General features: G+C 35.6%; 8 protein-coding genes across 10 annotated transcripts in view; 3 read left to right on the top strand and 5 right to left on the bottom strand.

The window, feature by feature from the left end:
- Nucleotides 1-6,679: 6,679 nt before the first annotated feature.
- Nucleotides 6,680-10,735, bottom strand: LOC113728884 (cation/H(+) antiporter 28-like). Its single transcript, XM_072077503.1, has 4 exons — nt 10,529-10,735; nt 8,878-9,870; nt 7,864-8,454; nt 6,680-7,291 (listed from the first exon to the last, which is right to left on the bottom strand). The coding sequence occupies exons 1-4, from the start codon at nt 10,733-10,735 to the stop codon at nt 6,680-6,682; spliced, it is 2,403 nt and encodes an 800-aa protein (XP_071933604.1).
- A 2,022-nt stretch (nt 10,736-12,757) lies between these two features.
- LOC113732266 (peptidyl-prolyl cis-trans isomerase FKBP42) lies at nt 12,758-19,315 on the top strand. Of its 2 annotated transcripts, XM_027257948.2 has the most exons (8): nt 12,758-12,975; nt 13,047-13,160; nt 14,528-14,716; nt 16,585-16,674; nt 17,517-17,701; nt 17,800-17,922; nt 18,020-18,172; nt 18,674-19,315. In XM_027257948.2, the coding sequence occupies exons 2-8, from the start codon at nt 13,118-13,120 to the stop codon at nt 18,998-19,000; spliced, it is 1,110 nt and encodes a 369-aa protein (XP_027113749.1). In that variant the 5' UTR covers nt 12,758-12,975; nt 13,047-13,117; the 3' UTR covers nt 19,001-19,315. The 2 variants fall into 2 exon arrangements, with proteins under 2 accessions (XP_027113749.1, XP_071936362.1); XM_072080261.1 differs by lacking the exon at nt 12,758-12,975 and having other exon boundaries at nt 14,528-14,762.
- An 11,556-nt stretch (nt 19,316-30,871) lies between these two features.
- Nucleotides 30,872-36,955, top strand: LOC113732267 (protein OBERON 4). Its single transcript, XM_027257949.2, has 2 exons — nt 30,872-34,582; nt 36,082-36,955. Exons 1-2 carry the CDS (start codon nt 31,639-31,641, stop codon nt 36,648-36,650), a joined length of 3,513 nt encoding a protein of 1,170 aa, XP_027113750.1. The 5' UTR covers nt 30,872-31,638; the 3' UTR covers nt 36,651-36,955.
- Nucleotides 36,956-37,736: 781 nt separating this feature from the next.
- On the bottom strand, nt 37,737-45,435 carry LOC113732268 (DNA topoisomerase 2). 2 transcript variants are annotated; one of them, XM_027257950.2, is made up of 19 exons: nt 44,792-45,435; nt 43,126-43,418; nt 42,977-43,043; nt 42,619-42,889; nt 42,323-42,522; nt 42,025-42,234; nt 41,820-41,933; nt 41,610-41,720; nt 41,363-41,527; nt 40,920-41,261; nt 40,695-40,828; nt 40,248-40,605; nt 39,982-40,168; nt 39,823-39,872; nt 39,298-39,723; nt 39,024-39,213; nt 38,872-38,936; nt 38,673-38,790; nt 37,737-38,488 (listed from the first exon to the last, which is right to left on the bottom strand). In XM_027257950.2, exons 1-19 carry the CDS (start codon nt 45,353-45,355, stop codon nt 37,896-37,898), a joined length of 4,458 nt encoding a protein of 1,485 aa, XP_027113751.1. In that variant the 5' UTR covers nt 45,356-45,435; the 3' UTR covers nt 37,737-37,895. The 2 variants fall into 2 exon arrangements, with proteins under 2 accessions (XP_027113751.1, XP_071936363.1); XM_072080262.1 differs by lacking the exon at nt 44,792-45,435 and adding an exon at nt 43,629-44,030.
- Nucleotides 45,436-47,052: 1,617 nt separating this feature from the next.
- On the bottom strand, nt 47,053-49,160 carry LOC113728886 (uncharacterized). Its single transcript, XM_027253244.2, has 4 exons — nt 48,630-49,160; nt 48,482-48,535; nt 48,156-48,384; nt 47,053-47,528 (listed from the first exon to the last, which is right to left on the bottom strand). The coding sequence occupies exons 1-4, from the start codon at nt 49,158-49,160 to the stop codon at nt 47,053-47,055; spliced, it is 1,290 nt and encodes a 429-aa protein (XP_027109045.2).
- Nucleotides 49,161-50,493: 1,333 nt separating this feature from the next.
- Nucleotides 50,494-53,580, bottom strand: LOC140036958 (uncharacterized). The gene is made up of 5 exons (XM_072080263.1): nt 53,201-53,580; nt 52,483-52,531; nt 52,299-52,387; nt 51,883-52,203; nt 50,494-51,375 (listed from the first exon to the last, which is right to left on the bottom strand). The coding sequence occupies exons 1-5, from the start codon at nt 53,300-53,302 to the stop codon at nt 50,767-50,769; spliced, it is 1,170 nt and encodes a 389-aa protein (XP_071936364.1). The 5' UTR covers nt 53,303-53,580; the 3' UTR covers nt 50,494-50,766.
- Nucleotides 53,581-56,805: 3,225 nt separating this feature from the next.
- LOC113732269 (ferredoxin-thioredoxin reductase, variable chain) lies at nt 56,806-57,669 on the top strand. The gene has a single exon (XM_027257951.2). It carries the CDS (start codon nt 56,957-56,959, stop codon nt 57,491-57,493), a length of 537 nt encoding a protein of 178 aa, XP_027113752.1. The 5' UTR covers nt 56,806-56,956; the 3' UTR covers nt 57,494-57,669.
- An 11,233-nt stretch (nt 57,670-68,902) lies between these two features.
- Nucleotides 68,903-69,781, bottom strand: part of LOC113732270 (transcription factor bHLH118-like) — a 2,103-nt gene continuing 1,224 nt past the window's right edge. Inside the window, exon 3 of the mRNA XM_027257952.2 lies at nt 68,903-69,781. This exon is cut by the window's right edge and continues 7 nt beyond it. Coding sequence (XP_027113753.1) covers nt 69,702-69,781 — 80 coding nt within the window. The 3' untranslated portion in view covers nt 68,903-69,701.

Genomic DNA, 69,781 nt, shown 5'->3' on the forward strand with positions numbered 1-69,781 from the left:
TCCACAGCCAGTAGCCATGAAAACAAAACCAATAATAAAACAAAATTATTTTCTAATAATCAACCATATGGGTTCTGATACCACTTGTTAGGGTGGTTATTTATATTTAACTTTTGGTGAAAATCATCATCTATCAAACCCAAAATTTATATGGCGATTATTAAGAAATAAATTAACAGAAAATTTGCGGAAGCGTATATGAATTCATGTTGACAAACTGATGCTCGAATCCCTAGAATTTTTGGGGTAACCTTCCAGATCAACACGTTTTTGCTAATCCTTGATAAAGCTTTTTAGTTTCTCTCTGGTATCTTTTCTGACGATGGGATATCAGGAAAGAGCTATTTTGTCGGTACTAGAAAATAAGACAATAAGAATACGTATGACTTGAGGACCATAACCCTATTTATAGATAACATTCCTGTTACCCTTTGGATCCCTATTTCAGCCCATCATAGAAATAGGAAATACTCTTAAGTCTCTACACATTAAAGGTCCACACCCTATTAGATACATTAAGCTCAAACCATATTTGATCACTTTAATTGGACTTAACCTTATTTGACAGTTTGTAACACATAATTATTCACATATAAATCCAACGTTGGATTAAGGATCCAACAAACATGGCCCAAGTTATTATCTCATAAAAAGTTAATGCATGTTTAGATCACTTTAACTTTGCATCTAGTTCAAATACATCCATGTATATTTATGGTATCTCCCTTCTTCTTTCTAAAAATGAAAACAAAATAACATTTACAAAATATAAAATCTTTGTTTAGTAGAACTAAAAATGAAGTTGTGTGTTCCACTGTAGGTCTTTTTTTCTTTTTAACATCTTTTGTATTTTGGTCATACAATAATACCAAAAAAAACTAAATTATCTTATGGAAAATTATTCCAAAAATTTGTTCATAGTATAGTATACAAAATTAAAATTTCAGCACTACAAAAGTAATCATTCAATAATATATATAAGTCTTCATTTATTTATTTTGGTAATTCACTACTTATCAATTATAGGCAATAGTGTAATATAATTGATATGTGTTTGTTACATATTAAACACAATTCAAAAGCTTAACTACTTCTTGATCCTTAGCTATCTAAATCTTATATTATAACTCAATTTTATTTTCAATGGTATAATAATATAAATCAAATGACTCCTTAATTTACATAGTTTAGTAGCATTAGTGAAAATAAGACTAAGCACAAGACAAAAGAATAGTTAGGCCTAATTATCTTGCTACGTCAAAAATAATTATTTGTTAATTTGATAACTAAATTATTTTGAGATCAATTTTACATTTGTAAAATAATAATTAACTGTTGATCTATTAACTAAGTCCTTGTTTGGATTGCAATTTCACACCCAAAAATTTTTGCATTTTTCATGAAGATATTTTTTAATCACTTTTTTATCTCGCATACATCAAATTGATATAGTACATTTTTCTACAAAAACTCTAATCTCTCCATCTCAATAAATTTGTTGCACTTGGGAAGTTGTGATTTTTATCAATAGTGTATTGAATATGGCAAATTGTGCTTCAATTTTCATCTTTGCCTTCTAATTTGTAACATATATAAAGAAAAAATATGTTGAAAATCTATTATTGTGGGCCCATCTATTTTGTTTATCTAAAAAATACATGTGACAAAAGAATATGTGTAAACAACTCATGACACACTTTTGGGAATGCCACCATATTGTGGTGCTTCCTTTTTGCTTTCACCCATATTTCAGGCAAGTAAATGTTGAAATTGGATGAAAACAAACTTTCTATTTTGGGTATGTGATAATTAATTTGGGACAGATTAAAAAGAAAAGTATGTCAACTTCAATGGGACGGTGTTAGATTCATGAGTAAAGAATTATTCCCACATTGGTTCGAGAGATAGAGAAAGAGCGGTTAATATGTAAGTAACGGATAGAGACCTAATAGCTTAAGTTTTTGAGTCAGAATTGGATTCTTTACTTGCATATTGGACTCTTTGATGAGATCTCTCGAGATATTTCTTCCTAACAAGTGGTATCAGAGTTCTAGGTTGTGAGTTTGGAGCACACATGGGCAAGTGGATTCTTTTTTAAGTTGGACCGGTAAAAATTCTCTTCTTAATGATGAACCGAAATATCAAGGAGTTTGATTGGTATTGAATTAGGTACGCCATGAGTTTGGCAGAGGGTTCAATTGGAGTTAAACCAAGAAACCAAGAGTTGGCAAAGGTCCAAAATCTAGTATTAAGGTTGCTGAAGAAGAGTTAATCTATGATTGGGAGAAGAGATGACCTTAGGTATTACGGTACGCTCGCGTGGGTCCATGATTGGGAAAAGAGGTAACCTTAGATGTTAAGGTGCGTTTGCATTGAGTATTAAAGTGGGATTGAAGAAGAGTTTGTAAAATTCTGTTCAATATGAGGGGTTACTCATGAAGAAGGAGATTTGTTAGATTCATGAGTAAAGGATTCTGTGAGATGGAAAAAGAGCAATTAATATGTAAGTAAGGATCCGAAATTTAATAGCTTAAGCTCTTGGGTTAGAGTTGAATCAGAATTGAATTCCTGACTTACATATTAGGCTCTTTAATAGGTTCTTTCAAGATGTTTCTCCATAACAGATGGAGGGAGTAAAAAATAGAAATCCGGACAGGTTTTAAGCTATTGTGTCTGGCCTCTCACCTCTTTCGATCTTTCTCCACGCTTACCCTACAACTCTCTCTCTCTCTCTCTCTCCTTTTTTTCTTCTTTTCCCATTTTGTTCCCATCCTTGCAATCTCCTGCCAATCCTCCCACTTCTTCATCACTAGATGAAAGCCTTTACCTAACCTCCTTTCCTTTCGCTTCCCATCTTTTCCATCACAATTCAAAAGTTATCAACCTTTTCCTAGCATTTGTCTATATAGCACTACAAGAACTCTACTATCTAGTTCAATCTCCAAGATTTTTTGTTGTCCTATAATATGCACTTGCAAAAATCATGCATCATATTTTTAACACATTAAAATTAGGTATAACAATGAATAGATTAGTTGCTAAAGGGGCACTAGTTGGTGGTGTTGGGGAAATAGAGTAGTGGCTATTAGGTTTTGGGGTAAGGTTGCAAAAGATGGTGGAGGCAAGTGAAAATGGTGATAGGAAGGAAGAAAGAGGAAATGGAGTATGGTAGGGAGTGCTAGGGTAAAAGAGAAAGGTAGGTGGAAGGAAAGCAGGGGTAGGAGATAGATAGTGACCAATGTGGAAGTGAAAAAGGAAAGAGAGTAGTGATGGGTGGTGGAGAAAAAATAGAGGTCATCTTTAAAGCACCTCATAAACCTCATAAAACTTAGAAGTACCCCAAAAGTACCAATGTTTATGAAAAACACATCTACTATGAATTTTTGTTTTTACAAACTCCTCTTTAAACAAACCTAACTATATAAAAAATGATCAATGATTGCAATCTAATATGCCACTATGAAATTAATTTTTGCAATTGTTAATCTATATGATACCATTATTTTTTTTTTGTATAGTGCATTCTACAGTTATTATGAATTTATTACTCCCTCCGTCCCATTAAAGTGTCATACTTTCCTTTTTGGTTTGTCGCAAAATATATGTCACATACTCAAAATGGAAAACAAAATTTCTTTTGTTTCAATTTTTACCTTCGAGATCCCCTCATTATTTACTTTTATTAGTAGGCCCCTTGATTTTCATTTGCTATTAACAAAAGTTGCAAGACATTCGTGAGATACACACAAGGTTTAAAGTAATGCATGAATATCACTCTCGTTGGCAGATTGGACTTCTTGTAGGTAGTTTTGGCCCCACATGTCATTTCTGTCTCCTTGACTACTAATAACCACACATTCTTGTTTCTAATAGTGATTTTGAAAGTAGCAAAATCAGAATACAAAGCTAAAACTTAGTACCGTGTATCAAAAGTTCAACTTCCAAAGCACGACAAAGTTTTTGGGATGGAGAAAGTAATAAATAAAACTTTTTAGTATGTTCTCTATTATATTAACCTTAAGATGCATAAAGTGATAATTTCTCTTTAATTGATGCAAATTTTTGATTTTTTGTGAGATAAAAATGAATGAAATTTTCTTGAAAGACATATTAATTGTAATGTATTTTACTAAAATCCTAAAAGTTAAGTTTTGCTTTACGTAAGGAGAACTGATATGAAAAAGTAAATTAAGAGAAAGTGAAAATACCTTTTGTTAGTACTTTTTCATTTCTAAACTATTTTTAATAAGAAAGAACTGCCTACTGAACATTTCATGCAAAGAAAAGCACTTCTAAAATCTTATAAGATTCTTAATTAGCCATAAATATAAGAAACAAATAAATGAAAGTTAATTTCTATAAATTTTTACAATTCAAATACCTATGAATGAAAAAAATTATACTTTTGTAATATGTCTTCATGTTTTTGTTATGTGAACTCTCTTGACAAATACAAATGTTCTTCTCCTAATTCCCTTAACTAATTTGATTCATTGTAAAATTATTATCAGTTGATTAATATAAAATTGAATGCTTTTGCTTGATTTTGCATGTTATCTCTTACAGTTCTCATTAATATTATTTTTCAGCTATTGAAGTTCTCTTAATTTTGGACGCTACTCTTCTTATTTGCTTTATTACTTCTAAATCCTACTAATCATGTAAGAACTGAATTACTAATATTGGTTCCTTATATAGGCTTGGGAAATTAACAATTCATCTAATGATAAGTCATGTTTCAATAGATTATTTATGATATTTTATTAGGATTTGGAATCAATGTATATTTTGTTTTTACTTGCAAGTTATGCTAACTATTATTTAATAAACTTTATTATTTGAATAATTTGGTTTTGTTTTGTTTTCTTATTCTAAAATTTTAAAATTAGAAATTGAGTCCATATATTTTTATGTAATATGTTATTATGTTTTTGTTGCTATTTTCTTGTATATCTAAATCATGTTATCTTTTGCCTATTCACCGTTAATTCACTTATCACATAAGAAGTATAGTAAAACTTTTATAAGTTAATAACGTTGGGACCATACAAATTTTATTAATTTAAAGAGGGATTAATTAATCGATAAATTATTAATTTATTAATTTAACAAATGTACTTACAATTCAAAAAAAGCACTCATTTAATCAACTGAAATTCTGCGGAAGAAATGGTCTTAGAAAACTTAAATGATTCTTTAAATAAAGAAATATTAATGAACTTAAGACAATAATCAATGATTTGGACTACTGTAATCGAATGGATGTAAATTACCTATTGGATTATTTGGGGGAAATTGATATAAGTTCAAAAGTCTCAAGTTTTGAAAAAATTGTCACTAGGACCATTGAAAATCTTGCTAATGATGAAGTTGAGGATGATATAGTAGCTCTGGAGCCTGTTACGTAGAAGGAAGCACTCAAAGCATCAATAACTCTTTATAATTTCTTGCATTATGAGAATTCAAGTCTAGAACTTTTAGATACAAAAAGAAAAATTAGGGATGAGATTCAAGTAGATTTAAATTCAAGAAAAAACATACAATAATATACTCATAATTTATAAAAATATAATATGCAACTTTAGTGAATTATTAATTTATGATATGAATGGGATCAAAAATTACGTAAGGATTTTGAAAAAAATTCTTATCTTATTATTATATCAAAATTATTAATTTAACTCATTAGTCCAAGATAGGACCCCAAAAAAATTATTATTTAATTAAAATTATTAATTTATAAAGGTTTTACTGCACACTTTATTCGTTAGTTGGCTTTTCTTCAAAATAATTTCTGAATTCAAAACCATAATCTAGTTAGGAAAGTCACATAAAATCAATATGCACTTTATTTAAAGTATTGTGCATATCATAAAAATTAGGGTATCTTGAACATCTCATAGCAATGTAATAGGATATTCAATGGTCAAATATTCCAATTAAGCATGTTTTTAAATTGGGAGGGTAGCCACATATAATTATTACACTTAGAGAATAACATGTTTAAAAACCTAATTTCTAAATGTTTAATAGTTATTTCTTACTCATTAATCTTTGTTCAGTTAGATCTCATCAACAGTTTTGTTAACACTAAATTGCTTATTCTAAAATTCCTTTCCTAACATTATTCAGTAAAACTCACATAAGAGAAATCCAATAAATCATATTTGAGAATGTTCAATTTGGCACAAAAAATGCTCATAATTGTAAGTGGTTACATGCATGCATAATCTATCCCTTTTTTGTGTGTATTGCAATGTACATAGTTTGCTATTTTAGTAATTAATGGTTTTTGGAATAATTACATGAATTATAGTTAAGTAACATGACAACATTCTAATATATGTTACCCTCAATTTGTAGTTCCACTCCAAAATAGATTCAATAGGCACTAATCAAGTATATAATCTTAGTGGCCAGCACAAGTTAGCGCAAATGATAAAGACAAACCATTTTCTCAGAAGAAGTCGTGTGTTCAAATCCCTCTGTCTAAATGAGGGTAATATTGGTGAGACAATGAGTAAAAATCTTGTAAACAAACCCTGGTCCTAGGGGCATTACCCTGACTCGTAGTGGTATTCAGAATCGAGTCCACCTAAACTTTTTTCTACCAAAAAAAGGTAAATAATCTTAGTCCTTAAATCCCCCCTAACGTACTTACCAATGTAATTTTGATTTTTCACATGACTGAGAATTCCTCATGGAGGCCATCCAATTCACTTTTAAGACTGTGCTGTTGAATTATTAGAACAGAAGCTGAGATTGAAAAGTCAGGAGCTGAAAGAATGTCTCCAATTGGACCTAATTCTGGACACTCTTCCCAATCATTCATCCCAACTGTCAAAACAGAATTTACTCTACCACCTCGCCCTACAATGAACAAGCCATATTGTCCTTCAAATGATCTTAGTGTCGAAAAAGTTTGTCCAGAATTTATAAGGTACTTTTCCATATAAGCTACACGACCTCCTGCCACATGCCTGTCATAGAATTCTGCAAAACACTCATCATCTACCTTCATTTCTTCTTGATGCTCAGTGCTGTTGGCCTTTGCTCTGCTGATTTTTGATGAAACACTATCTCCACTGACCTCTAACAAAAAACGGATTACAGTTAGCTTCACTCCTGGATGTCGAGCCACACGACCAGCAAAAGCAAGTGCTTCACGGTCATCTTTGCCTCCAATAAAGATGACTGCTGCGGCAAGAGACGTAGTTGATCTGGAAATTGTTGTTGATCCAAGACCGCGATCTACTAGTATTGCCACCGAGCATGGGGAGTTCCGAAGCACCTATAGATATTGAATCAAAATGTATGGTTGACAGAAAGAATAGGTTAATTAGGATTTAGGGTCTTGCATATGGTGATCTTTTTTAGGGACTAAAAAATAGTTTTAAGGACTAAAGTGTTCCAAATAGAAATCTATGTGGTGATCATTTTATAGCATTCAATAGTTTACAAGATTAGAGACTTTTACATCCTTTATGAAACAACTATCTAAAATGGCGGATGATGACAAAGGCCCTAAATGCCCTAACGCCCAATACCTAAACATGTGGGTGTTCGCCCCATGCTTCCAAACAAATAACCAATAACACTTATATTCCATTTAATTGTTCTAGGACATTTGGAGCTAGGCTTGTCCCATAGTCGCCTTTCAAAACATTAATCTCAAGTTGTCTATAAAATGTAATTACTTTACACCTGCAAATAAAGTTCAATGGTTTCATTAGCTATCCCAAGAAAATTCCCTAACAAATTTTTTTTATTAGATCTCACTGCATGTTGTCATGTAAACGATTAGTCCCAATTTCACATAAATAAAAAAAAAGAAGATCAAAACAAAGTATGTATCTTATGTACCTTACGATTCACATGTCGAAATCCCGAATGACCTGCGTTGAGCCTCCCATCTGCCTCTAGATGCTTATGGAATGGTAACACAATGAGGGAAACATGGAGGTCTTCAGCCAAAATACACACATCTTGATGCATATTGTTGATGGTTGAAAGTGCAAGCATTCGTCGATGACTAATGCCATCCTTATCTTCGCTCAAATAAGCATCAACAGCATTAGTAATTTGCTCTCTCATCTCTCTAACTTCAGGATCGGTTACAGTTATAGCATCTGCTCCTTGACCATGAGTAAGTGTAGCTGCAACTTTTTCAGTTAGCTCAACCATGTCAGTGGTATAAACCACTATACCAGGATCGGCTGGCCCTCGAGAAATCTCCATGAAATTTATAGCAGACATGACATTTTGACTCCCACGAAGGCAAAGTAAGATTCGAAGCTCATTCGTGGGTTGGAGCCATTGAAGTGCCATTCGCTGTGTTGGAGATCGCTTTCGTGCGCGTTCAATTATTTTTGCTACAATCAAGGGGGCATAGACGACCGTAAGTAAAGCTGAAAATACCATCGCTATGCTTGTGGAAATACTTGTGAGGTTAATCTGCATTTGATCATGAGAAGGAAATCCATTTGTTTAGACATTTTTACTTTGCATTATATAGCAGTAATTAACTTTTTATTTTTTATTTTTGCTTATCTGTATGTTAAAAATATTTTACTCAAATAGGATTATTCTTTTTATAGATAACAAATGCATGACAACTAATATGAAATTCAACTTTTGTATACGTGTTTACGCATTCAACCGTAATAGTGTACACACAATACAATACGATTAGTAAATATACAATTAATTCTTAAAGGTATAGTGTTTTTCCTTTCTGTTGGCTTTTCAAGGGCAATGCCTAAACTTCAATTAAGATGCAACCACTAGACAAAAAAGCTATTTATACATACAAAGATAAGGATAGCATTGGAGGGGAAAAAAAGAAAGAAAGAACTAAAACTTAAAGTAAATACTTACGCTCCATGCAGTTAGAGCCAAGTACACTTGGAAACGGCCCTTGATGTTGAGAAGCAAACCTATAGCAACTGATTCTGGCCAATGGAATCCCAAGAAGACTCCAGACACTAATGATCCAAGAACCTTCCCAACAGTAGAAAGTAGGTAAAGGGAAAAAAACTTTCCCCAAGTATCTAAGTGGCTAGCTCGAGATCTGGAAAAGTCAATTTGTAATCCTACCCAAAAGAAGAAAAGTGGATTGAAGATGGTGGTAATAAAATAGTTAACTTTTCCAATAATCATCCTTGCTATCCTTCCATCTCGTGGCATGAAGACGCCAGCTATGAATGCGCTCAACACCTTATTATAGCCTCCAAAGTTAGGTGAAAACCCAGAGATTATGACAATATATGCAATGGAGAGGACTAAATGTGAGCCTTTCATTGGTTTCCCTTCTGGATTTTCATGATTTACCCAATTCATGAATACGGGAGTCAACTTGGCTGCTAATATTATCTGGATGGTTAACGTACAAATCATAGAGAGAATAACCAATGACTTTCGACTGCTGAAACTGTTGTAAGGATCAAAGAAAATGTACCCAAAAGAAATGAGAATAGTAGATATCAAGTCAGAATGTACTCCAGCAGAAACCACAAATCGCCCAATATCTGATTTGCCAATCTTGAGATCAGTTATTAAGCGAGTAAGTAAAGGAGAGGCAGTACCAGAGAGAATGGTAGCAAGGCAGAAATTGAATATATAATTTGGGCTTTCAGGAAATTTTATAAACGGAGTGAGTAAAGAAGCTAAAACAAATGTTGTAAGAACTGCAGAGGAAGCCACTTTTGCCTCACGAAGTGGTATTTGAGAGAATATAAGTGGATCTGTTTCTAATCCTACAACAAACATGTGGCAAATCATGCCAAAATCAACTACAAAATCCAGGGCTTGTACGATCAACTTGTCTATCTGTGGACGTACAAATGGTAGGTTGCTCAGAAAAAATCCTACCTGCATTTCAAGAAATTCTGTCAGTGTTGTATAAGTATATCAAATCAAGCACAAAATTTGAGTTATGTGATTAATTTAGCACATTTTTTTTTGCTTGTGTATGTAAACTGTTTGAGTTCATTTGTCTAGTTCATATCAAAGCATTAGGAATTACAAGAAAGATTATTTTCCTAGCTCAGTATTTTCATTCCTTTTTCGATAAAATAGTGTATTAACAACTCTTTTAGTTGACAAAAATCATCAACCATGTGCTTTTGAAGATAAAATTTTATTGTTCTGTAATTACTTGAAACTTCAATGCTCAAGAGGGAATTATTTAAATTAAAGTAAAAAAAATTGAATTCTATAGTTCTCTAACTACTTAAATTAAGTTGAAACGTCAAAGCTCAAGAGTGAATTATCTAAATTAAAGAACCAATGAACAAGTGCCCTAAAAAAAAACATCTTTGTTTAGGTTGCTATAGTGGGTATATTTCTCAGGCCAATTTAGTCTTGTGGCAATTTTATCCCCTATTGCATGGCATCTCCTCACAAAAATTAAATATATTGAACAAACAGAAACTAAATACAAACATTTGTCTTTCCTAAAAACACATAATGCAATAATTTGTATAGGAGGGAGGGAGGGAACGAGAGAGAGAGAGATAGAAAGATTTACAATGCACTCAGAGATGAGTCGAGGTTGAGAGAGAGGCCGCAAGAGAATGTGTAGGAAGTTGCATAAGAATACAATGAAGAAGAAACCTAGCATGTAACCTGCAATGCGTGCCACGGTCATTCCAGCTGACTTGCAATCCCCAGGCATCAAGTTAATAGGCATCAAGTGAATATTATTGTAGCCTGTGCTTTCATTGTTACTATCCATGTTTAGGGATCTCAATTCACTTCAAAAATATTGTATGAAAATTCTTTTATATTTCCCAAAAAGATCAATCCTAAGAGAAAAAAAAAAAAAGAAGGGATGAATTTAACACTTCATCTTCACTAGATTATAACATCAAGTCTATATGAATATAAAGATATTCGATAAAGACGGTGTAACTAGTTTACAGAGAGAAGAAGAGAATGAGGAAGACGAATCTAGTTGTACCTAAATGAATTGGACCTAAGATGGCCTAAAGAAACGGAGGTTGTTTGTTCAGCTCCAAGTCTCAGCCATAAGTTAACTACATGGCCTTAGGTGGTTATGTGGTTGTTTCATTATTTTTTTACATTTACTAGTTTGTTTGTACTAGGACTAAGCTGACATATTATTTCATATTTCAGCTCTTCTATTAAGTTATTAATTATATTAGATTAATTAGCTAAAAAGGGTTTTTTTAGTGGATGTTATACGAGTAACGATATGTTTAAAGAGACACATGAAATCTATAATTTTATACTAAAGAGACAATAACCTAAACTAGCTCGTTGAAATTTGTCACAAAGCACAAACATGGCCTGTGTTTGGATAGCTAAAATATCTTAAATAATATTTTTCCCTTGCATCATAAATACATTTTCAACCCGCCTTTTTATATTTTCAATAACCTTTTTGTCTTACATACATCACATCACAAAAAGTGTTATAGTAATTATTCCCTTTTTAATAGGGTTAATTATATCTAGCGCCTTTGTGGTTTGACCAAATAATTATTACATCCCTTTGAAAAATGACAATTACCCCTTTTGACTTAACCAATATTGGATGGTGTTAAACTTCTACTTGTATAGACAAAAATAGCCCTTTTAAATTTAACAAGATTTAACAGTATAAGTAAAAAAAAAAAAAAGATAAATCAAAGAAGCTCTATTTTCGAAAGCTAAAGACGAAATGGCCAACAAAATCCTGTAAACAAATTGGCCACCAATCTCTATTCCCCAAAATACCATAAACACCAGTTTTGCCAATCCCACCATGGGCTATGAAATCCGTTATTCTTTAACTTCATATTCTAATCCACAAGCTCTAAATTTGTTTGAATTTGCATTCCTTTGTTATTTTCAAAGAATTTATGGGGCCACAATATCAATAAACAAAGACAAATTCAGTTATTGACTACAGTAGAAAATTACTGTGCTAATGGCACAATGAAAGTATCGACCCTTTACTCATTTTGTAAATACTTTTATTTCAAGCAATACAATCCTGCCGTTTTAACAAAAAAAAAAAGGGACTACAGTAAAAAAATCCACCACTAATTCAAGTCAAGAATTAGCCAAAACTCACTGAAATTGGGCTCCTAATTTTATGGTGCTGGCTCTTCAACCATGAATTGGAATCTACATCTTGCTATTCACAACCGTCCCAACTAGCCAAACCCAGCCTTGTGCCATTGCTACCCTACATTTGTGTGCTTGCATCCATTATGTGCGTTTGGAGGCATTTTTTGCCTCAGTGTCATGTTTAAGTGAATTTGAATTATGCAATCTCATGGCTTTTCTCCTTTCAATCTCTTACCATTTTTCTTTCTTTTTTTTTCTTTTTTCCCATCTTTTGGTTTGTTACTAATCTTTTGTTCATCTATAAGGGCTATATTGGTTTTTTAGACTATTTTTTAAAGTGATCGGAACTAACAGTCGTTAATTTACTAATAGAAGAAGAAGATTGTATGTTATAAAAATGCAAAATCAAAAGAGAACAACTGTTATATTTCAAAGGTCGAAAGATCTATTCATAATTTAGTCAAAAAAACAGAGAAGGTAGATGTAATTAACCCTTTTTAATATTTATGAATTTGATTTTTTTTAATAAATAATTATTGTAGTACCTTATATAATGTGATATGTATAATACAAAAGTGCATAAAAAATATTAATTTATGGTTGAAAAAAAACATGCTATTCAAAGGCACTTTTCAAAAAAAAGTGTTTTTGTTTTTTTTTTCCTCTTTAAATTGCCGCACGTCGCACTTCATTATTGCGAGAAGCACTAGACAACTTACAGCAAAAATCATCAACAGTCAACAACTCACCATCCATCTCCGTCACTAGGCCACCGTTCCCCCAGAATCCGCCGCCGGCCGGCCGGCAGCCGGACAAACTTGCCAAATTTACCTGTCTAGGCCTAGCAAACATCAACTCCTCCTCCTCGACAAGGTTAATCAAGAACAGCCCCATCAACTGGTGAGGATCAATCCCTGGCAACCCTCAAATCCATATTGCTTTTTCTTACAAATTTGGCTTGAATTTGGCAGGGAGCTCAAGGACCCGATTTGGTTATTGTGGGTTTTGCTTTATTACTTTGAAAAGCTAATTTATTGGAATAATGGTGGAAGTGGAAGAGCAGCAGCAGCAGAGCCAGTCAACTGGTATGTATCATTTGGGATTTTCATTTGGTTTTCAAGAATGGTTCTTTTTCTAAACTGTTTTCAGTATGCATAAATCAATTCTTTCCGCTTGATCATTTATGGAATGAAACTGTTTGTTCTACGCCGGAAATTTTGGTATGCAACTGCATTGAAAAAATAGTGATGAACTTTGTAATATGTGCCATTACTGTCTGACCATCTGGAAGTTGAAATGGTCTTTTCTTAGAAAATCATTATGTTAGATGATCAAGTTTTGACTCGTGAGATTAACAAAACAACCTGCTGTTATTACTGTAACTGTAACTGATGATGATTAGCCGCTGAAGCACCCTAAGACAAGTGAACTGGTTTCCACAATTCATTTGACCCGTAATGAGGTTAAGTCAGATCAAATGGATTAACTGAAAATAGAGCTAGGCTTATGGGAAAATCAAGGCACCTGATTGAGGGGCATTCTCATTGGTCTGTGTCACCTAATTTTCAAAAATCAGTTTCTTTTGATGTTTGCAGTTGCTTTTTTGCCTGCATTTAGATTTTTCAATGGGTAGAAGCTAAAATTGAGAATCCACCCAATAGTTGCTTTGCTGATTCTGATGAATTAGCTTTTTGCATAATCTACAGCAATCGAGTAAAACTCCTGAAATGGACAAAATTGGTCCACAAATGTCCCTCCTGGACTTCTAACTCCATTTTGTTCAAAATGGGAATCTATTGACATGGGTATATGACAGAAATAGAGTTTCTTCTTCATTTTTTTTTTCATCTAATTTACTACCAGGACTAAATGTAATCCTTTGAAAACTAGTTAAATGTATTGTATATGGGAACTGCATGGAAAAAACTTCCGTAAAAGAATAACTTTCTTGAGTTTGTAGTTTTAGTTGGTATACTGCAACAAACATGCAATGTCAAGTGTATTCACCTTTGATGAATTTCTGTTAATGGTCTGTGTTCTCTTTGCTAATCTAGTAAGAATATAGAATTTTCAATTCCACTGATCTTTAGTGATTTAAAGTTCTCATATCTAGAAAATTGTGAAGTTAGACCTTCATGATCTTTCCAGGGGAAATTCTGCTGTTTTGGGATTTTATAAGTTATGTTTTTAGTATATATTTAATTATTACTGAGAAGTGGTAGAATTTTCTGAATCGTGGATAAGAACTGATACAGGTGCAATCATTTTTCTTTGTTGTATTGAAATAATACAAAATCTCAGGTACATTAATGTCCTCCCTGCATGTGTTTTCCTAACTTAGTTTGCTGGTTGAAATGCAAAAACATCCTTTCATGGATTTCTCTAATTCAAACAACAAATTTGTATTCCTTTGGAGGACAAGTTTCTTGCACTAACAAGGTATTGATTGCAGAAGCAGAGGCAGAGACTGGGAGTGAAGTTGTGACTGAAGGATCTAGTGTTGTTCATGGAGACCCTCCTCAAGATGGTAGTGGTCCTCCCAAGGTTGATTCTGAAGTGGAAGTACTCCAAGAAAAAGTCACAAAGCAAATTATCAAGGAGGGTCATGGCCAGAAGCCATCGAAATACTCAACATGCTTCTGTAAGTCTGCACTGTGAATCTTCAGAGTTTTTGGCTTGCGTTTCAGGTGATTGAACTTTGGAATCTTCTGCTTTCATTTTACATATCCATTTTGAGAAAGCAAAGTCAAATGATCTTTTGCAAGTCATCAAGCGGTTTGTGATATCCCATTATTCTTCTAGCATTGAATTGATGAAAGGTTGGAGTTTCACCAAATACAGTCTGAGTACTCTCTTCCTAATTAGTACAAGATTGAGCTTTATTAAATTGCAGAAGATGTCGCAATCAAGATCAAGCTTGCCAAGGAATTAATTCTAACTAATATTAGTTGATGAAGCAGTTGCAGATGGTTTTGGGAAGATTTTTTGAAAATCTTTTCAATGGTATTATTTGCACAAAACATGCTTCTCTTTTGCTGTAAATGACCAAGTCCAGGTGAAATACTTGTGCATAAAAAAAATTAAAAAAAGTAACATGCAAGTTGAATGATATTTTACCACACTAAGCATAAATTGCTGGTTTTTAATTGAAGACTAAGATAAGACTGTTTGAACTAGCTTGATTGATAGTACTGCATTAATTGTTCAAACCATGAACAGTTGTGCATACACTATTAGATGCTTTTGTTGATGATTCAACTTTTGGTTGCTTCATTCACATAGAAAAAATTTTGTTGATGATCTTGGGGCAATAAGCAGGAGAAGGCTTCATAAATATGCTAACTCTTGTGATTATAAAGCAATTGTTTTTTCCTTGTTTATCATGCGCACAAAGTTAGACTTCATTCGCACAAAGTTAGACTTGCAGATGATGATGAAAAGATTCTTAAATTTTTAGTTAGTTGTTCATGACAAAGCTTAAACTTTTATAGCGCACAAGGCAATTCCCGTGCTTCCTGCAGATTAAGTTCTTAGTATGGAAGAAAGCCAAGTCTACTGCTGCAAGAATTCAATGCTAAGGGCAATGTAGCCTCTGCAGCTGTCACGCCTTCTATTTTGGGCTTACCCTTTTCCATTGTTATGATAATGACATGTTACTCATGATAATAAGAGAAATGAAGACCTTTGCAGTTCACGGCCTTGTTTGGATGGTGATTTTTCATAGAAAAATTTTTACGTATTTCGTGAACAGATTTCTCAGTCTCCTTTTTACCTCACATACATCAAATCACTATGGTATATTTTTCTACAAAACTCAAAAAAATAGCAATCCAAATGGGGCTGATGTTATAAAATTTTCAATAAATTATAATGCATGAGAATAAAGGATTTTCCTTCTAGAAATTATTCCCATATTCAGGGGTAGTTCAATTCAGTCTGTTGAGATTGAATTTTTTGGCAGATGTGACTATTCATGTATAACAAACTACTGGCTGATAGTTTATTCAATTAAATTTTTTATCAATTAGAAAATAAGAAGTTAAAAAGAATTGATGGAAAATTTAATGAACTAGGACATAGAGTTTCTTCATCAAAAGTCGTAATTTAACCAAGTTTCTACTTCTTTTTTTTTTTTTTTAATTACAAATTCTACTTACTTTGTTATATGTCATGGTTTAACTCCTTACTATGTTTTGGACCTTCAGAGTTCAGTATCTCGTTACCTTCTTGTTTGTTTGCTAATGAATTGAACAGTAGAGTTTTTTTTTAAAATTTTTATAGAAATTAGATGGAGTATGACTTCATTGCTCCAATAAATTCTTGTTGGTGGTATCAGTTATTTGCCTTCAGAACTTGTAGTTGAACTGTGATCTTAGCTCTTAACATGTTCATGTTCTTCATTGGTTAAATTTGTAGCCTCATAAAGTTTTGACCAAATGGCAGCAGAGTAAGCTTAATATAATTTAGTCATCATATTCAAAAAGTAGAGTAACTCCATTTTGCTGGCAGTGCACTATAGGGCATGGACTGAAAGCACTCAGCACAAGTTTGAAGATACATGGCAAGAGCAACAACCTCTTGAGTTGATTTTGGGTAAAGGTATTGTCTAATTTTACCTTTCAAGAGTGGGTTTTGTTTGATCTTTCTTCTCGTACAATCCTTTTATTTTGTTGAAGCAATTTTATACCTCCACGTTCTATGTAATTTTTTGATAATATGCTTCAGTTATCATTATTCTTGTTCATTGCCCTGATCTATTCCTTAGTTGGTGGAGAAATTCAAATAACAAGAATATTTCTTGAATAATCTAATTGAAGAACTCATTTCTTGATGAATCTAGTTGAAGAACTCACTCAGTCTTAAGTGATTTTGTCCACCAACCGTGGGTAAGTGTAAGGAGCTCTAAGTACTCCCAAGAAGTCGGGGTTTGACTGTCCTTACAACATTCTGTGGTCTATCTTCTCTCAATGATTCGAGGCACTCTTGTATAGAGCCTTAGCTTTGGTGCTAACATAAGTGCTGGAGTCTTTCTAGATATAGGTAGTGTGACGTTGGCATAATGTTCCTTGCCATGATGTCATTGGGTAGCCTACCTACCCTTGAGAGGATGGAAAAAACATTTTGTCCTCCCTTACACATAATATGGCATTATTGTGCCTGTGAACAGATCCACTTCAAAACAGCAGTTATACTGTGATTATCTGTTTTTAAGAGTTAGTTTATGTCTAAATGCTAAAGTGCTGCTCCAATCTCCTTTTCTCCCAAAAACTTCTGCAAGAGAGAGATATATCATGACTGTTCATCATTATTCCTACAGATGATGATAAACTGACTCTGATGTTTTGGCATGACCGTACACCCTAATCATCAGATGGTTTTGAATTTTCCAAGTTCAGTTAGTGCTTCGTATGACGCAAATGTTCCTTCCTCTTTGCTTCCAGAGAAAAAAGAAATGACGGGCCTGGCTGTCGGTGTTGCCAGCATGAAATGTGGTGAACGTTCTCTGTTACATGTTGGTTGGGAACTAGGGTATGGGAAAGAAGGAAACTTTTCTTTTCCAAATGTTCCACCCATGGCAGATATTATATATGAAGTTGAGCTAATTGGCTTTGATGAAACTAAAGAAGTAAGTTCTTATGCTGCTTTGTGAAGAATGTTTCTTCTCTGTTTGTTGTGCTTGAACAATTTATCTGGACTTGGTAACCTATGTAACTATTTAAAAAGGGTAAAGCTCGTAGCGATATGACTGTAGAGGAAAGAATCGGTGCTGCAGACAGAAGAAAGATGGATGGAAATGATTTGTTTAAAGAAGATAAATTGGCAGAGGCTATGCAACAGTATGAAATGGTAACACACTCTTTTTGGAGGTTTTCTGATGACTAATTAGTTCTATTGATAGTCAAACTTGTATTTAACATGTTTTGATATCCTTTGTATGTCTCAGGCAATAGCATATATGGGAGATGACTTTATGTTTCAATTGTTTGGTAAGTACCGAGACATGGCTTTGGCAGTAAAGAATCCCTGCCACCTTAACATGGCAGCATCTCTGATAAAGCTCAAGCGCTTTGACGAAGCCATCATGCATTGCAGCATTGTATGTATGCAGTTTCTGAAATTTGCTATTCCTGTAGAGATTGTTCCTGTCCTCGTTGTCTTTGCAATTTGATATTCCCTTTGTGAAGAGTTTTCCTGTTCTCTTTTTCTCCTTTCTCGGGTGCAATCACATGCATACCTATCTGGAGTTTCATTTTTTTAGCTGCTGTTGGCGCTTGCATTTTTATATGCCAACTGATCTGCTTGTGCTATCTTTACATTATTCTGTTTTTTATATTGCTGCCATTTGTTTATTCTGGCTCTACAGTGTAGCCTCTCCCCCTCTCTCTCTCTCGTATCCACATAAATATGAACCTTTTGCTCTTCTTATTTTTTGTGTACTTGAATACATCATTGTACTGATGTAGATATGTATATTGTGATGTCATTTCTGTCATTTTTTCTATTCTGGAACTACAATTAACTCTAGCATTTGAAAATTTGTATTGACAAAAGATTGGATGTTCCATGATAAATTGCTGGATCAAAATTTGATCTTCAGGTGTTGTCTGAGGATGAAAATAATGTCAAAGCATTGTTCAGACGAGGGAAAGCTAGAGCAGAACTTGGGCAGACAGATGCAGCTCGAGAAGATTTCCAAAAGGCACGTAAATTTGCCCCTGAAGATAAAGCAATTGCAAAAGAGTTACGCTTGCTTGCTGAACATGACAAGGCTGTTTACCAGAAACAAAAGGAGCTATATAAAGGATTATTTGGACCAAGGCCAGAGGCCCAACCAAATCAAAGTAATTGGTTGGTTATAATCTGGCAATGGCTTGTTTCAATATTCCGTCACCTTTTCAGGCGTGAGAGGCACAAGATTGACTGAATTGATTTTTGGAGCATGTTGAATTTTCTTGTTTATGAAGTCAATTAAATCTGTTAGTGGTCAATTGACTTCTTCATGCATTGCAATACCCATAGCCTACATATTGGTAACATTGAATTCTGTTTATGGAGTCAATGTTTTTGGTTCATTTCATGTCTTTATGGGGCATGTTAATGACGGAAACTTTGATCAAGCTAACTAGAAAAATGTTTTTGAGTTTGTTATAGTTGTATCTTTGGAGGTTGTTGCTTTTAGCTACTATTACCTTTCAATGGGTTTGTGCTTTGGCACTGTATCTGGTGAGACTTTTCGCTACCTGTGCACCTACTTTGCAAACTTGTTCTCTATCATCTCTCCTTTTCTGTTGAATAACAATCCACAAGTACTTGACAAGTTTCTTGATCTAGAGATTTAGGTACTTTTTCCAAAGCTCGTGGACACAAAATTTGAAATTTGCATACAACTTAAGTATGCATATAATGAGTAGAATGGAGGAAACAGGACGGAGAAGATGCATAGTGACAGAAGGGAGTTGAAGAAATGCAGTACGGCAAGGAGAAAATAGTATTGAAATTAACGTTCTTGATATGAGGTTCAGCTCCTGGAGCATCTTGTTTCTGGAAGTTCCTCATGGTCTTCTCAGGTTTCAAATTTGTGTTCAAAGTACCGTGTTACATATCACTTTATAACCTGATTTATTGCACAGGAAATTTGTCACTTGATATTTGAGTTGCTCGTGTGGGCATATGATGGCTCTGTGGTAAGCATTGATGGAAAAGTTTTGAATGGTTATGGTTAAGGCAGATTCAGCATGACATTTCTTATGTACTGTTTGTTGTTACTGAAATAATCAACTAACTTTTCATGTATGTTTCCTATAGTGCTATTTGTTCTGGTGTCTTCCTACTGAGAAGATGCTTTATAGACCTGGGGAGATTATATTGCCTTGTCAGTTTGAACTTCCAAATGTCCTGAGGCTTGAGTTTTTAAAATCACTAGCGTCCCACACGCTTGGAGTGACACCATGCAGGAATTGTCCGTACTTCTTGAATTTTCAAAACCCCCAACCTCTGCCCAAGAATAATGAAATCTTATAATGCCGTTTACCTGTATGATCTGTTTCCTTCAGTTTTATCGCCTATGTGCTGCATCTTAAATTTATACAGAAGCCTGTAATGATACTTGTTTATGCTGTGGATGATTCTCACAGGCTCATGTAAGTATGGTTCAAAGAGTCAGCCGAGTCCGAGACGACTCGGCAAAGTCATCACTGGTACGGAGCTCTTCGTTCCGATACTGGGACGAGATGACTGCGAGATACATGAATCGCCAAAAAATCTCCGACACAGATAGAACGGTCAAGTCACACCGAGTCGTCTTGAGTCAACTCGAATTCAACTAAAAACTGAGCTAATTTTTTATTTATTTTGTTTAGCATATTTTTTTGTATATTATTCACAATTTTTAGAATATTAAATATTTTAAAATTTGCATTTTGCCAAGATCGCGATCGATATGTCGAAACCGATGTGAAACGGTCTGAGCCACGACCGGGACTTTGAACCGTGCATGTAACTTTTTACCTAAGCTTAGTACCCAATGATGTAGATAAATGTTGCTTTTATTTGTCAATTAAGTACACAATGAGTTCTAAATATCGTGCTATTGCTTCGAGATCAATCTGTGATCTACCGTCAAATTCTTCTTATGAACCTATGAAACATATGTGGAATTGAATTATTTACAAATGATTTACTTGTAATTCAAGTGGAAAACTGGAAACTATTCTATTATCTCTCACTCTACACAGAAGTTCTACAAAACCGTCTTCTAATGAGGAAAAGAAATTGAACAGAAGTATGATAAAACCCGTTTATAGTAGGAGAGGATATGCAAATCAAAAGACAAGATCCATGAAGGATTTTTCTTCTACCAAGGTTGTTGCACCATGGACACCCAGGCACAGTAAGCACAAACAAGCTTCTGAGATATATAAATATATACAGCAAATGACAAACTCATCAATGTCAAGTCTTTCCAATCACCCTTCTGCTTTGGACTCAAATTATCTCTCAATCCCTTTCCAAGCTTTTGCAGACTCAGACAAAGCTGGGGAAAGATTATCTTCTTCTCCTTCTTTTCCTGCTTTTCGTCTGAACTTATTGGATCAATGGATTCTCTGTTCTGGCAGGAAACTGAGATGGGAATTCTTGGATCATTCTTGGGTTGGAGTTGTTGTATCAAACTGCTTTTGCTGTGGAAGTAATGACCAATGAAAAGTGCAGCCATAGTGGGGAAAAAGGCATCAAGATTTTGAAGTCTTTTTGGAGTGGTTGTTGACACAAATGAAGAAGGAGGCGGTTTCGAAGAAATCTCAGTTGTTTTGTTTGAGAGTTTTGGCTATTGTGCAGAGTCTAGATAAGAGTGAGCATCACCATCAAGATAATTGCACAAAATATCTCATATTGAGAGTAGGCAATTCATGCCTTGTCTTGTGCTTTTTTACTACAATCAAATGTAGATCATGTTTGAATGGCTCTCCTGTCTTCATTCATGTTCTCTTTCGTTTTCACGAAATAAGCATAATATACATCATTTTTTATTAAATCAACATAATAATATTCACACAGTACAAAAAATTTATAGGAATGGATTTTAGATTTGTAAATAAGTTTGAAATGAAAATCAAATACTTGAGTAATGAAGTTGACTCCAAGAAAATCAGATTGAAATCCAAGAAAATATCTCAAATGAGTAAAACATCTAATATATATATATATATATATATATATATGGGACTTCATGATTATCATGTCCCTAGGGTTCTTTTATAAAATTATGCAAGTATAACAATTAAATGAGTTTAAAAGTGAATATCTCAACTTAGTTTGGTCATAAACTTCCAAAATTTGGCAAACTTTTACGAATAATATGATGTTTGTTCTTTACCGTAAGTCATAGACAATTTCAACGGGATGAAAATTCTATATACATTTTATATGTAGATGTCAAATGACAAATACTTAATAAATAAGGATAATAAATGTTGTAAATAAAAAATTTAAGAAAGCAAAAAAAAAAAAATTTTTAAAAAAAAGATAACAACTTCACTTTGTTTTTAGGCCCAAAATACAAGATAAGGTCAATTATGCTTTCCCCCCTAAACTTAACCCTAGTAACACTTCTCATTGAATTCTGAATGTATACACTTTGCTCCAAAAGGAGATCAGTCAAATGTCATTGATAAGCTATCCTCGCCAATAAAAGTTATCTCAGAATGAATCATTTTCTCACAAAAAGTGTATGTGTTCGAATCTCACTATTAATGTGAGACTTATACTGATGGGTGATTTGTAAGAATTTTTGTAAGCAATCTATAATCCTGAAGACGTGCACTGACCTATGGTGGTGACCAAATTATAATCCATCCAAACTTATATTTATCAAAAAATATTTGCTAAGCTATCCTCCAAAAAGATTGATAAAATGACTTTAATGTCCATGATAATTGTTGTATGGAAAATACTACACTAACCCTTATTGGTGAAAAAAGGAAAAAAAAAATGAAAACCACATTAAAGTCACAATAAAAAATAAAATAATTTTTGTAGATGAATGAATATCAAAGCATTGAATAAATAGTGTTGTAGGGCCAAAAATTGATTAAATTCTCAAATTTTCTATACTAATTTTGCTCCGCTTCTCTTTCTTCCTTTAAATTATCAAACAATTGGCCCTTATAGTTTTTGTTTACCTTGCTACTCTCTCAAAATTCTCACAAGCCCACAAAGTGCGAATTTGTCCTACATAATTTTAATATGTTTAAAATAAGAATGACGAGCATTCAAAATAAACACTTTTAAACCGAGGGAGGGTTAAGTTGGATGGTACGGGGGGACGGAGTGTAAGTGAAAGGTCTCGAGTTCGAGTCTTCCTGTTTATACTAAAAAAAAAAAACACTTTTAAACCACCTTTTCTTTTTTTCTTTTTTTGGCTCAACTCGAACTTCTTTTACCTTTAAGCTATATTGTGGTCACATATGTACTATAATTGTGTTCAAATAAACTTAGCAGTGATTGAAAAATGGTCATTTATTATTATATATGTTGAACAATTAGTTAGGATATTTTGGTCATGCAAAAAATAATTTCATTTTTTGACCTATTTAAAAGTTAATGACGTGATAAAATGTATATATTTAGAGTTAAAGGGGAAGAGCAATTCATTCCAAGTTTCGGAAGGCAAAGCGTAATTAACCCCCAAAAAATGACGTATTATTGGCCAACTGGAATTTGTTACCTGTCACGGCATTACGCGCACAATGCTCTAAATGGTACCAATGAGAACCAAAAATCCAAATGGATATTCAGTGGCTCGGGGCCTACAAATTGTTCAAATCTAAGAAGAAAAACACCCATCACCAAACACATTCAAATACACCTAATTTTTTTTAATATATATATATATATATAACCCTATTTCCCTCTTTTTCTTCTACCCATCACCTACCAATCACCTACCACCACCATACATCACAGCCCTTGCCCCTCCTCTCTCCTCCATCTTCCCTTTCCTCCCCCTCCTCTCTCCTCCCTTCTCCTTTTACCTTCTCACTCTTTCCCTCCCACTATGTCTTCCCTTTCTTCCTCTTCCCTCTTTCTCCCACCTCCCCTGGCTCCCCACCCCCTCCTTTGCAACCCCCTCTGGTCAGGACCCGTTGCGACCATAAAGGAGGAAGAGGGGGTTCCGGGACAGGGATGGGGAAGAGGGAGGGCTGGTGGGGGGGTAGGTGATAGTGAGTAGTGATGAAGTTTTTTAAATTTATAAAAATACTTTATTAGAATTTTAAATTCTAAAAATATTTTAAAATATATTCTCAAAAAATCACAAAAAACACTATTAAAAATATTTAGAGTAAAAACTTTTCATGCATGTTACTAGAGTAAAATATATCAAAAAACGTATATTATTAGAATAAAATATTTCAAAAAACATCCCAAAAAATAGTTAATCAAAACGGAATCCAAGTTATCAACTTGTTAAATGTAATTGGCCACTACGTCTCACAGGTCTAAAATCTATTGTGTAGTTAAAAATCCATAAGATGTTATACTATACCATTTTGTTCCGAGACTTTTTTTCTTCCTAACTTCTTATATAATCCAATTGGTTCTTCTTCAACTTCATCCAAGTAAAATGGCTTTTTCCTTTTTTATTACCCTCCCATCTTTTCTTTTCTTTTTTTTTTTTTGTCGAAAACGATAACTGATTTGTACTGATCATAGAAACCTTTAGACTTTAGAACAAAGGCCCTCATTTCTATACAAAAGTGCATTACTAGCATAGAAGTCTCCATTTGGATTGCATTTTCTGTTATTTTTTATGAAAAAATTACTATAATATATAAGAAAAAAAAATAATAGAAAAATATGATCACGAAAAATGACGTATTCTGACAGAAAATGGCAATCCAAACTGGGCCGCATCATCTCTCATCTCTCTTTTTTTCAATTTCAAATGTGAAACACAGGATTCAAAAGTGTATCTGTGCTGTCATTCCTCTTTCATTTCTCATCTCTCTTTTTCTCAATTTCAACTGTGAGATACAGGATTCAAAAGTGTATGTGTGTTGTCATTTGTTTAAGAAAAAGGAAAAAAGCAATTACGAAACGTCAGAAAAAACAAGCGTCAGAAAAGCAATTATGAGGCGTCCAAGACATTTCAAAGAGTCAAAACCGTCTATTTCTCCTATTGGCCATTTGGATTCGGACCACTCAACCAAATCAAACTTCACATGCTCTTGTCTGCCTTACCATTGCTGCCAAGTCGTCCTTTCTAAAAATGGTCAAAGTAATTTCTATGGTGCTCCCATGAATATTTCTATCGCTTATTTCCATCCATGATACCAACAATGATTAGACAGGGTAACATGGATGGAGGTGGAAATTTTGACTACACGGGCCAACTTTATTGATGAATTGGCTGTACTGTAGAAACCTCAAAAAGTTACTTTTTTTTTTTTTTTGTCGATACGGGTGTCCGGGTCAATTCTTACGGGGCCCGATTAATCTCCCTGCGCTCCTGGAAAGGAGGCCCCACTCCACACCGAAAACGTAAACAACGGGACTCGAACCCTGATTGCTAGGTAAGTGGCCATACCCTAAAGAAGGGGAGCACACCGTCCGAACTATCCCGTGGGACCTCAAAAAGTTACTCGTTCATGAAAAGAAAACACAAACAGTCTTTACGCGTGCAAAAATCAGGTCGGGACCATGAATTTATTATTGATTTTTCTGCAAATTGTTTTTTTTGAAAAATATTAATTTTTTCTAACAAGAGAGAGGATTGAGATTTAAAAAAAAAATGAAAATGAAAAAAATCAGAGATTTGAATTCAGAATTTCTAATTTATATATCTTCACGAGATCAAAACTTTCCCCGCGACAAGTGGTTGAATTTTACTGTCGTTGAACTACTTCTTTGTTAAGGTCTTTTGAATCTATTGGAGTGTAAGAGATGGCAGCATATCTTCAATTTTAGATTAGAGAATAAAGAGAAGGAAAATCAAACAAAATTTATTCTTGCTCCAAACTGAAAGATAAAATTCCTTTTATGGAATCGTAAATGTTAGATCAAATACAAATAAAGGCTATTTTAGGCTACACAGCTTTCATGTATGATTCAACTTTGAGCTCTTTGCCTTACAAGTATGTTTTTCACTTGTGACATAAACTATCAAGATACTTGTTTTAGGGGGGAAAAAGAAGAAAATATAGGAATTCGCAATGTTTCATTAGTAATAGCATAGTGGAGTGCTGAAGTGCGTAGTACAAAAAGCATAAAGCATTCTCATTTCAAAGTAGATATATCTATCTATGCACATTTAAAAAAAAAAAAAATTTCCACTACCAAATTTCTACAATTAATACATCTTTAACCACAAAATGATCCAAAAGCTATCTTACATATGATTTGATTTGGCACGCATTAACAAGTAATCCTACAAAATGCTTCCTTAATATACTTAGACAAAATTAACTTTAATTTTTTAGCCTTTTTCTCAAGATGCGGTCAACTTTTTATGCGTCTTGTTGGATTTTATGTTTCACGTAAATATATTTTTCAGTCACTTTTTTTACCTCATATACATTAAATTAGTATAGTATATTATTCTATAAAAATTGCTAAAAATAGCAATTTAAACAGAGTTGCATTACTGGCAAATACCCCAATTGATTGAACTCAAAACAGTCCAATTATTGTCATATCTCTTCAATATCTATTGCCCATCCAATTTGGATCTAGTTTCAATGTTATGTGTAGACACCAAGAAGTTTGGATCCTTCCTTCTCTTTTTAATGATCTGTCACCTCATTCTAGCAAGTCTTTGACATGTTAAGAGTCTCTTCTCCTTAGTTTTCAAAATTTCTTGGGGTTGAACTATAATTTCTAATTTTTGGGCTAGACTCCAAAGTTCAAGAAACATATGTATTCTATTATCCCAATTTTTGCCATTAATTATCATATTCATGCCTAATTCACATGTTCTCCTATTTGTTTGACTGCCATGGGTAACAATTTTACGTGCCAAGGGCAGAACTGTCGTTTTAGATACATACAATAAAAAAAAAAAAAAAATCCCACAAAATTACCTCTTCCGAGTCCAAATTGCATTTAGACTTGAGAAGGATAATTTTGGTATTTTAAGAAATGGCTGTGGAACTGAAAAATGGAATGTGGCATTAACAGCTTCCCAACTTCATGCATGATTTTACTTGCGACTTTTCTTACTAAATCTTAGCAAAATGATGCAAAAAAAAAATAAAAATGCATTTACAGTATAGTATGTTTTCTAGGTGCTTCATAGTGTCAAAATATCATTTTAAATAGGGGGGAATCAAGCTATTAAATGCTAGAATCAATTTCTCAACTTTACACTTTGATAGGCACAATTTTGTGTTCTCAAATTTCTTAAAGTTTTGGGGCTTTTAGATTCTTGCCTTTTTTTTATATATATAATGCAAGACTTGCTATAATTTCTAATAATAGGAAGTGGGATAGAAGATTCGTTACGACAAGTATACATGGTGGATCTTCATATGCTTGCAACAACATATCACAAAATGGATGGCAATTTTCTCATTGTCTTATTAATTTCTACTGTCGCATGTTACATATGAATTTTGAATGAATATTGACATGCCATAAATGTGATAATTATGTCATAAAATATCTTGCGCTTTCCAAAATGAACGAAAGTTGAAGCTGATATCTACCTGTTTACCTCCATTGGATGTATGCACGTGTTACCTCATATCATATTTAGCCATAATTTTGAACAATAGAAGGGATATAAATGAGCTTATGAATTCGGTTCCTTAGTGTTCAATCTTGTTTATTCATTTTAATGAGTTTGAACTTCTGTTTAAATTCAGATTGTTTATTTATCAAGTTTCAAATAAACAAAATTTTATTCAATTGAACTCGATTGGTTGAATTTATTTAATTATAGATTTCAAATTTTAAACTAATTGAGTCAAGCTCAAACCAACAAACACTACATGTTATTCATGTTTGAGAAAATTAGTTAGCGAATTAATTAAGACTTACCAAGTTGAGCCCGATTTGAGCATGAATAGCTTGTTTGACATGATTAGTTAGCGAACCAAGATCTTATCAAGTTTATTTTGAATTAATTATGGGGAAAATGATCGGTTTCATCCTTCACATCTCACAAAAATATTCTTTTCGTCCCTCACTTTTAAAACGAAGCAATTTCGTTCTTGACATTTAAAAACTGAAATTATTACATCATTGAACCCAAATTTCAATCTAAATCGAATTACCAATCAACATGATTACAAATTTTGAGGGTGTAATTGGTAGATCACTTGGTTAACTCAACTTGATATTCATGTGAAATTTAATAAACCTAAAAATAAAAAATTATAACATAAAAAAGAAAAATTAATCTTTCCTACATTATCATTGTATACACTGACGGTTTTATGTACCGTCATATCATTTTAATTTAAATTTAAACATCAAATTTTATATTTATGATATACATCTAGATTCGCAATCGGATATACTAATAGTGCATGAAAAGATTTACCCAAAAAAAAACTCTACTATTCCAAGACAAAAAATGGCCTTTTATGTTATAATTTTTTTTGGTTTAATAAATGTCATGTAAATATGATGAAGTTGACCGAGTGATCTGTCAATTCTATTTCCGAAATTTATTACTGGGTAATTGGATAGTTTGATTCAGATTGAAAGTTAGGTTCATGGATGTAATAACTTTAATTGTTAAATTTCAGGGACAAATTTGCTTCATTTTAAAAGTGAGGGACGAAAAGAATATTTTTACAAAATATGAGGGATAAAACAGGTCATTTTCCCTTAATTATTGAATAAGTTGATGAAATTTTCAACCCCAAAAGCTTGCATTGTGTTAACAACAAAAGCCAAATTTAAAGATAATTTCTTCTAAACTCAAACTAATGTTCATTGTGAAGAAGATTTAGAATTAAAGTTCATCTTTCATCTTCTTTTCTCAAATGTTATAACCTGCATTCACCAAAGCCACTCAATTTTTAATTTTTTTTTTTCCTGAGTATGGTTCTTAACCTATTTTAGAACAAAATCATTTTGAAAAAATGTACCACACTAGTTCCAAAAATTTAGAACCATTGAATAATGCATATAGGCACTTAAAAAGAAAAACCATTTGGCTACAATTTCCCCCTACAACTCCCAAAGAAACCAAAAAAAAAAAAGACAGATCCAAGGCCTCTACTTGGCAATTACACCGTGTTAAACATTAACACAATCAAATATACTATAAGAAATATAAGTAAAAAAGAATTATCCACAACTTTTGATTTGTTCTACAATTTGAACTTATGTCACCAAAAAAAAATTCCATTCTTATTTCCTTTGATTCTAATAAACTAACTATTCGTTTAATACAAATAACAAATAATTGTTGAACTTAGTGCTCTGTTTCATTTTGATTTGAAGGAATGAAAAGCATGGAACTGAAATAACTCATTAAAAGTGCTTTTTAAAAGATTACGCAGTACAATTAGGTCGAATGGAATAAATATTCAACGGCTTGTGAATCTTCAGGTACTGTTGTATTCAACATTTGTTCAATTACTCTTTTACCTGCAAATGCAATATAGGCGTTAGGTTCGGCAATAATGATATCACCCAACATACCAAAACTGGCTATTACTCTACCAGTAGTAGGAGATGTAAGGATTGATACATAAAATATAGTGGGAGGGATAGATTGGGTGGTTCAAGAAAAGAAGTGTAAGTAAGAAATTTCAAGTTCGAGTTCTCCCACTTACGCTAAAAGAAAAAAAATAATGTACTACACTAAAATAAAATAAATAAAAACTAAGATAAAAAAATATTATAAACATAACAACTTTCTTCTAAATTAAACTTAAAACTCAATCCCAGCTATCCAAATTCATCTGTAAATACACAGAGTCCAGACTGAAAAAACCTTATCATAGTACGATTCAATCCCAGTAATTGATAGTATTTGATGAATGAAAATCCTCTAAATAAAGGGATAATTTAAAAAACCTCCCTCGTGGTTTGTAGCAACATCACTTGGTGTCTCTAAATTTTGAAAAATCTCACCTACCTCTCTTCAGTTCAACTTTTATATAATATTATCAACCCAATTCAAAAAATATTATTAAGAAACATATTTGGAGAGAGGAAATGTTTTTCATACCAAAATTGCCCTTGTGTTATCCTACTATTTTTTCAAAAGCGAATATATATCACTAAAAGGTTGAAAATAAAGACAAATAGTGTGAAAACATAGTTTTAAGAGGAAAAATATGTCACTAGGTATTTTTAAGGTACAAAAGATTACTATTTAAGAGTATGTTTAAGGTGCGTCAAGCTAAAAAAATTATTCCGTTCAGTGTAAGGTGTTTATCATTAATTTGAAAAGTTTTATAAATTTAAGAATTTTGAACTTTTCTAAGATTTTTTTTTTTGTACAGACCAAATGATTTGAATATCAGAAACAAACATAATGTCTAAACTTATATTTGCAAACTCATTTGAGGTGCTTTCAAAAATGTAAAAGTAACTTCAAAGTATTTTTTGGATGAATTTAAAATTTTATAAATTGTTTAGAATTTTTTAATGTTCTAACCTTTTGTCTAAATCGATGGCTTGAAAACAAGAGAAAGATAATTTATTAACAATATATTTAGAAACTTATTTGAGGTATTCTCAAGGCACAAAATGTTATTTCTTTTCTAATTACAACAATATTTTATTATGTATTATAAAAATATTGACTTCAAAAATTGTAAAAGCAACTTCAACCTCATTAATAAATTGTAATTCTTTAGGATTTAACGATTTTTTATGAAAACTAAAGCTCCACAAGAAAAGTGCAATTTTGGAATAGAAACGTTTTACCTCTCCCAACATGAATTTTCAAATTATATCTTTTTGAAACAAGTTGATAAAATTACAAAAAGTTATAAGGTAACTGAGATTTCTCAAAATATATTATTATTATTTGCCTCAAATCTCAGGAGAAAAATTTCTAAATATCCTAAAGAAAACTGTGGAGCCCTTGGTGACAAAAACTTTTCCTAGATCCCTCCTAGTCCTTGACCTTTGCATTTGATAAAGAGACATATTAGTACACTGATTAGTCTCCAAAGACCAAAGTACAGCAGATTATGACGTGGAAAGGCAGCGGCAAGTCTACTTTTAACTTTCAAACCACAGTTGACTAAAGAAACTCCAGCTAAAATGCGCCTCGGCGTATACTACACCACCCAATGCCTTTGAAGCTTCCCGAGGCCCCTCTCCTTGACCTATGCGCTCTACGCACTTTGCGTATTCAAGTCTCCCTCTTTCTCTCTCTCTCTTCGAGTAGTTGTTAGAACTTCGTTGACTGAATATTAATTACATTAATACCTCTCGTTCTTTCCTACTCCTAAAAAAACATTTGATCCCTGGACTGACAGATTTCGTCAAATTCATCAGTTTTTTATGCTTGTATTTTATCGAATATATATGTCTGAATCTTGGGAATGACCGGAAGATCTCATCTTCGCCGGCCAGCAAGGGGGTGCTAATCTGACGGCAACCCACCTGGTAATTTCCAAAAGGGTTTACGAATCTGTGTTTTTTAGGTTGGAAAGATTGAATCTTGGTACTCAGTTTGGGTACTGGGCTTAATGCAAAAGCTGAAGCTGGGTTTTCTGAGCTCAGTTTTGGCTTGAAATGCTATTTTGTAGCTGTTAATACGCTTTCTTCTGTCGTTTTTTTGGCTTGTTGAGATCCGTTTTTGATGATGATGATGAAGTTTTTAGTATCAGCTTGGAATTAGGGCTGTTTGATTTTGAGCTTAGACAAGAAAGGGTTTTTGCTTAAATCACTGAGGGTTTTCTGAAATTGAAATCCCTAAGTTCTTCATAAATTTGATGCTTTAGAATTTGCTTTGTGGGTGGATTTGCATGGATTTTGATGCGGGGTTATTGAGATCGGCGGCTGATAGTGTTGTTTTCACTGATAACGCAACGGCTTTTTTCGTAAATTTGGGGAAAGCTTAGGAGATTTGTTGTGATAGTAGAAGTAACCATGAAGAGATTGAGGTCAAGTGATGACCTTGACTCTTTTGGTGACAAGGCAGCGTGCAAGGACTGGGGAAGGAGGGATGAGGATTCTGGTTCATCACATAGGTCCTTGATGCACAGGAGCTCTTATTACAAGTCAGATAGTGCAAGAAAGGGTATATCTTCTTCGTCTTCTAGGTATGATAGGGTAGAAGATGATCGTGATAATTTGAGACCAGTTAGAAAGCGATCTGATTATGATGTTGATAGTTATGATAGGAGGAAGAGCTATGATAGATACAGAGAAAATAACAACTCTGAGAGAGGGGTTTTGAGCTCTTCTCCGAGGGGTGGATATGGTGCTGAGAGGGTTCATCGGTCTGAAAGCTTTTCAGCGTTGAGAAGAGAAGTTCCAAAGGGGTTTAGATCAGAGCGTGATAGGTCTCGGCGCGAAGGAAGTGTTTCATCATGGCGCAGGTTTGGTGGAGCTAAAGATGTTGATGACGGGACCAGGGGTGGCGCTGATTCTGTCAGAGTCGCTAGAGTGGACTCGGATGAGGTTGGGAAGGTGAGGTCTCCTCAGAGATTGAAGGATGCAAAGTCACCACCTTGGTCAAAGGACTCTGGGAGTGAGCAGACTAAGAGTATGGAAATTAGAAAAAGTGAAGATTTGCCTGTGGAAAGCAGTGGAAACAACAGCGAAAGGGAGGAAGGGGAGCTTGAACCTGATCCTCGACCGGTACCTGTATCCGAGCCGATTGCTGAAGATCAAGCTTCTGATGGATTGCAATCTTCTCAGAAGGAGTTTGAGTGTCAGAACCATGTGGAAGATAAACACTTGAACGACAGGGCAACTTCAACATCTGCAGAAAATGTGGTGTCCAGTAAAATGTCTGTCCAGGATGAGCAAGTAGAAGGTAGAGTGTTGGAACATGTTAGTGATTCCACAAAGGAAGGTAATGGGTTGCCTGATTGTGAAAATCTAGGCCGGTTGACAAATAACTATTGTGACAGATATAAAGGCCTTGCAGATAATGCGGGCACCAAGGAAGATAAATTTTCACACACAGTTGTTGTTTATAATGAAGAAGTTGGTGAATCACAAACTGTGAAAGAAGAAGAAAGGGAAGCCAAGGGAATAGATCTTGAAGGTGAAGCAGGTGGAAGTGATCTTCCAGAAAAACATACAGGGCTTTCAGAGGATACTGGTGCTTGTTTGGCAGTTTCTTCACATGTAGTGGAGGAAATAAACGAGAACCACAAGGATAAGGGAAAAACTGTCGCTCTCTCAGCTTCTAATTGCACTCCTTCGACAGTGGATGAGTTTGGGAATGCAACTGAATCAAGTGGCCCCATGACTTACAGAGATACTTATGCAGAAGGACCAAGTAAAAGAAGCTTGGATCTATTCACTGCTGATCCCGTTAAAAGACCTGAGAAAGAAGTAAAGTGGAGTAATGACAAGCCCAAGGACGAGAAGCTTACTCTTGACCTCTGCCTTAGCCTACCGAATGTGCTTTTGCCTATTGGCTTTCAAAATACAACACAGGCGCCTGGCTCTCCCAGTCATGGAAGGAGCGTCCAATCATTTCATAGCTCTTTTCGCACTGATTCTGATGGGTTTAATGGATCAATGTCGTTCTCAGGTTCCCAACACTTCACCCACAACCCTAGCTGTTCCCTAACTCACAATACATTAGATCAAGAGCAGTCCGTTAAAAGTCGACCCTTATTTCAGGGAGTGGACTGGCAAGCTCTCGCCGCAGACGAGCCAAAGAGCAAAGCCCTTCCACCACTTGTTCAAAAACTGTTAGCAGAGGGGAATGGCTTGCATCAGCAGTATGAAACTTCTCAAGGAAATTCAATTGCTCAAGCTTTGGCGCAGCGAACTAGATCAGTTGAGGGAAATTTTAGAGCACCAGGTGGACTGGAACGGCAATTAAGTTTCAACAAACAGTATCCTGGAGTACCCTCCCAGCATCCTAATGATAATAGATCTCCTTCACAGAGCCTTGGTTCCCATGAAACTGGGTCTGCATATCTTAAGGATAAGAAACAAGCACTCAGAGAGAAGAATGGTGGTATTTTAAGCAAGATCAGTAACCCAGAAGGAAGAGAGCAGCTATGGAGTGTTGGAGCTGACTTTGTTGAGTCCATAATAACCATGATAGTTTCAGAGCCACTAAATGTTGTGGCTCAGAGGTTCAATGAAATATCTGCACAACAAATGGCCTTTCTGAAGGAGTCCGTTGGTGATATAATCAGGAATCCTGGCAGGCAGTGGCAGCTAAGTGCCATCCAGAAAGCACTAAAGAGCAGGTCTGACATTACCTTGGAGATGCTACTGAAGTCCCATCGAACACACTTGGAGATTTTGGTGGCTGTGAAGACTGGTTTACAGGAATATGTTCAATATAATTGTGATGTATCAGCTTCTGATTTGGCGGAGATATTTCTGAACATGAGGTGTAGGAATCCAACATGCTTGAGTCCTTTGCCTGTTGATGAATGTGATTGCAAAATCTGTGCTAAGAAGAATGGTTTTTGTCGGGAGTGCATGTGCCTTGTGTGTTCAAAGTTTGACATGGCTTCTAATACTTGCAGCTGGGTGGGGTGTGATGTATGTCTACACTGGTGCCACGCAGATTGTGGGTTGCGGGAGTCTTACATTAGAAATGGGCATAGTGCCACTGGACCTGAGGGTACAACAGAGATGCAGTTCCATTGTGTTGCCTGTGATCATCCTTCTGAGATGTTTGGCTTTGTGAAGGAGGTATTTCAAAACTTTGCAAAGCAATGGACTGCAGAAACTCTTTCGAGGGAAATTGAACATGTTCGGAGGATCTTCTGCGCAAGTGAGGATTTGAGAGGGCAACGATTGCATAAGATTGCCTTGCAGATGCTTTCTAATTTGGAAAATAAAGTTAATCTTCAGGAAGTTCAAAAACAGATTATGGGTTTTCTAAATGGTAAGAGCTCGATATCAGCTACTGTATTTTCAATTGTCTTAACCTTACATTTTCACAAGAAACTCAATTCTGTCATGTATACTTGATTTTATTGTACTTTATTATTCATTTATTTTTTACCTTCATGTCTATAGGGGACAAGTTAGGAGAAGCAGAATCGTTGATGCGTCACCAATTTTTAGTTATGTTGCACTCTAAAAAGCACTTTCTACATGAAACTGAATTATCTTATACAAATATGCAGAACCCCCATTACACTATGTAATCATTATTTGCATCCTCTCTCTAAGATTGATTAAAAAGAACCTCTTCAGGTCTTTACATGTGAAAGTTTGTTTACATACGAGTGTTATGGACATTATTTTATGGTTTCAAAATACAATGCACCATGCAAAGCATATGTCTAAGGGCTTTGGGAAACACAATGCGAAATTTTCTGCACTTTATGTTGAAATATGGTCTGAAGCAGTTCACTTATTATTTTATACTTTGATGTTTGGCTCGCAATAAGCCTTGAAAAAAAATTTTATTTGTGAAAATTCAACTATCTTTCTAGAGCAGTTTGTGAATGAAAAGATTAGCTTTTTCCTTTGCTTTTGACCATTTTAATCCACATTAGGTCTATGAATTGTTTTGTGGTTATATTTGCATAAAAAAAACAGAAAATTACTTGTTCTTTCTTTACTAAATATGCTGTACTTGTCTTGGGTAAACTACATGCTCCTCTGCTATCTCAAATCTCAAAATCTGTGTGTCCTCTCCAGAGTTAATAAACTCAGATTGAGTCTTCTATGTTCCTTCAGCTAAGCATTACTATTTGAACAACCTTATAGTTAGCTATTGTTATCATCTTTTCAATGAAATAGTGGTTTATGGCTCCCAAGTTCGTATGATGAATAAATAAAGTGCTTTGTTTTTCTTAAAGATATTTAAATAACCAATGTGAATTACATTGTGTTGAAAACATAAGCCCAAAGCACTTTATTTCTAAACATTTGAATAAACGTAAAGTCCTATAGGATACTGCAGAGCCTTCTTTCTGCTTATTTACTTCAGCTATAGAATTAGTAAGACAGAAACCAGTCGAATTAAATGCTAACTCAGGAAGGTCTGCATAAAATGTAGTCAGAAAGCTTAGTTTGCTGATGTCATTTGATTTCCGTTCATACTTGTAGAATTCCTTTGTATTTGCCTTACTATTCCAGAGTCTGAATGTGCATGTATATTGGTTGAATGATTTGTGACACTCTGGCTTATGTACTACTAATATGCATTAAGATGCCAGCACTGGGTATTTGGGTGGCTTAGGCTTCATGTGGTGTATAGGTGATTAAACAGCCATCCCAGGTGTTCACACTTGTCACTGCTTGCTACAGTTCGTTTTGGAACTTGCATTGGTCAGGGATTTTGGCATGCCTGTTAATTCGATTTTATGTGAATGCCTTTATCATTTTGGAGCTGGAGTTTTCTAACTTGTGCATCCTCTGACACGATTGCAGATGCTGATTCCTTGAAGCATTCTAAAGCCCCTGTTATATCCAGAAAGGAAATGACACTGACGATTGATGAAATGACTAACGGTATTGCTGGGCCCAGCAAAGAAGCTCAATGGTTAAATTCTGTTAGCTTAGAGGCGTCTCAGTCAGATAAGCAGACGGGTTTTTTTCCAAGGTTGGAAGGTAATAGATATGATAAAGATATGCTGAAATATGATTTGCAAGCAAGTACTCCAAAGGACCATGTTTTTGATGAGCTGGAGAGCATCGTGAGAATCAAACAAGCAGAGGCAAAAATGTTTCAAGTACGTGCTGATGATGCAAGAAAAGAAGCTGAAGCATTGAAGCGCATTGCTGTCTCAAAGAATGAGAGGATTGAAGAAGAATACAGGAGCCGAATCGCGAAATTACGCCTGGCTGATGCTGAAGAGATGCGCAAACAGAAACTGGAAGAGCTTCAGGCTCTTGAAAGATCTTTGCAGGATTACTTTCACATGAAGATGAGGATGGATTCAGATATTAAAGATCTGCTCTTGAAGATGGAAGCTACAAGACGGAACCTCACCTTGTAATTCATCAGTAATGTGCTTCCCATCCCACTAAATCTCATCAGCACCAGGATTAGATACTGGTATTGATGCCATTGTTATAGGTCTAGTGGTCTACTACTCTCACTTCTTTTGCCGTTTGATAGGTGTACTGTAGTGTATTTTCTGCTGTAGCTAGTAGCTACTGCTAACCAGAATCTGTATAGAGATTGCCCATCTGGCCATGCTAGTACCATTCTCGGTTACAATCGGTTAGTACGAACATTCTCGGTTACAATCGGTGTCCAATTGAAGAAATTAGATATGAAGTGATATGATATTCTATGGCATTCAACATTGTTGTCTCTCGATCTCAAAGAAGTTGAAAGAAAGCATTCCATATTCTTCAAAGTCAAGTCAATTCGATATCAAATTGACTAGAACTGACGGGTTCTCTTATTGATACTCATTCGTATAAAAGAATGAAAGTACATTGGATCTTCCTGCAAATGATGTATAATTCATGAACTATAATCTTATTAAGATTTGTTGGCCTCCTGAAATAAGTCTTCACTTCTTTTGTTTACAAACAGGTGTGACTATGATCATAGTTCAGTTGCTTTTTGTGTGCGGAAAATCATTCTTTTGCCAGCAGAAACCATCTGAGTTTTAATCAACATCTGAGTTGGATAACAGTTGATTATGCGTTTTTTGGGGGTCCATGCGATTAAAAACACTGAGATGGCCAAGACATATCCAATATTTTTGTCAAAATAATTTAAAAGTTTCCTTAAAATCATTGGTTAAGAATGGTATCTTATCATCTCTTAGTTCAGGGTTTAATGAATCAAAGAGCCACGAGACTAATCAAGGTGTCGTTAAATGTTCGTATCCTTTTTTCAGAATGCTCAGCTTCAATGCATATGTGGTGCAAATTATTTTATGCTGGTAGATTGGGAGTATACCTATCTGATCTGTGTGTATATATAATGAACCTTTGGTGCAGAATCGTGATGTAAGAAGAAAACCACATGGAAAAAAAAATTGATTTGTTTCTTTTTCATTTCGGGGGTTCTTGGGACGAGGTGAGTAAAAGACAATATGAAAGAACCATCTAAAGCTACCAAAAACTGGTAAAATAAGAATAGAATATAAGTTTCTATTAGAGGTGAAGATGAAGCGTGCCCACGTACCAAGACGATACATAGAATACAAGAAGTATTGTCTGCTTGCTTGCTCTTGTTCTTTTGCAGTAAAGTGAAAATGAAAGTTAATGGAACTAATCTAATCTCAATCATCACCTTCGTCAAAGTCAGAGTCATCTGGAACGTCATCATTTTCAGAATCACTCAAGACATATTTTGCTTTACCACGATTACCGCCCCTCTGTGGTCTGGCTCTTGGAACCACAACTTGAGCTGATTCTTCTGTGCTCCCAGAAGCATTAGAAGCAGGGCTCTCCTGTCCCTCACTTTCAGGTGATATCTTGTCATTCTCCTGCTGGCTAAGCCTTTCCAGCACAGAGCCACTCTTCTTGTTGAATGGTGATGGCCTCATTCTCCTGACTTTTTTCTCAGGTGAAATCTTAGAAACATCAGCAGGCTTTAGAACTTCTGTAATCAGCTTCTGCCCAACAAGTTGAGAAGTTTTATTGGCCTGACCTCTTTTCTTTGGTGCTGCAGCAGGCTTAGCTGCTTTAGAATTGGCTGTTTTTTTCCTTCCTTTCTCTTTTGGAGCTGCCTCTACCTCCAGTTCAAAGTCTTCATCATCACTGATTTCAATCTGATCATCATCACCATCAGAAATCTCTGTGACACTTACCAAAGGCTTCTTTGTAGTAGCTCTTTTGCTGGGTTCTCTTTTTGGAATTTCAGTTTCCATGGCTGTAGACAGAACGTACCCATCCAATATAAGATGTCAACAGCAAATAACTAACGTCACTTAGGCTTCGAAACTATTACATTTTTATGGGGGCAAAAATGACCATGGAACAATGAACATGACAGGGTCAAAATATTCTGCAGGAGCAAATTTATGAAACAAGCGAAACAGTATACATGAACTTACTCTCGGACTGATCAGGGGAAGAAGACCCAAGGTTATAGGCTGCTAGTCTATCTTTTAGTGCAAGCACTTCATCATCATCTTCATCATCTTCATCCCTCAATACAGAAGAAGTTTTTCCCTGCCATGAGTCATGGAAAATGTAAGTAAAATATCAACTAATGTCAGAAACTAAGAAACATGTCTTTTATAACATTCACACCTTTCTAGCAGGAGCTTTCTTTGGACCAGCTTTGCCTTTTGGCTTGGCTACCTCAACTACATTATCTGGGAAAAATCAGAAACTCTCAGCTTGAGATGCATGTTACTAACTGAATGCAAAGCTAACAACTACCACTAAACATGAAAACTCACTTGTTTCCAAAGCTGAACTAGATGAAATTTCCATTGGTTCAGTTGTAGGCTCTGTGTTGCTAGCCTTTCTATTATACTTCCGTGGATTTTTTGGAGCTTGACGGGTAGGCTTAGGACCATCATCTTTCATTGCCTTCCTCCTCATCTCTTTTCTTGCTGCCTCTGCCTGGGCATCACTTATATCTTGTTCCTGAATCCAGTGACACAAAATGAGAAAAGAGAACAGGGAAATAGAAGCAACAGCTGGAAGAGGTGACAGGCTATTCTATCATACATCAAGTTGGCTCTCAAGAGCATCAAGGTCCTTCGTCCACAGAGATTTTGGAGTAGCCTTTCTCAAATCATCAACCTCCCCCTTGAGCTTGTCTCTATCAGCACAGAGCTCCTGGACCTTCTCAAGAGTCAAGGATCCAATTGCCATTGATAACAAGTACTCGTAATCACTTGCCCGAACTCCTTTGCTGGTAGCCACTTCAGAACTCTCTTCAGTTTCTTCAGCATCCTCGATTGACCCAGCAACAGCTGCTTCCACACTCTTCTTTTTGGGAAAGGGGGTGAAACCTTTTTCTTTCAGTTCAAGGAAAAGATCGGCTCTTTTTCTGTTGCTCACTATAATACTGCCTTCTACAACTGCTAGGATAAACCTGACCTTGTTATCAAGTTTCAAATGCTCTAGTTGAAGATTGTCCAACAGAACTTTCTGCATACAATTATAAAATTACTGTCACAAACTAGCAAAAAACAGTCAACCAGACCTTGTGCACGGATGCATTTGGTTAATCAAATGCGCCAAACTTACCTTTCTTTTCTCATAAAACTCAAGCCTTAAATGGAAGAACTCCCCTAAAACTGCAAAGCAAAATTTTCTTGAGTGAGAATTAGGGCAACAGAACATGTTACATCAACAGAACATGTTATAGGGCAGGAATTAGTATTTTGTTGGTTGCAAATTACATACTTTGTTCTGGGTTATCAAATTTCTTGATAATGCCCTGTGAGTCAAAGAGGTGCATGTTGCTTGTGCTAATTGTTGTGGTTAGCTTGAATTTCTTCAACAAACCCTCATGCTTGGCCATGAGTAAATTCTCCTCGGACATGATTATTTCCAGATATACTGTAGTATCATCTGTATGGTCCCTGAATTCCTGTAAAAGGAATTCCACTGATAAGTACAATTCACATTCAACATTCACCCAATCAGTTAAAGAAAAAATTAAAACAAACCTTGATGAATGGATCCTTGACTTTTTCATTGCCCATCATAATCGATTCAAGGAACTCCTTGTAATCCTGAGTCCACTTCCTAATTGGCAGCTCAGTGACACGAATTGTTGTTTCATCGACTTCCTCTACAACTCCACTGACAGTATAGCTAGCTCCAGCTTCCTTGGTTGCTGTTTTCTCAATGGTTCCTCTAAATCCTCTATACCAAGGCTCCATGGGTTCCATTGGCTCATTATTCAGCAAACGCCTAATGTTAGCAATAATGTCCCTCGGATTGTAATTTGGAATATAGGAACTCCATCCTGTACCAATTCCTTCACTTCCATTAACCAGAACCATTGGGATAATGGGCATGTACCTGTAGCAAAAAGGAATAAACTATTCATAGTTAGCTAGCCATATCTTTACAACAAAAATAGCATCTGTAGCACAAAGAATCATACTTACCAAGTAGGTTCAATGGATTGACCATCTTCATTCAGATAATCTAGGAGGACATCATCATCTTTTGGGAACAGGGATCGTGTGATAGGTGAAAGTCTAGTATATATATACCTAGCACTTGCATGATCTTTCCCACCCTGCGAGTGGGTATACCATTGTATCAGATGGAGTCCACTTTGATGAGACAGTTAAATCTTTTATGAAGAAAGATTATTCCTGTTGTATTACCTGATTACGTGTACCAAATTGGCCATTTGGTTGAAGAAGATTAATGTTGTTGCTGCCCACAAAATCCTGAGCCATACCGATGATGGAACTTGCCAGACTCTGCTCACCATGATGGTAAGCTGAGTGTTCAGACACGTAACCGGAGAACTGGGCTATTTTTAATTCCTTGACAAAGTTCCTCTTGAAAGAACAGAAAAGAATCTTTCGTTGGCCTGGCTTCAGGCCATCAACCATTGATGGAATTGACCTCTGAAGATCCGCCATGGAAAACAATATGAGCTCCTTGTTAACGAAGTCACTGTACTTGATTAGCTTTTCTTTCTGATCCAGGTAAGTGCCAGGCTGCAAGGAAGAAAAAGTTTGGCATCATGCAGTTACAAGTAACAATGTTCTTACCTTGTGATCACAGTTGTGAAACTTAATAAAACATCTCCAATGCAAACCTCATACTGCCGAAGCCAATTCTTCCTTGCTTCAATCTTCTTCTTACTGAAGGCAAGTTCTATTGCTTCCCCATCATTATCATCCACCCAGATGAAGTCTTTCTTGTGCTTCCCGAGATCTTTGAAGTACTCTTTTCCTTCTTTGGATGTGCTTGTCCCCAACCCCTGCCATGATATGGGACGAATATTATGGCAACTATGCATTTATAGGACCTAAATCTATACAGCTCATCTTGATCACACAAACCTTATAATACTTTATGGACCAACCAGTTGCATTGCCGCTCAAACTTTCCTTCCATGATTCATATTCAGGCATTGTATAAAATGACAATGCCCTCCCATTCTTATGAGTAGCCTGCAGTACAGGAAGTTCAAACTTCAACATGTTATGGACTGTCTTTCAATATTCTCATGGATATGGATATAAACTACTGCACAATCAAACAGCATGAACCTTCACTATAGGCGTGATGAACTCCACTAAGAAAGACGGAATTTTCAGCAATGACGGCCAAAATGAGTGAATGAAATTAATCAGCAGTCCCTTGATGTGTGAACCGTCATGATCCTGCTCAAGGACAGATCTAAAAATGTTGATCCTTCACTCATCATCAAAAGCAAAACTGGAAGTTTGAGAAACAACAAGAGAGAGAAGAGACCTGATCTGTCATAATCATCAGGTGGCCATATCTCAGAGACTTAACACTATCATACACTTTTCCATGCTGGAGACCAAGAATTTGCTTGATATACTGAATTTCAGCATTATCCATGATTTGCTTGTGGCTGGCTTCCCTTACATTCAGCAGTTTACCTCTCAATGGAAAAACACCATAGAAGTTTCTCCCAACAACTGAAATTCCGGCCATCTGCACAGCATACAATGTCCTTTTTTATATTCTCTGGATAAAATAAACCAACTCAAACATGGTGAGAGTCAAGAACATAGTAACTTACAGCAAGAGCCTTTGCTGAATCCCCTTCTGTCAAAATCAAGGTGCATCTATCAGAATTCTTCCCACCAGCATCATTAGCATCTTCCAGCTTAGTTATCCCAGTAATCCTCTGTCTTTTTGCTCCATCAGTTTTCTTAAGGTCTTTGCTTTGCTTGAAGTCTGCCCAAGAAAGGAGGTTCTCTACCACTCCAGACTTGGCCACTGCCAACGAATTAATCAGTGAACATGACTAAGTACACTTGTAAGAGCTAAGTAATTTCAATAACAACACAAACTTAATAAGGACCAAATACTCACCTTTCTTGAGGAACTCTTGCGAAAGTTCACATTTAGAACCAAAACTGCTTTGTCGCAGTGTCAGTGTTTCCTTTGTTTGAGAATCAAAAGCAGGGTTGTCAATAAGAGCATTGACGAATACCCATAAATGATTTTTGACAGAATGAGCCTTGAGATTGGCATTCTTGTTCTTCTTGTTTACAATACCAATTATATGGTTCGTTATCTGGTTGGTAACATAATCAACATGAGTCCCACCTTTGATAGTTGCAATTCCATTGACAAAGCTGACCTGAAAAAAGCTTCAGAATAGTAAGTTGGACAGCAAATTTGGCACGAAACTTATGCGACATGTACTGAATCAATCATCTTCCTATACCTGTTGAAACTGCCCTTCACTTAGACTTGCACATACCTCCCACCGCTCATTAACTTTCTCCACAATCCTGTAATATTTGTTTAACCAGTCATTGCAAAAACTGATATTGATATTAAGACAAAAATCTACTTTTGAAGAAAAATAAGAACCTTGGGAGTGGATCTGGTCTGGTCTTTGCAGCAGATTGTAGATAGAGATCGCAATAGTCAGAGAATGATTTGACAGGAACTCGCTGACCATTTAATTCAACCTTCACTGTCTTTCCTAGGCATCCTGCCAGATCAACCACTCTCTTTTTCATCAAAGCAAGAACGTCATCCTCTAAATGGGTCATGTTAAACTTTGCCAAGTCAGGCTTAAAAGTAACCTTGGTCCAGTTCTCGCTCTCTTTGCACTTAGATATAATGGGTTGAGATTTATTCCCCATGTTATTAGAGAAAACCTTGATACAAACAAGATATAATACTCATCAGTTCACACAAGAAACACTTAGTGAAAGCTAAAACTTGTGGAGCTTCAATCTACATTTACTTTTCACAATGAGGAAAAAAAATGAAAAGCAGAAAAGTTAATCAAAAGAATATTTCAATATAGAAAAAAGGGCATAACCTAAATTAAGCTAAACGCTAGGTAAGCAAACAAAAACCAGTACCTTGCCTGGTAAACAAGGAGCCTCTTGACCCAGATATACGTCCCAGGACATTATATTGATATTATATCACAGTCTAATTAAATTCCAGTTGCAAATGAAATACAAAAGAGAAGAATTCTTTCACGAATTCAATATCAAGAACAAACAAGAAAATAGCTGGAATATAGGAAGTGTGGACTCATAAACTGTTAGAAAAACACTCTGACTAACTATGCGTGCATATCCAACACATCAATGTTACAACTTGTTAAAAGCCCATGTGCATTCCAATCAACCAGGTCCGGGAAATCCGAAGAAAACTTAAGCTCAAACCATCTGGCAACTAAAGTGAACATGCTAATGATATTACACCTGCTACTATTTGCAAACAAAGCACGACCAACATCCACAGTCCTTAAATCGAAATTCCAAAAAAAAACCCCTCAGAGCTAACGATGAAGATTTAAGGAGCATACGACACAGGATTCCCTCAATTGGATGGGGAAAATACTCTATATAATTTAGGACATCCAACACAAGAAACGGAAATGCAAAAATTATCTACACTCATACATACGCAAAACCTCAAAATATTGGAAGAGAGACGAAATGGATAGGTTAGCATCAAGGAAAAAAAATGTCAACATCAACTTGATTTAAAAAACAACAGAGAGAGAACTTAATCACTAAGTAACACCCAACAATATCAAGTAACCTTCAGAGAGAAAGATAATCCAAACAAAGGATCAAAAGAAAGAAACACTTAAATATTATGAACGTAGGAAAATTTATCATCATTAATACAAAAAGACCCCAAAATCAAATCCAATCAAGAAAATGTCATTTTATCGTCATCCGAAAAAACCAGTCTATTAATTGTTGGCATTTTCATATGATACCTCCAAAAAAAATCAAGTTTCGGCTATAAAGTAATAATCAATCAGAAAATCCTAAAAACGAAATTAAAAACAACAAAATCCATAAAATATCCGGGACGCAGAAAAATTCCCATACGCAAGGTAAAAGAACCATAAATAAAATTATACCTAGGGAATCAAAACACTAATCAAGAAAACCCTTAACCCTAATTTCATCAGCATCCAAGACAAATCAGACCCACATCACAATGACGAAAGAAACCATTTCCATGTATACGAGAAATTATGGAAGTAACAAATGTATACCTGCTTATACTTCTTCTGCCTCTTGCCATCAGCAGTCTCGATAACAAATTCGGTTGAAAAGATATTCGTGAGCTTAGCTCCATACCCATTTCTCCCACCAGTAGTCTTCTTCACAGTATCATCATAGTTGCTACTCGTCAACAAGTGCCCAAAAATCAATTCGGGTACATAAACCCCTTCTTCCTGATGAACCTCGACTGGAACCCCATCCCCATTATTATAAACGCTAATAAAATTCTCCTCCACATTAATAACAACCTTAACTGAGTCCATCTTGGGGTCTCTCTGCTTGTTATCAGCCGCATTGACGAGAATTTCGTCAAAGATTTTGTAAAGACCGGGGACATAGGAGATCTGGCGGTGAACCATGGCGTCGTTTTCAAAAACCCATAGAGTTTGGGAGTGTTTTTCGATGGATCCGATGTAGGTATCGGGACGAAGGAGGATGTGTTCGAGCTGGGACTTTTTCTGGTAGGTTTCCTCGATGGTTTTTCCGGTGGGCAAGACAATGTTGGCATTGTTGCTTGATTGGAGAGGGAGCTTTGCTGTTTTTGAGTTTGCCATTGTTGTTGCTAGGGCTTCTTTCCAGAGAGACGAAGACACAGAGATGGTGTCTGTGAGGGGAGAAATGGAAGGGGAAAGTCAGGGGAGATTTGGGCATATAGGAAAAGGAGGGGCATGTGGAGAGTTAACGGTCGACTGAGATTTTGAAATTTGAATTTTGAAATGGTGTTGGGAAATGGAGGGATGCTTTTCTGTTTTCCAGGGGCGCGTGTATGCGGCTTGGGCTTGGGCTTGGGCTTTGGTTTTGGGGAGGAAGAAGGAATGGAAGAAAGGAACAATTGCCCATCTTTAATAGTAGTCAGAGTTTGGGGGTCCTAATCACAATAACAAGTAAATTTGTACGGCTTAGAATAAATTAAATAGCATTCTGGATTGAAACATTAAAACTGCAAAAATAGTGCATAAAAATTAGAGTAAATCTTATATACATTGCTAGAGTATATATACACTATCACGGATGGATGTACGACTCATATGCAAAATTTGAATTTCAAATTCAAATTCAGATTATATGTCATGCATCCAATAGTGAAAGTGTATATATTATCAGCGTACAGAAGATTAATTCTAACAATTATATGCGTGGAAAATGGTAATCAATATAAAACTGATTTTTAGTGTGAATAATAAACTCAAAACAAAAAAAAATTGTTCAAAGAAAATAAAAAATTTGTGTGTGGATTTGATAAAATGAAATGCAAAGAATTTACTTTGACTGTGTTTGGATATCTATTATTTGGAGTATTATTTGATAAAATATTCTAGATAATGGAAAAATGTCTCAGATAACAAAAAAATGTTTGGACAACTTTAGTGACAATTCTTCACTTGAGACCGTCCTCATTGCCAGGTTGGACCACGTGGATACATTACTTTAGTCGATATGAGGACAGATAAAAGAATTGGCCAGCTTTCTCATGCAGACGTACTTTAGCTTCATGCAGCTCAGTGACCCGTAATTTGCCTTGACGAATGCCAGGGTTCTAAACACTGGGGCAAAGCGGAGGCAGTCCAAGTTTCATGCAACTGAGAAGTTAGGCACTCAAAGCAACTACTTCCTAAAGGAACATGAGGCAACTAAGCCATTCGTGTAAACCTCCATTCCCTTTTGCTGCGGACCAGTTTGATAACTCAGACGATGCATACAATTAGAAGAGCAGTTCTTTCTTCGTCCCTTTGTGTTAAAATCTCCATCTACGTAGGCGCTGGACTGAGATTTGGCGATGGGGCTACTATGGACACAGACCACCAAGGGGTTGGAAGTATCCGTTAACGGGTGTGATGTTGGAGCTCTTGACATCTCAGGTTTATTATGAAAAAACCGCAGACCATAAGATGATGTAAACCTGGGAATATAAGAGCAGATATTGCAAAATAGGGAGGAGAAAACAATGCATGCAGTCATTAAATTCTTGGAGCAGGAGGCAAGCAGTTTGAGAGAAATGAAACATTCAACACACAATACAAACTTATAATTACATTACACAAGCTGGAGATGTCGTCTCTATCTTTTACTAGCCAACATTTCCACCTTGAAGCTAATACGGCAGCTTGAACTAAGTACAACAAAACATACACCTCCCTAAATTTGGCCGAGGATTATATGCATCCTCTTCCACATTAAACCTATTAAGTTGCACAACTTTCCATAGATTCAGGGTGGCGTTTATTAGTTGGCCATTGCGAAGTTCCAACGTCTACTGCCTTCGCCTGCGTGAACTAGCATGCATTTGATTAGCCATTTCTTCTCTCATTGCTTTCCAAGCTGCTATCTCATGTGGGGGCACAGCCAATGGTTGTATATTCGGGTATGGATTACCGCCAGCTTCGGCTTGTACTTGTATGTCCTCTTGTTCATATTGCAGGAAGTGATCATCCGAGGGTTGAGTTTCCCTTAAGAAATTGTGCAATGCACAACATGCAATGACTACATTGATTTGTGTTTGCATATAGGAATATGGGACAGGTCCCTTCAAATAGGCAAATCGTTGTTTCAAGACACCAAAAGATCGCTCAACTACATTGCGAAGTTGGGAGTGACGGGTATTAAATAGCTCCTTCGGTCCTTGGCCTCGGCCACATCCTTGCCCAACACGTGAAACACGTCCTCCTTTAAATGGTTCTAAGAATCCCGGCATCATCTTGTATGCCGCATCCACCAAGTAGTACTTGCCTAAACACAAAGAAATTGACTAGCTAAGCTTCTGAGTTGGCATATTGAAAATGGTGAAAACTTTAAGGGAGGGCTAAGAAATTCTCATAATTGGGATGTCCACAATAATTTCGACTGCTGAGGCTTAAGAAAGAAATGAAAGTGGAATACTTTGGATATCTATTTTCGTGGCTGACAAGGATAGGACACGTGTACGACTCTTTAAAAAAATCAACGATGCTTCACATATTTGAGAATCTCTTTCGCTTGGTAGCAACCCTGTGCAGAAACTCAAAGGTAAACTCTTTCTATTGTAAACTTAAAAAACCTGCCACTAGCCATACCAAAACTGAGACCTGTTATTCCATTTTAGTTTGATATGAGAACAGGCACTACGGTTGAAAAGTATAAAAAGCTAGAGGTGCTACTACAAGAAGACGGGTTTGTATTCTTTAGTCCATTTGCCATTCTTTTTTACTTTCCACCTATTACTGGAAGCACGTCTAAGAATTTATTCAATGCACAATAATAAATTAGCGAGCAGTTAAGGCTTCTGCAGGATGCCACTTATAAGTACTGTATGGACATCAAACACACGTAGATAAATGTTTGTTTGGCCCAACCAGAAATAAACACAAGTTGTCGAACCTGGGGGTGGAATTGGGAAGTCAGTGTGCATTCGAAGTGCACTTTCAAAGACCCGAGCATCGTGTGCGCTTCCCTCCCATCCGGCATAGACATACACAAAGCGCATGTCATGGTCACATACAGCTAAAACATTCTGAGATTGGGTTCCATGTCTATTAGTGTAGGCCATTTGCTCATTTGTGGGCACCGAAGCAGGGATATGAGTGCCATCCATAGCGCCAATAGCATCCTGCATTTTGTTCGAGCAAATGAAATAGTCATTGACATGTAGATAAGGGTGATTGTGAAACCTTCAATTAAGAAAGAAGACAGTGGCTATTACGAACTTCTAAAGCAGCAGTTTGGTAAATATAAGCACCATAAGCATGACTTGGTTCTGTCTATTAGTGTGAAAGCAATATATGTAAATGTTTGCATGAAAATAGCCAGCTTTTTCGGAAAAATAAATGTTTGAGGAGGTATCCCAACATTAACCTTAAACCAAGGATAATACTTGGTGCTATATCGTATTTTTGGATGCACGTCATTTGTTTGTCTTGGTCGAATAATCCTTTGCGCAAATCTACACAGTCCCAACAACACTTCCGCTACATTTCTGTGAATGGTTTCAGTGGAGTGTTGAAATCTCTCCGCCACTACTCGAGTACGCGTGCTATGGCTCAACATGACTAGAGTCATAGCCAGTGATTCCTCAATAGACACATGCTTGTGCGGATTTTGCGGCACGTAGTTATTTTGAACCAAAATGTCACAAAGTCTCATGAAATTATCAACCGTTATTCGACAATTCTCCAATATTCGAAGCGGGTGACCAAGGATTAGCTCTTGCACCCACTTCCAACCAGGCATATCTCCAGTTCGGCAGGGTACTTTGATAAGAGGACCATCATATTGTTCAGCTTCAGGTGCAAATAGCAAAATTGCTGCGCCATTGAGAATTGCCTCATCATCATTCTCAGAGCTAGTGCCATACGAAGTTGAGAAGTTTGGGATGAAGTTTGCCATGTAGGAACAGGACAAATGTTGCTTACGGTTTCGCGAATGGGAAAGCAGGGAAAAAAAAACAAGGACTTACTAGTGGAAGAGAGATATACCAAGTTTTGGAAAGCTGGTGATAACGAGATGGTTGGTGGATGTCTGATTTTAAAGGGCGAGAATGGACATGAATTTGAAAAAAAACTGATGTAACCAAGGTAATTGGGATGCACATGGGATCATAGTTGTCTGTACCAACACCCGTGAAGTTATTCTCTTACAAGTCCCCTTTTTTAAAGATGTATAAGGCCCCGTGAAATGACAAAATGATCTTTAAAAGCTCACCTTTTGATAAGAGTAAAGACTTGCAAGAATGGAACTATTCTTGACAGTGTACACTTTAAACACTCTCAGAATATCTCATCTTTTCATATCAAAAGATCATACATATCGGGTACGTTGGACTTATTCTCTTTATATGCACAAGATTCGGGTTTCACACATTATTGTCCTTAGAAGTTCCATTGATGTAATCATCCAAGCATATGTTTATGTCACATAAAGGCAGAGCAATTATTATTATTTTTTTTTGAACCAGAGAGTATGCAACTCTCGAGCGTTTTGAAAAATATGCTATCTAATAAAACAAAAATAACATCTAAGCTTTTTCATAAGGAACCAAGTGAGCCTGTGCTTCATCTGCTCAGAAACGTGGGGAGGCAATAAAATCAATTTTGTCAGGATTTGTGTTGTTGTTTCCATGCCCATTGGGTTGACGTTTGCAAATGTCTCAGTTCCATAATGGCTGCACCGAATGTCACGTTTGAGTCTTCCAAAATAATTAGGAAGTGGAGACTATTCACATAGTGGAGAACGTGAGGCTCCCAATTCCCATTTCTTTAGAGGGCCCCTGATGAAGTTTTTACCGTAATGAATAAACCCCTGTCTTACACATAAACTTCCACTAAATTAATAAAAGTATGCAGGCTGTAATTAAAGAATAAACAGAGAGTATCCCGAGCATGATTGGATCGAGTCAATGAAATATTCAAGATAAAAGGCTGTTGTTCGTAAAATAGCAAAGACTTACCAAAAACAGCCATGACAAACCCATAAGCTCAAACAAAACAGCATACAAAGACAGCCATGACAGCAAGGGAACCAGAACCCATGATTGCAAAGGGAAGTGTCTCCTTTGATCCATGTGGATAAATCTGTGGAGCTATATAAACATAATACTTGTTACATTCAAACATGGAGACAGAATTTCAATTGACCTTAACAACCCAAATTAACAGCCCGTAAATTGATGAAATTAGCACATGCAAATCAATCCAGGTTCAACAACACTCATACAAGTTGATGCCACTTTCAAACCAACATATTTAACAAACTTGCATAGTTAAATGATAGAAATTTTACACCAAATTACTTAGACGTGGGAGCATAAACAACACCTATCAAAATACTAAGCCAAGCATTTTGGGTCATAGCAAACCCAATCAAAATCTGGTATTTGACAACCATGAATGGCCATAGCATTAAACAAGAACTTACTAGCCGATAACGAAAATTTATAAAAGTCATTCAACAAATAGTAAACAAGAAATACGGGCAGCCAATAAACACCTCAACTTCACTTCCCCTCCATCTTCGGGATGATGAACATTTCAATCCATGTTAACTGCTCATCCCTACTGAAGCTAAGAAACAGAGCTCTAAACTCTTCATCCAGCAACTCCTTCAACAAGAACATATGCAGCCGCTTCTCCAATCCCAAGCTCTCGACAGCTTTTTTGGCAGCAGCTATGGAATATTTCTCTCTGGACTCTTTTTCATTTGCCGCAATACAAGAGAATCTGTTGAAATTGCTAAGCGCTTCTTGGTAGTTTTCAGACCCCGACCGTCGAGACTTCGCACCTCTAGATCCATCCTTCTCAGAGCTATAAGCACCACTGGAAATTGGACGTTTGCCAGGATTTCTTGGAACAGGGCTGTCTTCATCGTCTGATGAAAGGAAGTGATGTGGAGGGTCAATAACAGAGCTTGAAGCCACTCCTTTCCCTTTGATGTCACTACTGTCCCCCCTACGTCTCCTTACTCGGGGAGGCACATATTGTGGGGAGGGCTGTGCCGAGGACTGAGCTCGACTGCCAGTGGCGTGTTTGCCACCCATAACCGCATCCCATTGCATCACCAAATCAGCACTATTTGGGTGTTGGAACTCCAAATAGTGCTTGTTTATCTATTTGTATGAAGAAGCTAAGTTAGATGCGCATTCTATGTCCAGCAGGTAGTGCAAAATGTATAAGACAGAGCAGGAATTGAAGTACAAGAAACAAAAATAATTCAGATGTCTCCAATTCTTCCAACTTTGAATTCTGTATACATAATCAATATGATTACATTGACCCGTACTTTGTTTTAGTCTCAGACGAAACAATTAGATAGTAAGCTGTTTCACCCTAGTAGAGACGCACTGTTCTGTAATACTATCAGAACTAAAGCAACAGCAAAAAGCCTGTAACAGCGAAAAAGTCTTTTTCCTACTATCGCTTTCAAAAGCCTACTTTAAAAAGAGCTAATGACAGATAACATGTGTTCTTCCATTCTCACTGGGTCATAAGGAATTGGCATGTATGTAACCAAGGTAATTGAGAAGACTAATTATGTAAACGAAAGTCTGTAACTACTGCAGAACCTCAGTGATAAAGAAATACAATGGAACATGCATACAATGGTCAGAAATAACCTGGTACAAATAAGCCCACTGATCAGCTCCAGCTTGGAAGCATTTATGCTCGGCGTCCCACCCTATCCCAGTCTCAGGTTTGGCTGAATCTCCCCGGAGATGAGTGAACAACCTCCATTTCTCCACCATGCGATAGTATTTGGATTGGCATTGGCTTGCAGTGCAACCGAGCCCACACTCTTGGGTCAAGTAGTTAGCCAATGCAGTGAAGTTAGCCAACGTGCTACGAGTTGCCTCCCATTTTCCATTCTGCTGCCACTCCACGTACGTGCGGACATAAAGATCCTCCTCCCAGGGCAGCCAATATTTTTTCTCAGACATCTATGAAAAAACCAATAAGCACATCAGTCTTTTATAAATATGTTGTATGCACAATAGCAGATGAAATAAAACGGCATAGAAAATGGATATCTTACGTCAAAGTAGTTTTGTAGGGCCTCGTGAAAATCGTTAGAGCCACAAGAGGAATGGGCAGTGACAGAAGAACTAGGGCTGCAAGGGGATTCTGTAACACAATCCAACAATAAGTAAGAAAGGTTCTACACATTTGGATTAGAGTATTGGTGCCAAATATAGTGGTATGGTAGGGGGAAGACTCACCGACGCCTGAACTCTGAATATTTGAATTGCTCACGGGCATGAAAACTTCCTATAGATCACACATACATTAGCACATCTTGGGTGGTTATGGGGAAAAAATTGACACAAAACATGGGTAGCAGGATGCCCATAAGTTCTTCATCAGACAATAACGAAGTTTAGAATGCTATCCAAATGCAAATACGTTAAGAATGAGGGAGTCCCATAAATTACTGACACAGTTGAACCAATTGATGAACATCTTCACCTATGAGTTTTGTATTTCTAACTGTAAAGCATATTCTGTATTCTATGCCTAAGTCTAAAAAATGACTGTCGTAGGCAAATTGTTTTGACATCTCAGCATAACTTTAAACAGCAATGCAGATCAACTAGACCGGCGGCTTGAAAAATTGAAGCATCAGGGTAGATAAGAAAGTAATTCTCTAGAAAAATTACACAACCGTGAACATCAATTGATGATTCTTCAACTGTAATTAAACGCATATTTGGGAATAATGCCAGTCACGGAACCCTAATTTAACATTCATGCGATTCATCAAATACGCAGCAACTTGAAAGAAATGGGAGAAATTTTAACAAGGACCTACCGAAATCAAACATGATAGAAATTTGACCAACCAATTAGATAAGTCTAAAAAAGAAATTACCGACCGTTGTATGGCAGCTTAACGGCGTATTACAAGGGCAAGAAACCTGGGAAGATAAGAGCACTTACCTCTTTCCTTTCCAATGCGCTGCACTTGCAATCGATCGATGAAAGGTGAGCCGAATCACATACTACCGCGCTCCAATCGTGGAGGCGCTTCTGTAATTGCATATCGAAACCTTTGCTTCACAGATTTATAGAACGACACGCTGTCCCAACCTCCCACGCGAAATGAAATTTGCTATCACTTCATGGCAGAGGAATCAATTCCTTCGGCCGCTTGGTAGTTGTAGACTCAGTCTTCCTGATAGTTTCCAATTGCCTTTATGATGTAGTCGTTGAATGGGTTGGATGATGAAGTAATTGCTCAGCGAAAGAGCTGCTCGGCCGAATAAGTTCTCTGACGACGGCTTTGATGGAGCAGCTTTCCCTTTGCTTTACTCAGACGGAAGGTGCAACGGTACAAAATTTGTAACTGTAAGCAAGTGAAACACAGTTGAAGTGGAGGGCCCCTGTCGGTCAAGACTTGTTAACTCCGAATGGGTATGCCAGGTATATGTCCACGTGGGCCTACAGTTCATGCATCAACTAGATTTAGTTTTGACCATAATCAACATGTTGGAACATACGAGATGGAATGTACATGTATATTATTCTGATCTACTCTTTGTTATCCAAACACCAATTTGACATATTTTTTGGAATAAGGCAAAAAATGCCAATCCAAACACCCTCTTTGTGTTTTGGAACATGTTTTCCACGACTCATTGCAAATTTATGGATTAGCTCATCATCATATGTAGGAAAAAGCAACATGGGAAGGTTGTGATCCGTGTGAATTTGATTTAAGTAAAGTCTTGAAAGTAGGGTTAATTTCACTATCCACCCTTTTAACTATATTGGAATTTTTATTTTGGTCTCTAAACTTTGAAATGAAATACTTCAGTGCCTAAAGTATGAAATCTATCCCACTTAACTAAAATCTTTCACACTTTAATTTCTAAATATAAAATCTTTTATGCTTTAGTCCCTAAAATGGGACATGTTTTATGCTTAAATGGGACAATTGAAGGTGCAATATGAAATTATCCTTTAGAAGTAAGGTCTGTACCCATGGATCCACCAACCATTCTTGGTCGTGTCAGAAATTTTGATTTCATGCCCTTACAAGAATAGAAAAAGCCAATTGCTAAAGTAGCCCAGTTCGCAAGATTGACCCATTAGTGTCATGGTATCATTCCCATTCAGCCGCACATTTCCCGACTTTGGCATTTTTTAGCTTTGTCACCGACAATTCCTTTGCGTGTTTTTTCCAAGCACAAACCCAAAATGACACTGTTTATCACTATTCCTTTTAGGAATGATGAGGGTTGCTATCAATCAAGTCGAATTCGAATAGTGTACAATCCTTAAGCTTAAGTTTGTTAAACTCTTTAAAGTTAAGGTCGAGTGAGCTCAAGTTCTTTAAAGTTGAGCTCGAACTTAATTCACCTTACTTGAATTTGAGCTCGAACTCGTCCAAATTTAAGGGTGACAATTTCTGGCACGACACGATAATACGACTCGAACACGATCTGAAATTAACAGGTTTTAACATGACTCGAACTTTAGTGGATCGTTATTGGGTTAACCTATTAGTGATACGAATGTAAGTAGGTTGGGTTGGTTTAACTCGCAGGTTGACGCCCTAGCTTGGTAAACTGCTTACTTTATGATAATAATTAAACATTATAGATGCCATTTTGAGTATGTAATACAAACTAACAACGATCAAAGTTGGCTTGAAGATTTCAATTAAAAGTTTTAAAATCTCACAAGTTTATATCTTATCGTATATGGAACTATATAATCATGCTTCTAAAATGTTGATTAATTGTATCCTATTTTTTAAAGAGTTTTTGGAGAAAAATTACTTTAGCAATATTTTAGGATATGATATATGCAAGATAAAAGGTCATTAAGAAATGTGTAGAAGAAATATTCACAGAAAATGAAAAAAAAATGAAAAAAAGAATTAGCAATCCAAATAAGGCCAAATTTGTAACTTACATTATGCTTGGAGAGCTTCATTATCTATTATTTTATGAATTTTTTAAAAAACTGTAAATTTTGTGTTGACTATATATTTCAAAAAATTTATCATTTATCTTAACAATAGCAACATTGAATCGATTATATAATCAAATCGGTTAAAATAAGTAATCAAAATGGTAGACTGTTTTTAGGATAGATTAGTAGGTAGATTTGGCAAAATAATGCATCAAATTCTTTTAATCATATAAAATATTTAATGCGTTATGTGGGTCGGCTTGGATCAACCTGTCAACAAACATATTATGATACAACACAACACAAAAGTCTAATGGATTGGATTAGGATTGAGATTTTCTAACATGAACATGATATTGATATTATACGATAAGTACATGACACGATCCATTACCACCCCCTATCCAAATTGAACTCAGTCGAGTTTAATCAAATTCAATTGAGTTTTTAAGCTCGTTTTTCAAGCTTAATAAGGCTTGACTAGAAATCGAATTTTGTTTTTTTTTTCCTTTTTTACTCGAACACTATTCAATTACCTTATCAAATAACTCAAATTCAACTTGTACTCAATCAACGTGGAGTTCGAGTTGAACTTTTGATTAAGCTATTCATGAGTACCAATCAAATGGTTTAGTTAATTTACACCTAGGAATGACTAAAATCTACAGGGCCTGTTTGGATGACTTTTTTTTTGCTTATCTTTAAAAAATCAAAATTTGTTTAAAAAACCATCTATAATGGTAGTACTTTAAAACACTCACATGTTTTTTTTTAAAATAAAAAATCAAAGAAAAAATAAATTAAATAAGGTATTAGTGTCAAAGTGGCAAAGGTTGGTGTGGGTGGCGAAAGTTACCAGTTGTGGGTCAGATTTAGACGATCACTAATATTTTTTTAAAAAATGATTAGAGTAAGTTACAATAAAATTTTAGATAAACACCTAAAAAAAATATAAACCATCCAATCAGATCCTTAATTGATTGTGACATCGGCAAATGTCAAGGAAATATCTATTTTAATTCGGAATACATATTCAAGAAGACTTGAGAGAAAGATTACCAGTTGATCCACATAAAATTTTGAGATATTACAACTTAGGAGGGTTTTTTTCCTTTCTTGTTTTTAGATGTTGGCTTTTGTATTTTTTTTGTTCCGGTTTGAAAACGTTCAAAAAAGTATTTAAACCAAAAATACGAGTTAAAAACTGTGAGATATTTAAGACCATTCCACTGCGAAGTTAAAATACAACAATTAATTTGATTCATTTGAAGTCAATAACCATGAAAAAGAATTAGCTTGCACATGTCACTCTCATGTTTGAGACTAGACAATTTTTCTGAAATTTGTCCCATTGTGAACAAAAATCATACTATGAGCTGATTTTAGCCCCATGGAGATGAAAATGAAAGATGTTTTATTTTGGTTTTATAAAATCAAGAAATTCTATGTCAAACAAAATGGTTTGACAATCTTGCAGCCATCGGGTGATCAGAAAGCACATGCGTGTCACATTGTGAAAGGATCCCGCAAACAATAGAGCATCTCAATGACCTCAACCATATAAACTAGATAATATTAAGTTTCTAAACCTTTTTTTTTTTTGTTTTTTTTTGTCACCTGTGATTCCACCTCAGACAATGGTAGCTCGAGTATATCTCTCACGAATGTATATATAATCCCAAACAAATTCAGCACCAAGAAAAATCCAACCATTGTTGTTCGTTAGTTCTTCTTAGTTCATAGGTCATAACCTCAAAAATATTGGGAAAAAAAAACATGACTACTTCTTCGTCTTTCTTCTCTTCTTCAATTCTTAACATTCCCATCTCTAAAACCAATTCTCTCATCATCCCATCTCCCAGAATCCCATCTTTAGACAACCCTTTTGCCAGGATCAAATTCCCTTCAAGAAATTGTACAGCACCCATCAAATGTTCCTCAGATTCCAGTTCTACTACAGTAGTTGAGGCTGCAGAGACATCCTCCAATTCAGTAAAATCGTCAAATTCAGACAGCAAGGATAGTGTTGATGGTGTTTATGATGAAAAAGCAGCTGAAGCACAAGGGAAATTTGGGGCCAGAGTTAGGGTAAAAGTTCCATTGAAAGTTTACCATGTTCCGAAAGTTCCGGAGACTGATTTAAATGGGAGAATTGGGTTCTTGAAGCAGTATGTTGCAGTGCATAAGGGCAAGAAAATTTCTGCTAATTTGCCGTATAAAGTGGAGTTTGTGGAGGAGCACGTTGAGGGGAAAAAGGGGCCGGTCAAGTTCTTTGCACATTTGAAAGAGGATGAGTTTGAGTATCTTGACTGATTTAAGTATTTTCTGCTGCTTGAATTGTTTCTTCGTCTTCTTTTCTTTTTGGGTCGAGCATAATCCTGCCACTTGAATATGTAGACTAACTTTTTGTACACGTGCTGTTTTATGTATTGTTGTAGATAATATATTTCTGAGCAATTTATGCAGCCTAAAGAAGAAGATATTGCCTAGTTTCATGGATACCAATCAGAATTTTTCTACTGCTGCAGATAAGAAATTTACACTCGAGCATATTTAGTTATTTTCCAGTCTAAAGAAAAAGAGAATAGCTGATATGGATTTAGATCAAAACTATTTGCACTGTTGTAGGTAGTTTATTCTTGAGCATTATAGTTGCTGTATGCAGTTTAAAGAAGAAGAATTCCTTAATTGGATCTATTTTAGATGGAATGGTTCTGTACTGCTGCAGATAGTTTACTCTTGAGCTTTTCATGTACAAGATTGAGTCCAAAGAAGAAGATGTCACATAATTAAATGAGTTTAGGTCAAAACTTTGAGTCAATTTAGTGTGGATTTTGGGAGGGTGTTTAGGGATGTCACATATCTTGACTTCAGCACCTAGCACTTCCCTTTTGCTTGAAGTTTGTAAAGACTCAATTTTTTTTTCATCTCCTGTCTGATTGCCAGTAGTCACAGTTGACGACTTGTTAAAAATTGGAGGTAATGCCCTTTGGGGGACCGAGGTTAGCGAAGAACAAATGGCAGAAGAGCATGATGTCAACAAATAAAAACCAAAGGATTGGAACCAAGAATCTATGTGATTTCAGTAGATTCAGATGTAGTATTCTTCTTTTCCAACAAAATTGCAAGCATCATTAGTGCCATTAAACTTCTCCATGGTTCTTCGAAGCATTCATTCTTCATTATTTTAATGACAAAGTACTTAGTGTAGACTGTCCTGTTTTGTCCTATAAAGCTTTTTCCTAAAATACCATTTGTTTCTGAATATGCTTATTTGGCTTAAGTTCGTTTGCTCCTCACCCCCCCCCCCCCAAGCTTTGCTCAATGCTTACAGTGTCTCCTTAATCTATTAATCACATGAATCTACTTCCATTTTTTTTCTTAATCGTCTCCTAAATTAGTGCATTTTGTTGGCGAACCCACTGCCTTCTTACTGTTGAAGTTGTAGAAAATGCAGCTATAGTGTCCACAAGAAGCGCATTGATAGTTGAAAGTTCGAAGGTTTCATCCTAAAATATGCCCATTGCCTTCGACATTTAGGAGCATGCGCTTTAGCATTTAATAAACGGCTCAAAACGCTGTACGTGAGGTGGTTTCTATAGCTACAGATTTGAAGGGCTAGTGCGAGGACTGGGGGAAAATTTGAGTGTAGCAGATTAAAGTCAGCCCTATTAAGCATAGACTTACTTCTGTTGTTAGCCATCCGTGAATATTTACCAAGTAATCATTGAGCATTCCTCCTCCCCCCTCCCCCCCCCCTTCTCTCTCCTTGGATTAAAAATGCAATTAAGTGAATGTGAATCCAATATTGTCCTAATTTGATGTGTATTTGCATTTACATTGCTTGGGCTATCTTTGAAACTCCTGGTAGATTGGGATTGATCAGGTGCTAATTGCAGTTATGCCTCAAGGTCAATTAATGGAGTTTCCCTGAATTGCTGAAGTTCTCTGTTTTAGAAATTTCAGAAATTGCTTAAGAGTATCAATCTGCAAGCCCTTGCAATAACTCTAGTTAGAAGAGAGAAGATTTTGCTTAAGTTATTTTAGATGATATTTGTAGCTTAACAAGTGTTCTCCCCACCAGGAATCAATATTCCTGTCTAAAACTTTGGCAGAAATAACTATGAAGCCAAATGTTTAGCCCTCTAGTTAGAAGAGAGAAGTTTTTGCTTAAGTTATTCTAGGTAATAGTTGTAGCTTAGGGAGTGTTCTCCCTGCCAGGAATCAATATTCCTGTCTAATACTTTGGCAGAAATAACTATGAAACGAAATGTTTAGTGGAGGCTAAACATTGTTGAAAAGATTGTCTGTTTAGTGAAGTATGGCCCTTCCTATGGGTATGTTATCGAGGTGTCAGTGCTCATTATTTAGGTTGTGATAGCTTTCAGTCAGTGGCATATTTCAGCAATTGCAGGTTCCACCATCTTTCAGTACGTGTGTTGTTTTCATTGTCATTCTGTGTATGCACAAGAAGTTCTTTCCTCCTTTCATTTTCTGTTTCTTCATTTGATTTCTCAGTAGCAAACCATTTTCATGTGAAAATGGGAAGGATGGACTGACTTCCTTCTCTCTCTGTCTCTCTGTTTCTCTGTCTCTCTCGTTCTCTTCGTGTCACTTTCCTGTGCGTGATATAAGGGATGGGAGGTGTGCGAACTGAATGGTTTCCTTTCTCAGTTAATTTGGAGGAAAGCATTGAAGACACAATCCTAGCATCATTTAACATGTGACCTTTAGGTGGTGAACCTAGGCAACTTGTATTCTGTAAAAATAACAATATTTAGATCGTGGTTTACTGGCTTTCATTGCTTATTGTAAAACTGGGGTAAAAGAGGTGTGGCGCGTCTCTAACTTTTCCTTGTTTTGAACTTGTACATATTTATATGGGGGTTTTGCATTATTCTTCCTTCCTGTTTCCCTTGTTCTTCTTCCATTATTACCCCTGGGAACTAAAGTATTAGGTTTGTATCTGCTATTGATTCTCTTCTTTAACTGATAGATTTTAATCTGCCCTATTTGTTAGGGTCTTGGGGATCTTTCTTGTGCATGAATCTTGTCTTTGTCTGCGCTCTTTTTTAGTATATTATACTCCTTATTCTGGAGCTTGGACAAGGATTGGTGAAAACATAGAGAACTCTTTGACATTATAGCTTAGTTGCTTTATGCGAATCTTGTCTTTGATGCTAACATATACTTGTGCTGCTATAGTCTCTGACTGCTTGTGCTTCCTTGAGTTACCACAGCAAAAAAGGACAATGCTGTGGTTTTTGTTTTGCTTATCGGGACAGTGATTTTCTTATTTTCCACGTGTAGCAAATTCTCCAGGATCTTAAATATGCCAAACATCATTAGTTCCTGGTAAATGAGGAGGTTCATGCCAGATTAGACGAACCTTATGTTTTGTTTCCCAAGTCTGTCTTCCTCCAGCTTCGGATCTGCAGCTCTCATGTCATTTTCTGTGCTCAGCTGTATGTAGTTAACCCTTTTTTTTTTTTTTTTTTTTTTTTTCTTTTTGGTTTCTGCTATTAGTTTTGCAGAACGATTTTATCTATTTTTTTGGGCTCCTGGGGAAAGGAGAAAAAAGGGGGGGGGGGGGGGTGGGGTTTGGTTGGCTATGTGTGAAAATAGATATTCATGTTTCCAGCCAAAATGATCTCTCTGAATTTCCATTTGCATATTTTGGTGAATTGCACTAAGACAAAAATGTGGCATTTCTCTCTTTGCCTGTTTGCTGTGTCTTCTGCAACTCGCTTTTGAATGCTGCAAATTTGGCATTCATTCCTTAATAATATGCTTTCATCTCATGCGTGCATTATTTTATTGGACAATTATATAGCCATCATTATCCGAAACCCAATTTTAATGTCCATTTGTCCGCTGCTGCATTGTGGATATCAACGTTTAAAGAAGCATTTCCAGATATTTCATCATGTTGTTTGTACTCTAGGACCTCTAGTGTTTCTTGCTTCTCTTTTAAAGGTCAATTTTCACTGCAATTCCTTTATTCTCCTAGCCCTTCAATTCATGAATGTGAAAGGTTTATTTAGATGCAATTTTCCTGCTTACTTTCTGCAAACTCTAGATGGAAATACATACTATTGGCATTTGGGAGCAGGTAGGAAAGAGCTAAAATAGCAAGATTTCGCTGTCAAACCTTAGTCATGTAGAACTTCATCTCTAACATGGATTGCTATCTTATTTCATATATAGGTCAATTGGCCTTTACAAAACAATTGAATAATAATTGAAGATATCAATATCAAAGATTTCAGACGGTTTTGAGGACTGTTAAAAGTAGTTCAAAGTGCAGAAGAATTGGTGACAAACTCAAATAATTCCACAAAAGAATTTTTTTTTTTTGTTTGGATTTCAACGAAGGGCCAAAGACTCGATTAACTTTTGGAGTAGGGATGAGTAGGGTGGTTCGGAAGAGGAACGTTGTTAGTATAACTGAAGGATTTCGAATTTGATTCTTCCTATCTATACTATAAGAAAAAAGTTCTTAACGAAAAGACTTATCAATTACTAAAATAGGATCATTAAAAATCACATAAACATCATGAGTTGTAACATAACATAATGTTACGCGTAGTCTCCGGTGTCACTTTGTTTTCTATCCCTTATTCCAGGCCAGCTGCAACCCAAGAATTATGGCCCAGAGCACAACCACCACATTACTAGCGGTTCCAGTGCTTGCAAAACCTCACCAGCCAACATCCTTCCGGGTAACGAATGAGTCCACTGGCCGGGCCTGTTCAGGATTGTTGAGTGAAGAATTTGGGCAGCAGCTTGTGCGTACGAATCAAGGCGCAAGCGTGTTTGTAGTATTTTGTTTCGATTTATAGGTGTGATGCAAATAGTGGTGGCAATGAGTTGGATGGTAAGGTTGGAGAGATTGTAAGTAAAAAATCTCAAGACAGTGGTGACAAGTAACCTCAAGTTAATAAGTTATTCATGTTCGAGTAAATATTTGACCGGATAGGCTTAAGGATAGGATTAATCCCAAAAATACCTCAAAAAAATGATAATGCGAATAAAATTTTGACGGGACGGGCTTAAGGATAGAATTAATTCCAAAAATAACTAACAGAAAAATGATAATGCTTGGACATTACTTGGGCTTAAGGATAGAATTAATCCCAAAAATTACTAACAAAAAAATGATAATGCTTGGACAGTACTTGGGTTTCCATTGGGATCCATTATTGTTGTGATTTTTCTTCTTCTCTCTCTTTCTCTCTCTCTCTTTAAAAAAAAACTTCTTTTTTTTGATACTTGATTTTTTTTAATATTTGATTATTTTTTTTAATATTATTGCTAGTATTTTCTTCTTCTCCTTTTTTTCTCTAATAATCACTCAGAGTTTGAATATCATTTGATTTTTAATTGTGACAATTCATACACAATTATTTTTGAAATTTGGATCTGTCGATTTGTTTTTTCATGACGTTTCCATTGGAACCCATTATTGTTGCTACTCTCTCTCTCTTTTAAAAAAAAAGAACTTTTTTTAATACTTGTTTTGTTTATATTTGATTCTTTTTTTCTTTTTTCTATTTATATTATTGCTATTTTTTTAATTTATATTATTGCTTTTATTTTCTTCTTCTTTTTTTTCTCTTATAAGTGCTGGGATTTTGAATATCATTTGATTTCTAAATGTAACAATTCATGCAGAATTTTTCTTTTTGGAAATTGTATCATTGATTCATTTTTCATGAATTTTTTGTTTTGTCAGAATATGAGACGGTATTTGAACAATTTTACTTGCTTTACTTATGACATTTTATGAATTTATTGGACAATGTCATCTCTTTGATTTCATCCTTTTTTACCCTCAACTCTGTATCGAATTGAATGAAATTTGGTTTGGTTGCTTTTCTTAAAAAAAAAAAAAAGGGTTTGGCATGCCATGAATTTGCACTGTAGACTAACTTATATACTTAGAAAATCTATATTGCAGATCTAAGAAAAGAAAAAAATTGGGTTGGGTGATAAGGTGGGAGGGATTGCAAGACCTCCTACTTACAAAAAAAAAAAAAAGGAATCTACAATATAGTGGATGAGAAATGGAGTTTAAAAATATATTTCAAATTGGGATTCATTGCGTATCTGTGTGGTATCAAAATGGGCTTAACTCATTTTAGTCTGCTCATATTAGATGTATGACTAATATGGGCTTAACTGTTTGCCATGTCTAGGCGGTAGGATTCGTTTTCTTAAAGCCTTTTTGTTTGGGCCTTCTGAGGCTCAGTTATTCCAGTGTTCAAAACCTGATTCATTAGGATCAGGTCAAAGATAGGTAAAAGTTCAAACGTAAAACCGGAAAAGAAAGAAATAAAAAAATATTTTTCTAACCAGTGTCATAATATTCACCCACTTGACACATTGAAACAGCTTTGACAATTCTAAAAAATTAAGGCCAAACTAATTGTTAAAGGGTTGGATTTAGTTGCAGCCCTATTAATCTAGGTAGGCAGCTAATGGAACGATTAAAATCTTGGCTCTGCTGGGATTGAAGTATTTCTTATAGACAAGTTTTTTATAGACAACAATATGTCACACTAACATGCTTCAAAAATACCGCCAAAGACACCTATATACCATTTCAAATACAATTAAAAAAAAAAAAAATCCTACTGCTTTTTCTTCTACCTCTCACCACCACCACCTATGACTATCCATCTCCCTCCTCCACCATCATCATCACTGCCACTCCTTCCTTCCTTTTTCCTCCGTCTCCTCATTCTTCCTCCCCTCCTCCTCCTCCATCTCCCTCTCTTCTCTTTCCCTACTCCCCAGAGATCCCCTCTCTTCTGGCTGCGACTTGGTCACGACCAAAAGTTTGCAGCTACTGGCCGAGACCTTTTTGGTTGCGACTAGAAAGGAAGCGGATGGAGGGAGGGATTAGAGGGGTGAGGGAGACAGTGGAAGGGGTGGCAGGAAAAGGGAGGGAGGGAGGAGGGGAGAGAGGAAGAAGGAGGAGGAGGGAGGTGAGAGGGGGGTTGGTGATAGTTGGCGGTAGTTGGCGGTGTTGTGTGTGGTGGGTTGGGGTCCTTGGGGAAGAAACTTTTTAAAAAAAATACTCCAACAAAATATAAATTTTTAAAAACAGTCCAACAAAATATTTAATTTTAAAAATATCCAAAAATACATCTACTATAGTGACAAGTTTTTCATATATAATGTTATAATATAATATTTTAAAGGCACCCCAAAAAATGACGCATCTGATGCGCTTTACGTTCCGGAAAAGTCACCTCTCAAAATATGCACCATTATGATGCACGAATTATGAAACATGGCAAAGTCGCACATAATGTCCATTGGTATTTTTTTAAAAAAAATTTGATTTGTTCTTTCTCTAGGTCTAAGAGTTTTTTGAATATGTCCTTGAAATATGAGATTTCTGAAGTCTTTTTGTCAAAATATTAATTTATAATTATAGCTTAAACTAATTGACTATCATACTTCAGAGAGATGAGCTACATTGATATTCAATGGGGTGCTGGTGATTTGTCTAAATTTAAAAATTATGAATGTAATTCTTCTCATTTTTTTTCAGCTTCGTTAGATCTAATGAATTTTTAGAATTGTCACTGTTGCATGTTTGATGTATCTATTGTTATTAGTGGAGATCTTATAGAATAAAAGTTTTTTAATTAATAAACGGAAAATACTAGTAAAGGAATAGCCATAGATTTTCTGTGGACACAGGGCCGAGCGGTTGTCAGGAAAACATTCGGGCAGATTTTGTGCAATATGCACAAGATATAACTTTATATGCATACGGCGTAATTCACTTTTAATAACGTGTAATTATAGAACAAAATTTTGTGAATCCTACACATAATATAAAAAACGATATACAAGATGCAATATAAATCTTATATATATATATATATATATATATATATATATATATATTGATCATGAACTTTCAGGTACGATTGCAACCTGCCCCTCCTCCATTTGCACCAAACCACCTTGAATGAGACAACAAGGTGAGTTGGCTACAAAAGGTTTCAAAAGTTTGGAATTTTTAATAGCCTCTGATGCCATAGAGTCATAAAAAGCATCATATTTTTCTCCTGCTTTTCGGGCACACGATGAATTCTTTGTAGTTTTTTAATAATATCCCTTTGGATCTGTGTAGAAAGGGGAATCAGTTGCCTGGCCTTTCTGTTATTTTTCAAAACATGTGACTCGGGGTTTAGGCTCCTCTCCACTAATTGGGGAGGATTTTCTTTCCATTACACCTATATAAATATAAATATAATATTATTTTTTGAAAATCAAAATGATTGACATTATATTCTCTAATTGTTTAAAGTATATATGAAACTTGAAATTAAATTGTTTAAATTTTATCGTTGAATCAAACTTTAAAGCTTTCATTATAGCCTTGATCCATTTTGCACCATCAAAATGTTTTGCGCAAATTGATCTACTTGTGAAAATAAAATTATTGACATAAATAGATTATTGTGAAAAATTTAGATGTATAAATATATAAAAATATATAGATAAATGAAGAGAAAAGTAATGGAGAGAATCCCGTCCTGTGACTCAGAACTTTATCTATGTTTGTTTTGCCTTTTTTTTATCTATGTTTTTTCGCCTAAACACTAAATTGCTAATACAAATTTATGCCTGAGCAATCTATGTTTTTATCAGGTATTTAACCCCAAAACTAGAGTATGGTGTTGGTTTAATTACTTCAATGTCCTCAAACATGCCCGATAGTACTTGGTACAGCTGCTCATGGGATGGTGTGATGGCCTTTGTTAGGCAAAACGGTAACGTAATTTTCTGCTAATTAATGTCCACAAGCATTAGTGAAATAATTATAAATCTGTTTGGATTAGCTGTTTTTGATATATTTTACTATAATAGTATGTGAAAAATTTTTATTGTAGATGTTTTTAATGGTGTTTTTAAAAATATATTTTAGAATATCTTTAAGATTTAAAATTTTAATGAGATATTTTTAAAATTTTATAGAACTTTTACCACCACCCTACCACTCCACCACCCCTTTCCTTCCCCTCCCTTCCTCCTTCTTTCTCCCTTTTCCTCCTTCTCTTTCTTCCTCCCCCTTCCTCCTCCTCCCTTTTCCTCTCCTCCCCTCTACTCCTCCCCACCCCAATCCTGCAATCCCCTACCCCTCCCCCCTCTCTGGTTGCCGCCCACGACTAGATCTGGTCATGGCCACTAGATCAAATCTGGTTGCCATGGCCAGTGACCAGAGAGGGGAGGGAGAGGGAAGGGGAGTTGTGGGAGAGGCTGGGCGGGGAGGGGAGGGGAGAGGAGGAAGAAGGGGGAGGAAGAAAGGGAGGAGAAAGGGGAGGGGAAGAGGGAGAAGGAAGATGGAGGGGGAGGACAGAAGGAGGGGAGGTGGCGGCGGGTGGTGGTGTGTGACGGGTAAAGAAGAAAGAGGGGGTTTTTTTTTTTATTTTTATTTGAGTGTATTTGAGACGTGTTATTTTCTTGAGTTGTTTTTAAAGTTATTTTTTATAGTTTATTATTGTAAATTTGAAAGACTAAAATAGTTTTTCAAAAAACTCTTGAATCCAAACGGAATCAAGTCATTATAGACATGCAATTCAATATTATCTTTTAGGAGACTAATCAAGGTTCAAGGTCATAGACACTAACAGCACCTACTTTCGTCAAACATATACACCAAAAAAAGAGAGAGAGAGAGATTGATTGAGAGAGATCATAACCATTGGCTTTTAAAACTATTGTTAAGAGTCACTAGTGTTCACAATTTGAATAAATAAGATTTAACTCTTGAAAAGTAAATATATAAAGTGTTTACATTTTTAGCATCAACAATTAAAAATGCATGGATTGGATCAAATATTCAGATCACAGAGGAAAATGTAGTTCATCCCTAAGAAGTGGAATTACCCTAATTGCATTGCTCTGCTTGGTTTCTCAAGTTTTGTTGAAGAGCCAATCCTGTAGAGCTTAGGGCATTAATCGGGCACTAATTAGCAAGTTTATGTTCTTCTGGCCATGCACAATAATTGATACTATTATGATACCGTGCAAAGTGCTTTGAGGTCCTACGAAATGGGTAGAGAAATTACGAAAACTAAAAGAAACTTATATATGTATATGTATATGTATATATATGTATCATCATTTCTGTATTTTGTTGCCCGGAGAAAAGAAGAAGACAGTAAAGAATATCTTGTCCTGACTAAAAGATTTCCAAAAATATGAAGATGGTGTAACATCAATTTTACGTACTTTGTTACATATTTGGTATTACACTCATTGTACATTATGTGTTCTAGTGATAATGAGGAGACATGTGTTACACTAATATATAAAATCTTGGTAAAAATTGCCATACTAAGAAAAGCATGAGCCTAATTTCTCTCTCTGCAATTTAGATCAAATGAAAAGCAAGCAAGCCTTGCCAAATAGTTGTAATTCGGACAGTTGAAGGGAAGAGGAAGTTGAAGTATATATATTGCATTAACTAAATTCAAGACCAAGATTTCCTTGGAATAGAGATGGATTAGGTGATTTGAGAGAGGGTGTAAGTGATAGATCTCGAATTCAAACCTTCCCACTTTACAAAAAAGAAAAAAGAAAAAATGACCAATATTTTTGGAAAGCAACTGCATACAAGTGTCATATTTTGAATTTCAGATATATAAGTGCCTTAGGTAAAACCAAAATTCTTTGAACAGAAGACACGATGTCAATTTGTATTGTACATGGCAAAAGCACAACCTGAAATAATTTGAGATATGGCAAATTGCTCAAGCAGAAAATGTAATATGCAAACATGGTCTTCCAGAGAGTATCTCCATACCATGAATTTGATGAGAACAAAGCATTGAAATTAACGTTAAGGACAAGAAATAGCTCATCAACAAAGGCTCAATCAGAATCAAGCTACATCTATTTATACCTGAAACTTTCTGCATTCAAGGGAATGACCAAAGTAAAGGCCAAAGGACAAAGTAAATTAAATTAAGCTGTATTAAATCAGGAAGGTGTTTTGATCTTTAAGCTGTACTAAATTATGAAGGTGATTTGATCTTTACATTGTCAAGAATTTGTATCTGCCTACAACTTTTTGTCAAACGCTAAATGCCCTATACCTATTTAATGTCCCGCTCTTCTGCAAATACTTTGGTTATATTCTGGTTGAACCTTGAAAATACTGGGGCTACTCGACCTTAATGAAATGATGCACTAGAAGCCTAGAAGTAGCACCAGATAGCGTGGTTTTAGGGTTTTCTCAAATACTAAGAGAACTCTGTGCATTTCACTTTTGTTCATATTACAAACAGTTTACGTTCAAGTGTTAAAGAAAAGTATAACCTGTGCAAGTGTACATGTAAAATGCCACCTAAACTATCTCTTAGGAACCTAAGGACTGTGTTTTTTTAATGCCCCTTCTTCCTTCCCTCTTCTTTCCCTCTTCTTTACAACCATTTGATCAACCAAATTCAGGTATCTCCCTATTAGGTATACAACAACCTCCAGCATACAGCTTATGTTGTTGAAAATAAAGCATCATTATGGAATACATATGTGAAGGGTACTTTTCCTAACTCAAACAAATTATCGGTGATAATCTTTCTATGAAAGTCTATCTTGTTTGACAACCCAAGTTTTCCATGACATTGAAGCAGTACCATATATATATATATATATATATATATATATATGCAGGGATGGATATTAGGAGATGCAGTATTGAATCAACGCCAACTAACTGGGAGAAAAGAGTCCCATTGAACTCTATTGAAGGATAATTCGAGGATTTAGAAAAGTTGTACCTAACAATATGTACCTCCACATACAATCCAATCTGTATATCGAAAAGAACCAATCAAGTTTTATTATCTTCTGTCAATTTTGCTTCACTATGATCACAAAATATTATACCCTAAATCGTGTAATTCACATGACTTATTTGCCTTGATCAGCGAATGCTGGTAACTTGTCACCTCCTGGTCAACTAAATTAGTGCATTCACTCTGCGTTCCATATGTCAATATCACAAATTTCTCCTACTTCACATTAAGCTGAAAGAATTTCTTTCTTCTGTATCTATCAAACTTTCTTCAGTGTAAATGCATGCACAAAGCAATTACATTAACTCACAATATGGCCAATCATAAGAAGGGAAAGAATGGACAAATTTATCATCTTATCCTGCATATCAAAACATACCAGATTTAGGGTATTAAAAAGCCAATGCTAGAAGAGGATATAAATATGCAGAAGAGAATTTTAGGGTAAGAAAAAGCTGGAAGATATGATTAATCATGGCCAAGAAGAGGTGTTAAATTTCAATTAGAAAAGAACCTGGATTTCACATTAGCAATTTTGTAACTCACCTAATCATGTGTTTTTATTATTTTACTAAATGAGAACCTATTAAAAATAAGCAGGACACCGAAAATCTTCAGAAACCTGAATCTCTTGGCAGTTAAAACCTTTTGAACTTATGAGACTCAAACAAAATGAGCCCAATTCCTGCATTGCTTTAGGGCTCGAACTTTTTCCAGGTCATGACTTTTTCAGTCAGCTTTTCTTGCAAAGACAATGGATCAACATCTCTCATAT

This window comes from Coffea arabica, chromosome 2e (assembly GCF_036785885.1).
Source record: "Coffea arabica cultivar ET-39 chromosome 2e, Coffea Arabica ET-39 HiFi, whole genome shotgun sequence".
NCBI lineage: Eukaryota > Viridiplantae > Streptophyta > Magnoliopsida > Gentianales > Rubiaceae > Coffea > Coffea arabica.

What these genes read in the sequence shown, in the direction of transcription:
- LOC113728884 (XM_072077503.1), bottom strand. Translation starts at nt 10,735, where the DNA reads ATGGATAGTAACAATGAAAGCACAGGCTACAATAATATTCACTTGATG. An exon ending in GACTCATCTCTGAGTGCATT is followed by an intron (nt 9,871 to 10,528) that starts GTAAATCTTTCT and finishes CTTGAAATGCAG; the next exon opens with GTAGGATTTTTTCTGAGCAA. An exon ending in TTCGACATGTGAATCGTAAG is followed by an intron (nt 7,292 to 7,863) that starts GTACATAAGATA and finishes CAATATCTATAG; the next exon opens with GTGCTTCGGAACTCCCCATG.
- LOC113732266 (XM_027257948.2), top strand. Translation starts at nt 13,118, where the DNA reads ATGGTGGAAGTGGAAGAGCAGCAGCAGCAGAGCCAGTCAACTG. An exon ending in GAAATACTCAACATGCTTCT is followed by an intron (nt 14,717 to 16,584) that starts GTAAGTCTGCAC and finishes TTTTGCTGGCAG; the next exon opens with TGCACTATAGGGCATGGACT. An exon ending in CCATCATGCATTGCAGCATT is followed by an intron (nt 18,173 to 18,673) that starts GTATGTATGCAG and finishes TTTGATCTTCAG; the next exon opens with GTGTTGTCTGAGGATGAAAA.
- LOC113732267 (XM_027257949.2), top strand. Translation starts at nt 31,639, where the DNA reads ATGAAGAGATTGAGGTCAAGTGATGACCTTGACTCTTTTGGTGACAAG. An exon ending in GATTATGGGTTTTCTAAATG is followed by an intron (nt 34,583 to 36,081) that starts GTAAGAGCTCGA and finishes ACACGATTGCAG; the next exon opens with ATGCTGATTCCTTGAAGCAT.
- LOC113732268 (XM_027257950.2), bottom strand. Translation starts at nt 45,355, where the DNA reads ATGGCAAACTCAAAAACAGCAAAGCTCCCTCTCCAATCAAGCAACAAT. An exon ending in GCAAGAGTTCCTCAAGAAAG is followed by an intron (nt 42,523 to 42,618) that starts GTGAGTATTTGG and finishes ATTCGTTGGCAG; the next exon opens with TGGCCAAGTCTGGAGTGGTA. An exon ending in ATTGGCTTCGGCAGTATGAG is followed by an intron (nt 41,262 to 41,362) that starts GTTTGCATTGGA and finishes TCTTCCTTGCAG; the next exon opens with CCTGGCACTTACCTGGATCA.
- LOC113728886 (XM_027253244.2), bottom strand. Translation starts at nt 49,160, where the DNA reads ATGGCAAACTTCATCCCAAACTTCTCAACTTCGTATGGCACTAGCTCT. An exon ending in AGTATTATCCTTGGTTTAAG is followed by an intron (nt 48,536 to 48,629) that starts GTTAATGTTGGG and finishes TCACACTAATAG; the next exon opens with ACAGAACCAAGTCATGCTTA. An exon ending in ACCAAACTGCTGCTTTAGAA is followed by an intron (nt 48,385 to 48,481) that starts GTTCGTAATAGC and finishes AACAAAATGCAG; the next exon opens with GATGCTATTGGCGCTATGGA.
- LOC140036958 (XM_072080263.1), bottom strand. Translation starts at nt 53,302, where the DNA reads ATGCAATTACAGAAGCGCCTCCACGATTGGAGCGCGGTAGTATGTGAT. An exon ending in GCGCATTGGAAAGGAAAGAG is followed by an intron (nt 52,532 to 53,200) that starts GTAAGTGCTCTT and finishes TGTGATCTATAG; the next exon opens with GAAGTTTTCATGCCCGTGAG. An exon ending in AGTGGGCTTATTTGTACCAG is followed by an intron (nt 51,376 to 51,882) that starts GTTATTTCTGAC and finishes TCATACAAATAG; the next exon opens with ATAAACAAGCACTATTTGGA.
- LOC113732269 (XM_027257951.2), top strand. Translation starts at nt 56,957, where the DNA reads ATGACTACTTCTTCGTCTTTCTTCTCTTCTTCAATTCTTAACATTCCC.